General features: G+C 42.9%; 2 protein-coding genes and 3 long non-coding RNA genes across 7 annotated transcripts; 1 reads left to right on the forward strand and 4 right to left on the reverse strand.

The window, feature by feature from the left end:
• Nucleotides 1-15,543: 15,543 nt before the first annotated feature.
• On the reverse strand, nt 15,544-18,216 carry LOC137482967 (uncharacterized). Its single transcript, XR_011004294.1, has 3 exons — nt 17,522-18,216; nt 16,112-16,292; nt 15,544-15,801 (listed from the first exon to the last, which is right to left on the reverse strand). It is a non-coding gene; the product is annotated as an uncharacterized lncRNA (long non-coding RNA).
• Nucleotides 18,217-18,737: 521 nt separating this feature from the next.
• On the reverse strand, nt 18,738-24,532 carry LOC137482968 (uncharacterized). Its single transcript, XR_011004295.1, has 2 exons — nt 23,820-24,532; nt 18,738-19,914 (listed from the first exon to the last, which is right to left on the reverse strand). It is a non-coding gene; the product is annotated as an uncharacterized lncRNA (long non-coding RNA).
• A 5,174-nt stretch (nt 24,533-29,706) lies between these two features.
• Nucleotides 29,707-33,417, reverse strand: LOC137482970 (uncharacterized). Its single transcript, XR_011004296.1, has 2 exons — nt 32,317-33,417; nt 29,707-30,170 (listed from the first exon to the last, which is right to left on the reverse strand). It is a non-coding gene; the product is annotated as an uncharacterized lncRNA (long non-coding RNA).
• Nucleotides 33,418-39,307: 5,890 nt separating this feature from the next.
• On the reverse strand, nt 39,308-42,874 carry PTTG1 (PTTG1 regulator of sister chromatid separation, securin). 2 transcript variants are annotated; one of them, XM_068205666.1, is made up of 5 exons: nt 42,733-42,874; nt 42,221-42,396; nt 41,336-41,414; nt 40,438-40,587; nt 39,308-39,461 (listed from the first exon to the last, which is right to left on the reverse strand). In XM_068205666.1, exons 1-5 carry the CDS (start codon nt 42,812-42,814, stop codon nt 39,382-39,384), a joined length of 567 nt encoding a protein of 188 aa, XP_068061767.1. In that variant the 5' UTR covers nt 42,815-42,874; the 3' UTR covers nt 39,308-39,381. The 2 variants fall into 2 exon arrangements, with proteins under 2 accessions (XP_068061767.1, XP_068061766.1); XM_068205665.1 differs by having other exon boundaries at nt 41,336-41,417.
• Nucleotides 42,875-44,184: 1,310 nt separating this feature from the next.
• On the forward strand, nt 44,185-54,807 carry SLU7 (SLU7 homolog, splicing factor). Of its 2 annotated transcripts, XM_068205685.1 has the most exons (15): nt 44,185-44,399; nt 45,005-45,158; nt 45,380-45,460; nt 46,047-46,211; nt 46,357-46,422; nt 47,788-47,835; nt 48,334-48,465; nt 48,729-48,826; nt 50,215-50,282; nt 50,480-50,619; nt 51,390-51,551; nt 51,980-52,084; nt 52,269-52,343; nt 52,575-52,679; nt 53,663-54,807. In XM_068205685.1, exons 1-15 carry the CDS (start codon nt 44,236-44,238, stop codon nt 53,840-53,842), a joined length of 1,743 nt encoding a protein of 580 aa, XP_068061786.1. In that variant the 5' UTR covers nt 44,185-44,235; the 3' UTR covers nt 53,843-54,807. The 2 variants fall into 2 exon arrangements, with proteins under 2 accessions (XP_068061786.1, XP_068061787.1); XM_068205686.1 differs by lacking the exon at nt 47,788-47,835.
• The last annotated feature ends 6,141 nt before the right edge of the window (nt 54,808-60,948 follow it).

Below are 60,948 nucleotides of genomic sequence, written 5' to 3' on the forward strand. Positions count from 1 at the left end.
TACCAGCCCAGGTTACTGATGGTTGCAACCACTGCAAGTTTCCTGTGATAGCTGTCATTTTATGGCTCCATTTTATCCAGAGAGCAGCATGGGCAGCAGTGTCTCGAGTCACACACAGAGGCAGGAGGGGAAGCTGGGGGTCCTCATGGGCAGGCTGGGGTTTGCTGCCCAAACAAGGATATGTGATGCTAGCTAAGAACAAGGCATGTGCAAAACATGTGAATCACTGGGAGCATACAGCTGGACATATGGACACCTGTGTGCATGTACACCTGTGTGCATGTACACCTGTGTGCATGAACACCTGGGAGGGCCCCTTGCTGTGCACTGAAGGGCCTGAACAGGTCTCTCCCACGGTAAAGTGCTGCAAATATGTAACTGTTGAAGTAACTAATCAGGACCTGACTCAGCAAATAGATAAGTAATTGCTGGAAGGCCCCAAGGTTCAGCTCCTGAGCTAATGCTCTAACTGTGTGTGTTAATCTCAATTAGGCAGAAATGTCCATACTTACTGTCACTGCAATCTTGGTATTTGATATGTGTAACAGAAAGGGACAGGTCAAGTAAATGTGTGGGTGACACCGCTGAGAGAGAGCACGGAGCACACGGACACAAAAGTCCTTTCTGTCCTTTTTGGTTTTTAATAAAAAGAGAGTGTGACATCAAAGCTCCTGCATCTGTCAAGAATCTGCCTTCCCCGGGTGCTGTGGTGCTGTTCCAGAAGGAATCGAGTCAGCAGAAGGGGCCATGAAGGTCTCAGCAACCTGGAAACCTCGGGGCATCATTCCAGCATGAGGCTGGAGGAGACATGGTGTCTATCTGTGAAACCAGGGGAGTAGCAATAAACTAAGGGCAAGGGAGAGGGACTGGGGCACGAGGCAGGTGGCAAAACAAACCTGAATTGCTGAGGAAGGAAGGAAAAGTAGAAGGGGAGAAGCCAGTTTTTTCTCAGCCCAAGATGCATGATACCAGGAAACTTTCCCAGCACATAGAAATGAAACATTATAGGAGAGAAATACTTTCTATGTCTCTGGGTGCTTACATGTGCTTTGGGGCATAAATGCAGCTAGAAATGGCCCTAACATCACACTAATCAGTAGTGATTTTCAGTATGACTTTTTATCCTGTTTCTTCTTCACATCTACTGGCCTGAAAATGTCAGTTCACCTGTTCAGATTTCATCATTAGCTTTGGAAGTTATCAGGTTTGTGCTTATTTAAAGGTTATGAACAAATTCAGTTATTCTGTTTAAACAAAAAGTAAAATAAATCCTTACATTTCCTTTTCTTTTTTTTTAAATGACAACAAAACTGTGAACACAGGTAGGAAAATAATTGATGCATTCTAAGGAACTGTCAGTTGTGAAAAACATTGAAGGCAGCAGATTTATGTGGCAGCCCCTGCACAGTATAAGATACATATGACAGAAATTAAGACAAGAAAATCGTTTGTGATCCATATGACAGAAAAAATCCTTTGTAATCCATATGACCAAAATTAAGACAAGAAAATTGGGGTGCAAATCCCATTTTTTTTCCTTCTAGAATTAATTAGGGCTGATACCCAGCATCTGGCAGAGGGGATATGGGGCAGGTCCAGGTCCACCTATGCAGAGAGCTTCATCAGCAGTAAGTACCCCCCAGGCAGTCCCACAGGGGTTCTGGCAAAGTGGCAAAAAAAGGGCAGAGTTGTCTCATCCCAAAGACAAGTGAGTGCTCCTTTGTGAATCTGAAAATGAACACCCCCACAAAAAGTCAGTTTCTACTTGTTCCCCAGTATCTGTAACCAGGCTTAATGAGCTGGGGGTACTTTTCAAAGATGATCTATCTGTGCTGACTGTGGTGCTCCCAGAGGAGCTGGTTTCAGTGAGGACCTCTCTCCCTGCCCCTCAAGGCTGCATCCTTTAACTCAAAGTGCTTGGCATCCTGCCCTAGTCAGGTTTAGGGAAAAGGCACTTTGTCCATCCAGCTCTTGATAAGCCCAGTGAACACTATCTGCCATGTCAGTCTATAGATAAAGGACTGTGACAGGAAAACATACTTTTCTGTAGTAGCCTGAGGTTTTTTCTTTTAATCAAAAGCAAAACAAAACCCCTGAAATCCATCAATTTCTCATTAGAACTGGAAATGTACTGACATCCTACGAGATTGCCTTTACATTTTAGTGTTCCGCTGACATTTCAGGAATTAAAAATGAAAAATTAGCTTTCAAAAAGCAGGATCTTCTTGATTAGAAAAACTTGTTGAAATTGTAATGGAAAGATCAGAACAATTTCATTAGTCTTCATTAAAGAAAATTAATATTATTTCTATTCCCTCAACATACAATCTTCTATTACAATTATTAATATTGCAGATGTTTCTTTTGTCACAGCATTTAATGCATAAAGCTGCAAACCTTCTTGCATGAAAAACAACTTATGATCACTAGAATGACATGCAGTTCATCTTTCTTAAGTTCATTAATTTTCTGTAAATAGGGCAGAGTGGCTTTGCATTGTTTGCACTAATGGAGAGCTCAGAGCAGTTTACCCTCTTTCTACTTATCATTCATTTGGGTGATAACTTTTAAAAGCTTTTAAATTAAAATGGTAAAGATGGTTAGGGGAAAGATACAGCCTTTCAGAATGTTTCAAGCATGATAGATTATCTCAGCAAAAAAGATGTTTCTCGTTTAAGAAATGTGCCAGAGCTGGCTGCACCTCCAACAATTGCATTTCAAGGTATTTTTCAAGCCCCCACCTTGTTTTAAGCAGCTTGCCCATATCCACGTTGGAGCATAATTGAATCAGCCTCCTGCCTGTCCCCCCCAGGGGCTCAGCCTCACCCAGCTTGTCGCAGGACAGCTGGCAGCACTGGGGTGGTGGCTGCACCCTGGTGCCTGGGCTGGGACCAGTGACCCATCACAGCTTGGGGAGCCAGGCCAATGCCACCAGCACAGTGATGCTGACACCTCTGGCTGAACTGATCACCCTCGGCCTCTCTCAGGGCAGGATTCAGGGCAGAAGGAATTGGCACAAGGTACAAATTCCAGCACACCTGGTACCACATTTGCAACCTCTTTTATGCAGGCCCTCCTCATGAAAAATGCCTGTGTTTGTGATGAGAACATTGCAACCAAGGTATTGAGGGAAGAAGGCACCCCTGTTTCCTTGGTTGTCGCCCTTCTGCAGTGAGACACCTCCCAACCCTCTGTTTAACAAGGGAACTCTTCACCACATGTCCCAAAGCCCACGGGAGCTCCTCAATCCCACACAGTTCTGGTGGCAGCGAGCAGCTGGGACAGTGCCTGTGGGAATGCTTCTCTGGGGAGCTGCTCCTCAGCTCAAGCTTTTTTTTTTAAGACTTCTCTGTTTCTGGCAACAATCATTCATTATATTGCAATCCAGGTATCCAACATACCAGTCAGGCACCTTCTGAAAATGAAACTTTGCTTAAAATAAAAGAAGTAAAGATGAAATGAGTTCCCAGCACACATCCAGGCAGGTTCTGCCATGGCAGGAGCAAAGCCATGGATCCAATAGGCTGATCTACACTAGAAGTGGTACAGTTTGTTTGTTTGTTTCTTGTTTGGAGCTCTGTGATAGATGGTATCAGTGTGATGTGTTAACTCTTCAACAAGCATCTCCCTCTGCTCCTGCATTTTGGTTGCTTGCCAGAGGGATTTGGCATGGGTAGGAAAACAACCAGCTCTGGGAAATTTCCTCTCAAAAATCTGCTTAGAGGCTCTGAGTCAAGAAGGATGAGGAAAGGCAAAACCAACCCAAACCAGCTGCCCATAGTGGCAACTCATCTGACTATGGAGGGAGCCCAAAATCCTGGCTAACTTAGACATAGGCTTGGTGGGCCTAAAAAAATAAAACACAAAGCAGTCAATACTCCCTAAGTTCACTCAACCATCTTAAGAGACATTTAAGTCTCCTTCTAGAATCATTGTCACTTCATCAGTTTCTATTTCTAAGGCAGAGATCCTAAACCAATTCCAATCTAGCCTGGGCTGGTGATCCTGCTCTAAAGCTCACACACCAGCCTGAGGCCACGTTTCAGCCCACCCCCAGGCAATTTCAGTCCAAGCATAGGGGAGTACTGTCACAGAAAGCAGAATCAAACTGTCAGTGGCCTCATTAAGCAGAGGGCACCTCGGTCCCCTGACCAGGAGAGCAGCACATGGGCCTTTAACAGAACCAGGGCTGCCCAGGACACGGCAGTGCTCAGGAGGGGTGAGCCCAACTGCACTGGCAAAGGAGCCAGCAAAGAGCAAGGAGGTTAATTAGTTCATACCTTGGATGGTACAGATATAGTCCTGAAGTCTTGCTTATCTGACAGGGTAAATTTATTTTTTGTCAAATGGGCAGCATGTTTTCCCAGCCAGCTGTGCCCAGGTGTGAACAGACAGAGCTCCCGTGAGCTGTGTCAAACTGGGAGCTCCAAGGCTCACCCTCTCCTATTCAGACTGTCTATTAATCCAGTCTGGCAGGCATTTCTACGTGGGACTGGAGTGTGCTCTGTGTGTGCTTGCTTGCCCATGTGTGCACACAGCTGTGGTTTCTTGTTATTGGTGGACACAGCCATGTTTGTGTCTCCCACCTTCATCCATTCTGCTCCTTTTGCAACAGAGTGAAGGAGTTGTTCACCACTTGCAGTGAAACCTGACCTCGGGCAGATGTGCTGATTGTGAGTTCCATCCCTTCCCACACTGCCAGGACCAATGCTGCACCTGCCAGTCAGAGCACAGCTCCACTGTCTCTGCTCTGATTACCATCCTCCCAAAACACAGGCACTCACTTTGTTTAAAGCATCACAGGCATCTCACTGATTGTAAAGAGATGCACATGGGTTTGAAATTAATCCTTTGGACAAATGTCAGCAAGAGCAGGCTTTTGCCCCATAGTCAGCACAGTCTGAAGAGGCAGACTGACACCATCTATGATGTCACATTCACCAACACAGCTGTACTCCCAAAGAGAAGAGTTTAGCCCCAGAAATTAGCAGCTCACTGCGCTGAAACATTTGTCAGACTTCTCAGTGACTGGGGAATTGTGGTTCCTTTTAAGTGAGTCAATGGTGCCCTGGATCGCTATTTTAGTAAAAGGCAGGGGTCCCCTTCCCTTCACAGAGAGATTTGCAATCCAATGTCACGTGCAGAATTGAAGAGGTGAAAGAATCAGACCTGAATGCTTCTAACAAAAGTTAATAGCAAACCTAGGCAACACACACATGGCTCCGTGGCATCCATGCTGAGGAGCTTGTTTGAGCCAGAAAGCTGGACTCCAATGCTGTTGAACCAGCTGGGAATATTGATGTGATTAACAATGATTTGATTTGGAAATCAATATGAAGGAGGTTGTTTGCTTGCTTTGTCCAATTTAGTCCCTGAAATACTGGCTTCAATACAGGGAGAAATGCATAGAAGCAGGAAGGGGATTCTGAGGAGGGGTGGAGTGGGGTGTGTTGGTTATTTTATCAGACATCTGTCTGGATTCTAGCTGGGGAAAACTTGAGCATTCAGTCAAATATTTTATGTGTGTCTATAATAATCCGAACAAAGGAACAGCTGACAGCCCATGGTCATTTAAAGATAGAGCAATTTCTGTTTAGCAATCTTATGACTGCATTTTCTCTATCTAGGTGCAAGACTTCCTAATAGTTATGTGGGGTTTGTTGCAGTTTAGCTGCTAATGAAATACTGTGAATTTAGAGGAAAGCCAGCACAAACACTAAGCCTTTAAGAGAAATATTAAGAAGCCATTCTCCTGGGTCACAGAGCAAACAGGCTGCATTTGCACAGCCATTAAATATTGCCAGGTGTAAAACATTGGGCTTATATTCTAACCCTAGGAGGAGTGATAATTCAACACATATAGTTTGAATTAGAAAGGAGATAAGCATTTTTTAAACTTTAGTCACATTAAATTGTCTTCACTTTAGCTCCCAGGAGCTGCTTCTGCCAATAACTCCTGGGAGCAGTGCAAGAACCCCTGGATAAAAGTTTTGTGGTGTGGTCTTGGAAGCAAACTAGTAGCAATAGATAAATGATCTCTCCTGACATTGTTATGTTTTTTTAAATGCATGAAAAGCTCAGTGATGATATCCCAGACCCCATATAAAGTTCTCATACTGACATATTACTTCTGCTAAGTAGCCACTTGCTCCATAGAAACCACTATAAAATACCACACAGGTAAGAGCAGTAAGTGTCATACCAGAGGGAAAAACTTGTCATCTTATTATTGCCCTTGTGAAACAGAACCCCCTTAAAATCAGCAGGGGTTATGTCTGTTATGATGTAATTATTTCATGATTCACTGTGGGAAAATGAGGTTTCTCCAACCCCCCACCATCCAACAGGTTACTCAGACTCCCATGAAATGCTTGGTCTCTCCATTTAATTATTTTGGAGCTGAAAGACTCTCCCTGGCTTGAACAAGGATAGATGGCTGATGCTCAGACTTCTGTAAGGGAGGGAGATGCATGGAACGCAGGACAACCCTGCCTTTGTGCAGATCGGCACCGGCTGCAGGGCTGCAGGGCAGGGACCAGGGCTCTGTCCCCAGCAGACAGATCTGGCTGCTGATTCCCATCCTCACAGCTTCTAAGGCTGTACATCTTTGGGTACAAGTGGAGGTGCTGGAGGCTGGGTGAGTTCTGCTGGGCAGAAAGCTGAGAACAGGCTTAACAGTGAGCAGCACTGCCCATGTCTGATTGGAGACACTGACAATCCTGGATACCCTCTGGTGAGACTGCTCACAAATATCCCTTTGCCACCTGAGGACCATCTTCTCCATAGAAATTCTTCTCCTTAAAGACTAAAATTTCCACCTTCTCAGAAAGGTGTCACCTTTCTGATCCAGTTCCTGACCTGATAGAAGAAAGAACATCCTTTTGAGAAAGGAAATCACATCTGCAAGATTTTCACCACAGTTTCAGCATGTCTGTGTAGGCCTGGACCCTTTGACAGAAGAGTGTCATCAGCTGAAGGAACCTCAGCTCCTTCAAGCAGTGGAACCTCTGCAGCTCTACTTTCTGTGCTAAGACATGTTTCCCCTTCTAAGAGTTCAGGAAAATTGAAGCAGCTATGGACCATGTGTCAAAATATCAGCTTATGGAGGATGCTCTGCTGCTTAGAGCAGATTCTGTATACTGAAAAAAAAAAAAAAAGCACTGAATGGAAACATTCTCTGTATTTGGACACTAGGCAATACCAATATAACCCAAAGAAAAGCAGGAGAAGAGTCCTGCAGTGAAAAACACCAACAGCAGTGAGGCTCAGCCCAAACTGCAGCAGTTACCAACTTAAAATGATCAGAGCACTTTGGGCTGTGATCTCCTTACACTCTGGAGGCTTTTCACTAACCTTTTTTCTGCAGCTGAATTTCTCACGCATTAGACAATTCAATTCACTGCAATCTCCTCCTGAGTCATTACTGGAGCAACTCCTAAGCAAAGGTAAAGCATTTTAAACAAGTAGCTCTACCTTCCCCGAGATGGGTTGCAAACTCCAGTTGGTCACAACTAGACATTCAGACAAAAGGGATTTCTATTCTCACAGGTGAGATCCATTTATATCCACTGATGCATTTTTATTTCAGCAATTCAGTGTTCAGTTTCAGCCTCTTAGTGGAAGTATTCAGTGAGACTAACTTTTTATCAAGTATTTGAAATATTTACTCATTTACTCAGATAAAAAGGACCTTTATGATTTGAACAGCAGCCATAGCTTTCCAGATGAAAAAAATAGCTTTAGTACTAAAGTTATTAACTAATTTGAGCAGTTCTTCAGTAATGGCAGAAGAGGAGACTACTGTCTTTCTCATTTGTGAAGAAGCAGTTTTGGTGCTCCTGTGCCTTGTGGGAAGGCAGCTCTACCCACAGGAGGGCAGTGCTAGATCAACTGTTTCTATTTCTGTAATATTCTCTCCCAGCACAGCACCTGAAGAGCTGCCTCTTTCTCTTTTATATTGTCATTGTGTAGAGAGAATGACAGACACAGTACCAGCCCTCACAGCACTCCATGGTGACAGGGTCTGTCACTCTGTGTCCAGCCTGAGCCAGATAACAGCCTTCCTTAGCTGCAGTGCTGCCCCAAAGATCTGCACTCGTAGGAATGCTCAGCACTGAGGGTTCAGCCCTGCAGACAATTGGCTCAGTATTAAGCCCAGCAGCCACCTAGACTTCTACCCTTAATTCCAACACCACTATAGACTAATACCACCAGTGCCTGTACAGCAGTAGCTGAGCCAAATCCAAACTTTGTGTGTGTGAGAGACAGACACTACACACACTTGGCTTGCCTAATATTAATGTTTTTGCCCTGTTGTTTGTGCTGACATCAACAGTGTTGACAAAAAGCAAGCAATGCATTTTGATAAGTCTGAAGATTGTGTTTGGCTTCCCAAGCAGCTCTGCAGCTTCACAAAAGGGACTGACACGCTCCTGCCCACCAGGAAGGGGGAACCAGATGAAGCAAATGTTTCTCAGGTTCAGCTCAGCAGTCATCTGTGCAAACAGGCAATTCCTGAAGCAAAGGCAACCACAGAGCTATTTTGACTAAATAAGCCTGGAATCACTGAATCTTTCTTCCTGCCAAGTTCTAGAAAGGAGTGGGAAAAGTTCCCAGTGCCAGTAGGTGAAAGTAACGGTTTTGAAAACACCCTCTTTTTGACTTTGTTCCACTACACCTGTAAATTCTTTGCTAAATTTAGTATTTTTAAAGTAAAATCATGAAAACATAGAATGGTTTGTGTTGGGAGGGACCTTGAAGATCATCCAGTTCTAACCCCCTGCCATGGGCAGGAACCCCTTCCACTGTCCCAGGCTGCTTGAGGCCCCATCCAACCTGGCCTTGAACACTTGCAGGATAGGGCACCCACAGCTTCTCTGGGCAGCCAGTCCAAAGGCCTCACCACCCTCAAAGGGGAAAATTTCTTCCTAACATCAAATCTAAACCTACTCTCTTTCAGCTAAAAGCCATTCCCCTTTTTCTATCACTCCATGCCCTTACCCAAAGTCCCTCTCTTGAAGTCCTTTTAGGTACTGAAAAGTGATCTAAGGTCTCCCTGGAGCCTTCTCTTCTCCAGGTTGAACACCCTGAGCTTTCCCAAGCTGTCTCCATAGCAGAGGTTCTCCAGGCCTTGGAGCATCTTTGTGGCCTCTCTGAACCCACTGAGTCCATGTCCTTATGAAGAGGACCCCAGAGCTGGATACAGCCCTCCAGGTGGGCTGTCACAAAAGTGGAGAAAGGGGCAGAATTCCCCCTCATTTGCTTATGATGCAGGCCAGGACACATTTGGCTGTCTGGGTTCTAAGTGGACATCGCTGGGTCACATTAAGCTCATCAAACTACACCGCCAAATCTTTCATCTCAGCTCTCAATCCATCTCTCACCCAGCCCGTGCTTACGCTTGGGATTGGTCTGACCTACAAGCAGGACCTTCCCCTTGGCCCTGCTGAAGTCCGTGAGGCTCTCTCCATGGCCAGGTCCCTCTGGATGGCATTCCTCCCCTGCAGCTCCTGCACAGCCCCGCGCAGTCCCTCTGCTAACAGAGCTGGGAAACAGCCCCAGCGTCCCTACAGCCTCCTGAGGATGCCCCACCTCCTTCACAGCTTCTTACAGCTTCTGGCAAAGGTTCCTTCTCTGTTTCCCTCTCCCCCGAAAGCTCAGCAGCCCCAGCCTGTCCCACGCGATGCCCACTCTCCCCCGGGACCGCTTTCCTTTCTCCCGCTGAAAGCAGGACGCGGATTCTTCATTAAACCGAGGGATCGCGGTCCCCGCAGCGCTCTGCCGCGACGCCCCTGCCCTCTCCTGGGCAAAGGGAGCCTCGCAGCGTGCCTGCCGTTCCGGGGAATCGGGAAAATCCCGGCACAGCCCCAGCCCGGCTGGCGCTGCCCGCGCCCCGCACGCCGGGACGCGGCGGAGCCTGTGCGGATGGCGGCGCACAGCAACAACCGAACAGCCAGATGGCAACACACAGATCTGCCGCGGCCCCCGAAAATATTGGGTTTGCTCAAGTAAATATGCACGTTTTCAGACTCTCAGCCAAATTTGAAGAGTGTGCATCAGAGAGCTTGGCTTTATCACAAGATTTCTTAGACCTCAAGCCGAGTTTATATGAGCTGGTTTTATTTAGCAGAAGTTCAGAGAACTCGGGGGATTTTATTCCCTTTTCCCTGCAGATGTGAGCTTCAAGATTAAGGGAAAAATCACTCAAGGAAAGTAAAACCAAACAGTGGAAAGAGCAGAGGTTGTCCTGTGTCTAACTAGGAAGGAGTAGTGAAACATTAAAGACTCACTAAGAAATGTACAGAGATTTTAAAGTTACCAGCACACCAGATTTACCTCTCCTGGAGAGACCCCATGAAGTGATAGAGTGTAGGAGGACTTCAAACTCTTGATCTATTAAATTAGGTATGTTGGAAACATCACACTATATCTGAATAAAGGCAGCCAGATGGGTAACAGACAGATTTTTAAATGGTCCTAGAAATATTTGCACATTTTTCCAGTGTAGGATATCCAGTGTACTCCCGCAAGAGCTGGTCCTGGCAGCTCCACCATGCCATCAGTGCAAAAGGTAGAGTAATGTCAGCAGCCACAAGCTTCTAGGGGAGCAACAACAAGGCTGAGGGAGTGCTGAGGACTTCTGACAACTTGATGGTTCCTTCAAACTTCGTTTTGGAAAACAGCTTTCATAAATTGTATCATGTTAATCACTTCCAGTTGTGAGGTGCTGTTAGAATATGTTTCCATGTTTTGAGTAATGGGGGAATTTTTTTTTTTTTTTTCAGTGGGGAACTATAGAACAAACCAAACTTTGTTGGTTCTTTTCCAAACTGCACTTTTCCTTCCATTATAATGTTGTAGCTAAATGCACTGACTTGCTGAAAAGAGTTAGATCTACCTACCTCTTCTTGTCTTAAAAAGTGACTGGGAAAATTCCAAGGAAAATGAAAGCCAAGCCAAAGTCTATTGCCACCTTCAAGTTAATTTATATAGGGCACAAATCATCCTGAAGCATCTGAAGCAGATTAACACAAAATCATTCCCCATCTTTGTCCTGCTAATTGCATTCAATTTGTCCTACTACGGAAAGAAGCCAATTTGATTTTAAAACCAACAAGCAAAACAGAAAAGCATAGGTGTGCTAGAGCTTCTAACACAGCTTCTTGGCTGCCTCTATGCAAACTGTAGATAATATTTCTTTTGAAGTCGTAAGCTTTGGCTCATGGTCCAACTGCCTCTGCACAATGTCCCTAAGTAGATGGTGCTAATGCTATTTTAGTCCACACTTTGGCACTGATCCTGCCATACTCACAGCACATGGGTAACAACACAGTGAAGCCCTGTGAGTCTGCACACTGCACGTGGCACTTCCCCAAAAAGGCAGAATAGCTTTAATCTCGACACTGACCAAGCAGTTCTATGCATAAAATCAGTGGAAGAGAGGCAGATAGGACTGGATGATGTCTCTGCAGCCCTGTACCTCCAGCCTCTTTCATGCTGTGCTGGCTTATAAAGGACCTCCCTGGCACTATGTGACCTCAGCTCTCAGCATTCCTAAACTTTCACCTCCGTGTCAAAAGAACACAGGGCTGCCCCTGCCACATATCCTTTGATGTGCAGTTGCACCATGACAAGGAAATTTTACATCATAGAGCTGCTCAAGCTTAGATCCAGCCCTGAAACCAAGTCCTGCATCTCCTTGATCCTCTCAATGCCTTTTATCACATTGCATGGGCTAGACTAAAGGATTCCTTAAGATCCCACAAAGTCTTGTTTTCTTTGGTCCTTCTAATTTCTTATTGTATCAGGAACTTCCCACTCCAATACAGAATTCCAGCCCTTTTGGCAGCTTTGTCCACATTCCATTAGAGCTTCACAGCCCTAAATAAAGTGTAGTTGGTTTGGTGCAGTCAGTGGACTGCAAAGTTCCATAATTTAATTTACTCTTCTTTGCAGCAGTTCAGTTGCCCTTCTAGAGCCCTGTCTAACAGACAGATATTCTTCTCCATCCCAGTACTGCTCATCTGATCACAGCAAGAGACGAGGCAGATGGCTCCAGCACTGGAAGTCCATTGTACCAGAGGAGAGTGGAGACAATGTCAGTCCTCCAAAACAGAATGGGAGAGCGAGAGGGTGTTGAATGTTTGTGCTTTGCCGGTTTCCTCTCAGATGTATTGAGAGATATGTGATCAATTCAAGGGTTTTTTTAAGATTACAATAAAGAAACACAAAAAAATCCTTTTTGAATACCTTGAAAACATCTCCTCATTATAACCTACTGTGAGGTAGTTTCAAAAGTGAACATTTCACCACGTGGGTCAGGAGTAATCAGACAAAAGGTGCCAATGCTCAGTTATACAAACCTTTGGCACCTGAGGAAACTGTCTACCCACAGACATCTTCCACCACAAACCAGTAACTTCAAACCTGTCCAGGAAAAAGGAAAAAGAAATTAAAAAAAAAAAAAAAAAAAACCTAACTCAAGAGTGATGGGGCAGTCAGTCACCTGCTGCAGACAAAAATCCTGTCACTAGGAGCAAACTTCCCTGCTGCAGCACTGGGAGCTGCCTAGCAAAAATCCCTGGCTGTTAGGGCAGTAATTACATAAATCCCTTCGATGCATTTGTGTCAAAGCCATTGATCAAGAAACAGTATTAATTAGACCTTTTCCACACTTCGGAGGCACCAGAAGGTATCAGCATGGCCCCAGGGGTTTAGGGCAGCAGACTGTATGTTTCAGCAAGGCTTCCTTAATTTCATCCTCACGAGTGTGAAGGCATAAAGGCAGAGAGGAAAGGAAGAAGGAAGAAAACAAAAGAAAAACAGCAGATTTGCAAATTTAACCTTTCCAAGGGGAGTTGTGTGGGAAGTTAAATACTACTGGGGCTGTGCCTAGGCAAACTGAATACCCTCTGATAGTTTGTGCCTTTGAGAGCAAACATTGAAACATCACGAAGGTACCAAACAATCCCACTACCAGCACATCCATTTGTTTCTCTCAGAGCAGACAAACAACAGGCAATTAATGGGCAAAGGGCTAAATGAACCCCCTGAGTTATTTGCTGCAGGAAGGCTAAGTCTGACACCCCCAGCACTGCTCCAGCCTTGCACCAGCACTACTGGTTGCCCTGTCCCTCCAGTAAAAACCAGGGTCTGCAAGGTAGAGTGGGAGGCAGGCACAGACTTGGAAAGTGCTCCAGGTCTTATGCTCTAAAGAATTAAAGCAACCAGAGGAATCATAAACAAAAACAAAACAAAGCAAAACAAAACAAAACACCAAAAAGCAAAACAAAACAAAACAAAAAAAAAAGCTAAGCAGCAGGCCTTACAACAAAAATGCATTTTCTAAAATTAATGTGATTTGGATAACTCTCCCTTTAAAAATGAAATAGTTCCATTTTAAAATGTACAAAGACTAAAATCTTCATAAATATCCTACTAAGAAACTTCTGGTGCTGTTTTAGATTTTCCATTGAAATACAGTGCATGGAGGTTGCCATAGCTACAAGCAAATTTTTAAATAACTGTTTTTCGTCAGAGCAGCTGCAGTATCCCACAGAAATGAAGATGAAGTGGGGAAGCTGGAAGGAGTCTGACCAAATTCAAGCTCCTAATCAAATGACTCCAAGATTTGCATAAATACAGCTTAGAAACTTTTAATATGGGTTCTGGTTTTTAGAGAAAATACTACTCTGTTAGTTGACAGGACCCCAGGAAATGTTGTCAGCAGTGCCAGAGATCTCAGTCAAGAGAAGAGCTTTGTTTTCATGCTGGAAAACATAAAAATTTCCACTGCTAAGCCCCAGCCTGGTACAAGTCCCCAGGTACCAAGGGATGTGCTGCAGCCTCGGCTTGCTCTGAAGGGCTTTCTGAATGAACTGCTTGACTGGCAGCAGTGGGCCTAAAAATGCCCCAAGAGCCACAGATTGCTGTACCCAGGAAAAGCTCTTCCTTGCCAGAGCTTGTACAGGAAACCACAGAAAGGAAGAAATGTGAAAACCAAGTGAAGCTGTAAAACACTGGCAGGAGGCTTTTGAGGAGAGACTGTGATTTAGGTGGTCCTCCCTCCAATGGTGTTGGGTGCTTGCTGGGCATCAGGAGGCTGTTTCTTCTTCTGTAGCATCTCTCCCTGGCTTGAATAGGCAGAGCAACGTTCTGTGCAATAGTATGAGCAGGAAATAAACATTTCTGCACTGTGGGCATCTGTTTGGGGGAGGCCTAATCTAAGGATAAGATCAAGAGCCTCCTTTCAACCTGTATTGTTAACTATGGCAAAATTCCTACAAAAAACTTCAAATAAAATAATTTTGAGCCCTCAGGCAAGTATGTCCCTGTGTCCAAGTCCATAAAACAAAAATAATTAAAGAATAAAATTTCTCAGTGGAATATCAAGAGATTTAATTCCACCAAAACAGTAATTGAATTGCTATGTATTGAAGGTGGAAATGCTTGGCTGGGTTTGGGTGTTTTTCTAAACAACAAATTAATGATTATTATTAATAACACTATTATGAATCTGAAGAAACCATCTCAGTGATTACTGGTTTTATGCACATTGCTTCATTTATCTATGACCTGTTTCTGAGTGGTTCCTCCATAGCACAGTGGAAGTGCTTCCTCCTGCCAGGGTGGTGATGCATGAAGGCTCGTGTTGCTCTGCTCTGCCATCACCTGCACAGCAGAGGAGTTTACAGGCAAGCAACAGATATTAATCCATATAGACAAATCTTCTGGACAAGGTAATTTTATTTCAAATGTGATTTAAAATTCCCTTCACATCTTGAAATGAAATAGCTTCCTTTCCCAATGGCTGTATGCTTATTTGCTCCAAAATTATTCTGGGGTAAAAGACAAAGAAAAACAAAGGGGAACAAAGTCAGTAAAAAACTTTAAAAGTTAGAAAAAGGAAAGTTTAAAAGCTATCATGGCAGATTTTCCTAACAAATTACATTTTTTTACTAATTCCAAGTACTCAAGGAAGTGTTCAAGGCCAGGTTGGATGGGACTTGGAGTATTCTGGTCTAGTGGAAGGTGGCCCTGCCCACGGCAGGTGGTTGGAAATGGATGATTTTTCAGATTCCTTCCAAACCAAACCATTCTATGATTCTATGATTCATGGGTACTGAGGCAGTTTAAGTACTATCTTTAGCACAGAATAGATTTTTTTTTAAAGATGGAAAAGTCCCTCATTTTAGAAATTAGATATTTCATGGCAGGCAGAAACATCTCAGTCATTCAGTGAGATCCTGGCACAAGACTGTTCAGCTGGCTTTGCCCAACATCCCTCTCCACATTGGCAGTAAGTGATCAGAAAGTGGAAAAAAACAACAGCTACCAGAAAGACAACTTAGTAAATATCTTTTATAATGTAAGTTATAAAAATTTCTCTTTGCCAGGGTGAAAAAAGGCTAGCACAGCAGAGTGAGGGAGGGATGCCAATGAACAGAGAATTCTGTGCTGGTGTGCATGTATCCTGTCAAAGGGTCAGACCTCCCTGTATATCTTTAGGCGCTAACTTTTCTGATGTAGAGCTTTTTTTCAAGGAAAGAAACAGAAGATTTAAAAAAGCACAACCTGCTGTATGGTTGGGCTGCCAGAAAAACAGATTGTGAGTCATTGCAAGCTACTGACCTTAGTCACATATTGTGACTCCACAGCTTTCCAGCCCTGCTGTTTCCTCCCCAGGGCAGGTGAGAGGCTTGTCAAAGCTGTAGAGGCACACTCACACTCACAGTGAAGTGCCATTTCTCTCAACTGTGCGGACATCAGGATTGCTGAACCCGACATAAACTCAGCATTTTCCTGGAGGGAAAAAGAGATGTTAGCCAAAAAGTTGAGCCACAGTCTGCAAGAGCTTCCTTGTCCTGGAGATCCAAAGAGCAGGTGCAGAGCCATCTCCAGAGCAGTGTGCAATGCACAGCCACTGTTTGGAGAGTCTGAGATGATCTCCTGAGAGCTCTCCCTGCAGCCTGCACTGAGCCTCTCCTCAGCATCCACCGGGCAAGACACACACAGGGCAAGGAAGAAATGCAGAGGCTGAAGGAGAGGATGATGGCTGGGAGGCAGCAAAAGGGAGCAGTGGTCAGTGCCACAAAGCACCTTCTCCCCTTACCTGCAAAGTGAAACACAACAGCACCTACAGACCAGGGACTGCTGCAGCTCCTCTCTCTGTGCTGCTTTGCTGTTTGCTCCCATTTTGCTTTTGAAGCAGCCCTCCAGCACAGGAGGTTTGGTTTTTTCACCACATTCAAGCATTATCTTGAAGCAAGGAGAAGAGAATCTTGGGGGATGAGCTAAAAAAAATGAAGTAAAATTTTTAAAAAAGAGGGAGAGAGATAATACACATACAGGGGGGAAAAGTAAAAAAAAAAAAAATACTCCAGGAGATATGCTCTGAGAGAGGCAGGGATGGATCAAGGACCAAGAAGTGGGGACAGAATATCAGTCAAGGGAGAGGAAGGCAGCAAACCACACAAGCAGTGTGGTGACACTGAGGCACACTCCTACAAGAAGAAGTATGTAGGTGTTTGTCCTCATTTGTTTGTTATGAATAGTAAACATAAAACCACAAGTCAAAAGCAAAAGGCATGCAAGAGAATTCAGGGCTTCTCCATCTAAAGTGTTCAGCCTCTCAGTTTGCTCATCTGCAAAATGTAGGTGCTCTACTGGTCTGCCAGAGCTGTGCCAGGGGGATTGAGCCCATTGATTTATTCAGAACAAACTAAAGAGAGTGAGATCTGTGAGTAAGCACCAGAAGGTGCCATAGGTCAGTTTAAAAGAGACATAGAGAGAGTATATCCTTTTAGGAAAAGCTTTACTTGTGCCAAAAAGTAGGTTTTAATCTATATCAGCACTAAAAAATTCAGGTGAAGTCACCTGAATGCTTCTGTACTGAAAAACAAAGTGAAAAATCTGCATTTCACTTTGGAATTAAACACTTGGAGCAACAGAGAAATCCTGCAGAAGAGATGCAGTCATCAGAGTTGTGATGCTTCAGCTTCTGGTGGCTGTGCATGGAGCTGGTAGATTCAGTGAAGGTTTAGATCCATTAATATACCCTGACATGTTGTACATCTGACAGAACCCTAGGACGGGAGCCACTGAGTCATTTTACCTTCAGCACTGTGACCCTGCATTCCTCCATCTGCAGGCTGGGGGTGTGAGATGCAGGCTGGGCCACCCTGAGGCTGCCCCACCCAGAGTGAGGCAGAATAAACAGGTTTATTGTGAGGCAGCAGAATGAGACACACAGAACTTACACTGCTTTGGAACTGCACACTAAAAATACTTTTTGTTCTGCTGGAAAGGCACAGCAGTGTCAGTAGGACAGCCTGGGACTTGAAAACCTATCTGGTTTAAATATATCAAGAATATCCCAAAAGAAGATGCTTTGTCATGAAGGGCAAGCAAGCCTCAAAGGCAACCACAGCAGCCTGGGCCTGAGCAAGAGCACACTGAATGGCTGGTCACTGCAGGGCTGAAAGAAAGGCAGCTTGCATCTGCTTTCAAAATAGCTCTGTACCTATTCATTTCATTCTGTTCTCTCACTGAGCAGCAACTGTAGAGCACAGAAACATCCAGGCAGCTGTGAGAGGAAAAAGGCTTGAGAATTATGAACTCTGGGACCAGCTTTTTCCTTCACCATTTTCCACATGAATGCTATGATCAGAACATATACTCGCTCAGGACACAAATACCATCTAATTTTTTCATTACACACGGGCAATGAGGCAGTTTTCCTACATGAAAGGCCATCATCCATGGAGAGCTGGAGCCCAAAGTTAGACAGAAGTTTCCTGACTCTCCCCTGGACACAGCCAGCTCCATGCACATGGGAAGGTTCAGCACCACGCAGACGTGGCCACCAGATTTTTGGCAGTGACATCCCATTTGCAGTTTGCCAAAGGCATGGTGACCTGTGAGTTTGTAGGGGGTGAAGAACCTCACTCTGGGGGTACACACACCCCTCTGGCCCACCCAGGGTCCCCTCTGGCCCCTCCAGTGAGTAGGACCACAAGCACCAGCCATCACCAGAGTAACAACAGCCCTGTATGTGCTCCCTGCCTACATGACAGTGACTCCTTCACCCCCCTGCCTTTTAACTACTTAAGCTTAGTTTGAGACATCAACAGTGCTATTATTTGTTCATGACTTACTGTAGGCTTTTGAGAAAAAAAGAGCATTACTTACACCACATTTTTGTTTTGTCATATAGATGGGACCCAAAGACTCCTTGATTTCATCCATGGCCTTGTTACCACCATGCACACATCACCTTCTGTGCTGCATCACTGCCCAGAGGCTGGGCTGCACAGTGAAGGGAGAGGATGAAGCTTTGCAGCATCTAGTATCCACCACACTGCCTGCATCAGACATCCTGTAAATTGTTCCACTGATCTCTCTTCTTTTGAAGATTTTGCCAACTCTGGCCTCAAATTTCATTTCCTCTTTCTGACAGGGATGATAGAGGAAAATAAAAAGTAAAAATTTCAGTATCATCCTTTGCTCAGTTTCTCCATCCTGTTTAATGGATATTCCCACAGCAGGAGCTGGTGGAACCAGTGAGCTCTTTCAAGAACTGTAATTTCTAAACTGGTGAGCACAATACATCTCAGACAGCCGTAACTGAAACTCTTCAACCCCTAGGAGAAAAATTTATATGAAAAATATATCAGTATGAAGGTACATCTGTATCCACAGGCAACAGTGATCAGTATCTGATTGTTTTGGTGTGTAAATACATATTCAGAATGAAAGGCACACAGCAGTTTTAAGCTACTTAAGCTACTTTAGCTGAACACGCTCTTCCTGCACCTGTGGGATTTCAGCATTTCTATGCTTTTAAGAGCGCTGTAACAGAGGGACAAGATCAGTTATGATCCACTTTACTGAGCTGGAAAAATGTAATTTAGGTGTTATTATTGCAGGAAAGAGGTGGAAAGCTCGTTGCTAATTGTAACTCTTTACATGCTTAAAGACAGCAATTACTTTTCCTGATCCCTGAATGAAAAATTTTAACCTAAGTCCTCCAAGAAAAAACATCAGCCTGTGACTTGAATAAATTCCCCTATAGAGGGATGTTTGTGCTACCAAGCCTTCAAACAGCACTTACACTGCTATCAGTAATTACACTGGAAACTCCCTAAACCAAGCACTTTGGGAGCACATCACTAACCTCAGGAAAGCACATCTGTGTTTATGTAAGTGGGCTGCTTGGCTGGTGCAAATGAATAATCTTTATGGTCACAGCTTCTGTCAAAACTGGGCATTTGGCACAAGACAAAGCAAATGAGGCAGTAAGTGCACAGCAGTGGTACCAGGAGAGCAGGGTACAGTGGATTATCAGTCGGCAAATACAGTGCTCAACCCAAGGGAGGTCCAGGTTTCCACGGTCTAAAGGAGCTCACCACAGCTGTCCACAGGAGAACTGCACCACTCAGCAGGGTTTGGGGACCATCATCCAATCAACAACATCTCAAGGATTCAGATGTAACCTTGATAACAATGAGAGGAAAGAATCAAGCTAATCAAACAGTGAGTAGCAACACAGAGCCTATGAGATCCGAAGAGATTCGATCACTGCACAGCTATTTATCCTGAGAGAGCCAGGCCTTTGCAGTGACCCCTCCCTGCTGAAATGATTCACATCAGTTATGCTTCCTCTCCTGCTTGCTGCTGTCACCAGAAGAGGTAGAGAATGATCAAGTGCTTCTTTGATCTCGGGTGTATGTGAAGACAGAAATATCCAAGCTGAAGAACTGAGCCCCATGGGTCTGACAGCAGATTCAATTACAACCCATGGAATTCAGTTCTCAAAGCTGAGAATAAATGACATTCATTTTCAGGCTGTCCCGACACACAGCAGTATCTCATACTCCTGCTGGCTCTCTCCAGTGCCTGGCCTTCTTCCAGGAGCTGTAAAACAACAGTGAAAACTTCACTGCAGCCACATCAGCTGTACCCAGACTGCAGGTCAGAAGCAGAATAATAGCTCCAGGACATATATTTTGACAAATTAGCTATTTTATATATTCCTTTGACACCAGAAGTGGCCACACACACAGGCACAATGTGCCCTAACATGTTGCAGAATTCCTAGTAACAAAAAAAAAAAAAAAAAAAAAAAAAAAAAAAAAAAAAAAAAAAACCACACTAAAACATTTTGCACTTTTCTGGAAGCCTTTGAGAATTTCAAGGAGGTGAGTTATAAATTTCCTTCTTTTTTTATTTTGTTTTTTTAAAATACAACAACACAGACACAGAGGTAAAATCTTCCAGAGTCACTCAGCAATCTTGTTAACAAAATAATCCAACCAGAAGCTGAAAAGAAGAAAATCTGGTACTGGTGCAGCCCTGCAGAGTCATCAGAGTCTGTGTGGCAAAAAGGCAAGAAGAGGCCTTCAGCACAACAGCTGCAGGGTTGTGTACTGACACAACTTTGTCAGACTGTCAGCCTCATCCCAGGGTGACAATCCCACCCAAAGGCGCTCTGGACCACAGAAAAACACTGCTCAAACATGCTGGAGGCCAAAGCTGACATCTCCCACAAGGTAACACCTCATCACCTCTGACAAGAGAAGTCACGAGTTCCATTAAACGGCATACCCTAAACAGGGAATTTTTGAATAAAAATATATGTTAGATGCATATAGGACTATATATAAACAGTGTTGGGTTAAGTTATAAAAAAATCAGATTTATTTGGAATATTTTAAAGATATTTCTTTTTGTTCCAGTGAGATGCAGTCTCAGAAAAAAATCTCTTTGTTTTCAATGAAAAGAATATTTGTTCTGAAATAAAATATTTGGATGTCAAGGGGATTTCAGATTGAATCTTTTAGCTTTAAAAACTAAATTTAATGAAATTTATTTAACAGAATGGCTCAAATAGAATTATTTTGGTTTAGCATTGATTGTATTAAATTATAAGTAAGTGTTTTTTTCAGTGAACAATCCTTGCCACTTTCCCAGTACATCAGGCTCACATGCAGCCCAGCAGTGTTGGCAGGAAAGGCAGCAGTGTGCCCATGGCTTTACAGCTCTAATTGTCTTCTCAGCCTGCTGAACCAGTCAACCAAACAACAGAAATTAAAAATATACTTCTTTAACTGTTTCTCTTGCTGGGAGAGAAACCTCTGAACAAGCATATTTGCTAATCAACTGCTGTGTGGTACCCACAGCCCAGCTCAGTCCTGCCCATCTGTCACTTGACTCTGTGAGACAGGAAAGAAAAATCAAATTAACCAAAGTAACATCTTGCTAAGGCACTCAAATAGGACAAAACTTCATCTGCAACTTTAAAATAAGGTACTGTAGCAATAAATTTTGCTTGTTTGATATTTCTAATTTTCCACTGGAATATTGCTTGCTAAGATCACTGCTGAGTTAATTAAGCAAGACCTTCATTAGCAGTGTGGCCCTTCTGTGGCAATCCCTCTTCCAATCCCAAGCAGGGTAAACATCTCATGATCATCAATAAAACATCCTATCTTAAAGCAGAGAAAAGGTCAGGAAGAAGAAAGGGTGGAAGTGTCTATCCCTTAGGACAGTCTCCCCATCCTATGGAAAGTGCATGGCATTTCTATAGAGGCACTAGTGTGCTCAGCACCCCAGCTGGGTACAGACAGCTTTGGCACTCATCATGGCACAGTCAGGCACACAGGGAAAGGGAAAACATGAATGCCCCTCCATGAAACCCAGGAAAAGAGCGGCAGTAGCTCTAAGCTAGCCAGGCCAGAGGAGCAGCTGAGCACTGGGGTGCTCCCCAAGCCTGCTGTCCCCTGCCTGGGGGAGGTCTTGCACACCTGCCCCTCCCCAGGGAGATGGGCCTGGAGAGAGACAGCCCCAAGGCAGGGAGGCAGCTGAACGTGCTCTAAGATTGCTCCCCTCCCTCTCAGAACCCTGGGATGGATCTGTCCCACAGGTCTCCCTAGGGAGGACAGAACAGCCCAGCTCTCCAGCAGCACACCTGATGGTTTCGTGAAATCCCTAAGGAAAGGCATGGAAGGGCACATCCTCATAATTCCACAGCCATTTTCCAGGTAAGTTAGCTTTACAGGGTTTTTTAACTAAGTAGGACAAAAGGTCACATTCTCTTTCAATTTGCCTGCAGAGTTTAATATCATTGCAGTGCATTAGTTATCTCTCATCTTTACAAACATGATGCCAGTTTCAGCCACGTTCTCCTTTGACCCTTTATGAACTTCATATGTGACATTCTCTAGCCTTTCACTGTCCTTCCAGGAATAACTCCCTCTTCTCTGAGAACCCATTTACTCAAGGATTAAATTCATGCATTTGCAAACAAGAACACAGCCCATAAAACTATATTGTTCAGCCTTTGCAAGAGCAGTGAGGAGGCGAGTCTTTCCAATGGGCCATAAATCTGCTTCTTGGAAAAACACTATTTTGTTCTATTCCAGCAAGGTCCCTTAGTACCTCACAGCTTGGAGATCTTATTACACCAGATTTAACAATTCCTCCAGGACAGATACTTAATAGACAATCATCCTATAAAGTTTTACTGCTACACCAAAAGGCAAACCGTTTTAGAGTGACTGAATCATGTTAACTGCCTGAAAACTATTCTTCCATAAGCTTTCTTTTTAATTAAATATGTTTTAACAGGAAAAGAACATAAAGATCCTAAAGCCATCAAGTTACTGCAATGTGTAAATTCTCTGCATTTTCCTTACCATTCCTTACTTTTATTCTCTATGCTGCATTACAACCTTTCTTTTTAGTAAAACATCTACGTTTGTCCAAACATATAACCAAAGAGTGAGATTTTAATGCTTTTTAACCAGTCAGTTATCTACTGCAGCTTCACATGAAATCCAGATACTACCCAAATGAGCTCATCATGGGTCGTGATTAATTAACACAGATAGGGAACTTGAAATAAAATATGAATATGGTCCCATTTCATTAGGAGCATAATGCATCTTTTTCACCCTTATTTTGTTAAATACATTTTCCCCACAGCTAGCAGAGAAAAATACATACCTCACAGCTACACTGACAGCTGGGTAGTTGAAACAAGAGGGTGAAATGGAAGATGAAGTTATTCTAGAAATTTTGAAATTTTTTTAAAAGAGAGGAAAACTCACAGCCAGAAAGGAGAACGGTGGCACCAGAGGCAGGCAAACACTCGAGCCCAGCAGAATCTCTCAGGTTCAGCCGTGTTGGCTGTGAAATTTCAGCGCAGACCATGGCCGTGTGCTCAGCAAAGCCAGTGTCCTGCTGGGGAGTTCTGCTCGCTGGGCAGACCTCAAGCATCCCCTGCATCAGCTCCAGATGAGCCTCACGCTGTGAAAACCTCTGCCTGGTGTCATGAACTCAGAGTTCAACCTTTAAAACCCAAACACTTGGCCCTCTCCATTTAAAAATTACCCATTTCTTTGATTTCACCTTTTCCCACTCAGCCCAGGACAGGCAGCATCATTTGCTCTCCACAGCAATTCCAGTTCCTGTAGGAGCTGCTGGGCTGTGGGGAGCTCTCACCTAGGGTTACCTCACACCGAAAACAATCCCACCCTTTCTACACTGAGCATATCTCCTTCCATCATTCCCATTCTCAGCAGAGCAGCTCTGCCACAGATTAGGGATCCACAAGAAAGTCTTTACTCTGGTGCTAATAACAAGGCAAACACTGCCCATATCCTAACTTTAAATACTGTTAATCCCTCTCAGTACAGCTCATGTGCAAGCACAGGCAGAATGCTCACACAATGAAGATCTTTCTGTGCTCGATAAAGATCATGTTCACCCACAAAAACCCAAGGGCAAAGTTTCAGCTCAGGCTGAAAGAAAAGGCCCACCTAAGCTTTGCTCTTGAGCTCTGCCAGTATCGAGCAGCTCCCATCAGACACAGATCCACTGCTGTCAAGCACTCCCGGCTCCCAGGCTCTCTCCCTATCAGTGAAGACCACAGGCAATGCCAGATGAGGAACTGTAGGTATTCTTTCCCCTAAACTCTTCAGGGTGAAAAATGGAACAGGTCCATAACACCTTTGGCCCAGCAAGTGCACAGACACTTCCATTATTCCCACACTGCAGAGAAAAAAAAAAATTAATAATCTGGACTGGTTAATTCTTACATGAAATAAAATTTCCCATCTCATGATGAATCAGATTAGCCCAAACACATATTTTGGTTGTCCAGAAACAAATGCATTTGTTCCCAAAATGCTTTCTGGAACTTCCAGTTATTTTCTGGCTGCATTTTTAATTTTAAGAGATAGTTACATTTCTATTGCCAATGTTTATTCCACAAATAACAAACATTCAATTTCTTCTGCTGTAGAATTATCTCACTCTGCTTATCCTAAGGTTCAATTCTCTTGTTTCCACTTTAATCATATTTTCCAACACAGATCTTTGTGCAATGAACCATTTTCCTTCATGGAGGATAAAAATTATTGCATATTCCTTTTCATTTTTTAAATGAAATGAATGTTATTTTTTGACCTAGAACTTACTGATTTTTTCTGCATTTTTTTCACTAAATTGGAGAAAGAATACATGGAAAAATAAACACTAGGCATAATTCACTAAGAAAAACAACATTTACACTATCAGCCATCTAGATACATTACAGCTAGTAATACACTAGTATCAAAAGTGCATAATGGAAAGCTATTTCCTATTTTTAAAAAGTTCTGGCTAAAAGCAATAATAAAGACTTCTAATACTAAGTATTATTTTTAGTAATCACTATACCATTTACTTACAGTGTTGTTACAGTATAGTATAGTTTCATTTATACTCAGCCACAGTAAGTCACGGCCCTAGAGACAATTTCAGCAAGCTTTATGTATTGAAAAATAGAAACTTTTGTGGGCTCCATGTTCTGGCTTTTTTATATATGCTTTCAGATGACAGGATGAAACTTAGTGTAGAAGACTGGAGCAGTCTAAAGCACGTACTCTGCACATTGACACAACTGCAGTAACAGCTGTACTAACAGTGCCCAGATGTCAGAAATTGGAAAGCATATTTTCAGTGTGCTAACAAGGGCAATGAGAACTGAGATGTTAAAAGCCCTTGCAACTGCTCCATCTCCATCTATTTTTTCTAATTTCAGCAAAAAAATTTTACTGTAAACAAACAAGAAGTTTCACACCAGCTGACAGAGGACGAAAAGTCCTAACTCTTCGAATACAGAGCTGTTCCAAAGCCAGTGACACTTCTTTCCTTGGTCAGGATATCTGATAACCATGCCCAGGACAGATGCTGCAGGTGACAGATGTGCTGTCTCCAGTAGGGTGGTAACTGCTCAGCTGAACTAATTCCTGATAAATGGAGTGGAACAGAGTGAGCTCAATATGACTGGACAATCAGTATGTTTCAGAAATAATCTAAATGTTTCAGAAATAATCTAAATGTTTCAGAAATAATCTAAATAACCCAAAATAGGAAGGTATAAAAAACAAGAAATAATACCTAAATTATTAGGTAGAGGAGAGTGGGTGATCATTCCTTATTCCTTCCCAATTTACACATTTTTAATAATTCAAGAATACTGGCAATGTTTCTTTTGTTGAAAGTACTTACAGGTACTTACAGTATTTGTCACTACATAACTACTAGACTGTATTATTAATAGAGATATGGTTACACTCTGTATAAGCAGTTAAAAAACAAACAGGTAAACATCAATTAATCACGTTTTTGTAACCCTCCCATTATTTAAAAAAAGGAATGTCATCATCACCTAGCAAGGAATTTACTTGGAGAAGCACAGTGTAATAAACAACTGTAAAGTTGGTAATCCAATAGAAGCCAGAGATTTCTTCAAACAGGTTTTTTATATAAACACTTAAAATGCAATAAATCGCTGTATTTATATTGTAACTATACTGTAGTTATTGAAAATAAAGTATTTCACAAAGAGCAAACAAACTTCCAATACATGTGTGGTTTGTTTCAATTCTAATGCACTGAAACAAACTAGTGCAATATCAGAATAACGGAGCAGCTCGAGCAGTGTGGACCTGGCCCCTGTTAGCTCAGAGGCACCTGCCAGTCTGAGAGCAATGAGCTGTGCCCTCGGCAAGGCACCTTAGCCCTGCTCTACTGCCATGGCATGGCTCAGCCCACGGGCTCTGAGCTCTGCTGCCAGACCCCGAAACCAGGCCATGGCCCGTCGTGTTTAGAAGATGAAAAAACCAGGCCATGGTCCGTCGTGTTTAGAAGATGAAAAAACCAGGCCATGGTCCGTCATGTTTAGAAGATGAAAAAACCAGGCCATGGCCCGTCATGTTTAGAAGATGAAAAAAACAGGCCATGGCCCGTCATGTTTAGAAGATGAAAAAACCAGGCCATGGTCCGTCGTGTTTAGAAGATGAAAAAACCAGGCCATGGTCCGTCATGTTTAGAAGATGAAAAAACCAGGCCATGGCCCGTCATGTTTAGAAGATGAAAAAAACAGGCCATGGCCCGTCATGTTTAGAAGATGAAAAAACCAGGCCATGGTCCGTCGTGTTTAGAAGATGAAAAAACCAGGCCATGGCCCGTTGTGTTTAGAAGATGAAAAAACCAGGCCATGGCCCGTCGTGTTTAGAAGATGAAAAAACCAGGCCATGGCCCGTCGTGTTTACAAGATGGGAGTCGGTTTCTGGAAGCTTCCAGGGACTGCCTGCAGGTGCAGATGGCTCCTTTTGGGGCATATGAAATGGCCGAAGGTTTTTGTTTCGTCTGCATCCATTAGCAAAGGCTGAGGAATGCACCCCTACAGTCAGCCTGTGGGCACCTGGTGTCTTCCTCTGGGATACACTCACCTCCTGTTCAAAATTTTACATCTCCTTGAACTCAGCAGATCTCATTTTAAAGAAAATAATTTAGGTATTATTTAGATTCAACATGATCATATCCAGAATATTTAGGCAAGGGTGTTGTCTACAACTAATGATTCCATGAATAACTTAAGATCACTAGAGTTGCCAATAAGGACTTGGATACCCAGTGTATATTCAAGGTGTAAATCAATTTTTTCATGCTTCTCCTTGATGAATCCCCCAAGACCATCCCAGGTAGTCACTGATATATTTGAAACCTCTGTCTTGCAAAAGAGTCCCCCCTGGAACCCTGGACCCTTGCCCTGCTAAGCTGGCAATTCTCAAACTCCCTCTCCCCAGGAATTCCAGGCTCTGCTTACCCAACAACTGTTTTAAAAATTGTGAGACTCTGTCCTCAAAGCACATTTAGATGGAGTCCAGGTATTTGAGAAGCTGTAGAAGAGAGAGAGCAACTATATTTGCTCATAAAATTAGGGAACAGGTTCAACAATGAAAAACAAAATCTATTTCAAGCATGAAAACTGATGTTCATCCTCTCTTTTGCGAAAAGAAGGATAATGTGTTCATTTTGACTGATAAAAAGACATTTTAAAAAGACCATAAAAATTATCATCAAAATAATTCACATTTTCATCACAATTTCCCACAGAAAAATATTCATTTCAACATTCTCCCAGGTGAAGATGAAATGCAAACAAAGCTACGGCAATTAGCATTTTTTAATCCACTAGCCAAAAGAAAGAAAAAGAAATCATAAAAAAAGTCATTTGGCTAGATCTGGATTAATTTTTAAAATTATTTTCTGAAAATAAAATACATACATTTCAAATACATTACACAATATATTTTGGCCTAAAACAAAAAAAAATGCTACTTTTTGTCATTATTATTTTTGCATTTTTGCAAAATTATTTATTTTTGTCATTTTTATTTGAGCAATTAAAAACTCCAAACAGGTGTTTTTTAAAGGAAAAAATGAAAGTTTAATTGTCAAAATGTTAAAATAAATTTACTTTTTTATTATTTACCCAAGACTATTTGCTGCACTCAGGTGAGCTTTGTAAATAATTTCAGTTCAGTCAAAACTGCATTTTTCAGTAAGCAAGGTAATGAGAAAAATGAAAGAGTAATGCCTGTCTCTAATCATGCTAGTGAAGGGAGGGGAGCTGCCTTATCCTGCAAACTCCAGAAATCCTTCCCTGCACCAACCCAACAGGAATTTGTTGGAAATTCCACCACAGAAGAGCGGAGATTTCTCCATCCCTTTTTTCCATGCTGCAAAGCAAATTTGGATACTTAGATAAGCTACAAGCACATACAAGAAATAAAAATAAACCATTTCAAAAAAGTAAAGAATTGATCATGGAAGAGAAAATAAGAGACAGCCAGTCAAACTCTTCTGTTACAATCAAACATTGTCATTTCTAAATCAGTAGCATTCGATGAAAAGAAAAAATACATATATCAATTAACTCACATCCTCTCCCTGTTTAAATAGTTGTTATTTAAGTGGGTTAAGACATAGATCTAAAAGAAAAAAATATATAAAAGTCATATTTCAAGGAAAATATTAATGCACACAATCATACCACCACCCCTTATTTCTGAATTCCACTGGATTTGGAATAAAGTCACAACAGCATAAGAAGGACAAGAGAAAAAATTCCTGCATGGTGAAGAGAAGCACTAGAAAATGTGCAGATTCCCTGACACAACAGTATTTAAAAGTCATTTGAAATTTCTCAGCACTTTAGCATAAATATAACACAAAATTACTTCAAAGACTTGATATTCATTATGTTGCATTTACAGAATGTAAACCCATCAAAGCTGACGGACCTATCCTGGTTCAAAACTGGAGGAATTGAGGAAGAAGTTGACATTTTGATTCAATCTTTAATGTGCAAATTACCTTTCACGTATACAAAGCGTACTGGCACAGGCAGAAGACAAACATGTAATAAATCAGCTTACATTTTTTTTCGGCTCTTACTCACAGTGGAATCCCCAAAATTCATTTTATTTTATCTTTTTCCCACTCTTCATCTTTTTCTCTTCCATTTTCCTTCCTCCTCTTCAATCAGCACAGGTTTGCATTTCTCGTTTTCCATTCTGTATCACTGCACTTTGTTGACTACAATGGAAAGGCAGACAGACGGACAGGCAGCAGGGACAGAGACACTGCCAGCCCAAGGTAACCTCCTCGGACTCCCACACTCTGCAGCATCTGATTCTCTCTCAAAAACATTTTAACTTTATAAAGGGAAGGGAATCAAAACTCATTTGCATATGGGTTCATTCCATCTCTTCAGCTCACATGTTTATAGCTCTGGAAAGTCCCTTTCTGATTCCCTGGCTGATAAGGAGTCAGGAAGGTAACACAGCACAGGAGAGGTGAGAGCTGTTTTGCTGACCTTGCAAGAGGGGTACACTGAAGGGCTCCATTCACCTTGCTCAGAGGGCTCATCTGGGAGGTTTGGGTGCTGTTTATCCTTTAGATCTCAAGGCTCAGACCATGCATGCAGAGTTGAAGACTCAAGTCAGAGAAACCCCCACTCTTGCACAGGAGGAAGCTCTGGTCAGGCGCTCGATACTTCAGCTTCCTGTCTGTACACTAAGTGGTCTCATCTGGGGAAATCCTGAAAACATTATCAGATGCCTGATAAGCTCTTTAGCTTTCAAGTACGTAGTGATTCAGTTTCGGTCAAAACCTCATTTGAATACAGTTTTAAAGTCTAAATAAAAAGTGAGACCCTGAAGGAGAAGACATTACACTTGCAGCCTAACATCTGTACATCCAAAACAACGTGGCCGATATCTGATATCAGCATAAACAAATCTACTTCATATCTGCACCAAGATGGTCAGAGCATGTGTTCAGCTTATTAAAAAGGAGGGGAATTAGACGTCTGGTTAATTAACACTTTTATTTATCCACAAACACAGCAGAAGCAGCAGCACAGATTGCTTACTCCATTCCAACGTTGTTCACCATTGACATGAGGCAGATTGTTTCTGAGAGAAAAAGGCTGCTTAAAACTCCAATGCCCGCTCCTCCCATGGGCTTTTCTGGCAAAGCTGGCAAGTGACAAGACTTGTTTTGTTCCATGTAGACTCCTATTTACCAGACATTAGACAGATTTTTCCAAACCCCGTTCACAGACTCAGAACAGGTTGACAGCATTTAACCCTGTGGATTTAGTTCTGGAAGAGTAAACCTCCACCACCTCCAACATCTTCCAGTTCAGATGGGTATTTTCTGAGGATTCACCCACAAGAAATCACTCCCTCTCCACTGGTTGTCTTCATCCCAGTCAGGCATGGGGACTTATCCAGGATACATTCCAGGAGGTTCTCCTTCACACAGAACTTCTGAAGACAAAGAAATGCACTCCACCTATGAGTCTGGAAGCAACTAGGAGCATTTTCCCATGTGTTGCATGTCTGCAAGCAGAGAGAGCACACTCCCAGCACAGAAAACCTGTATCACTCACTCTCCATGATGTTTTCTGCTGCACTCACCCCAAGGGTTACCACAAAAGCATGCACATGTATGTATCAGCTACCTTGGAGAAAAACAAAATTTGAAAGATATTTATTGTCAATAACCACATTCCTCTGAGTGAGTGCAGAATTTCAGGCTGTCCCTACTCAGGGCAGAAATATGTACCATCTTTTGTTTCATCCCAAGATCTGGTTTACAGATCTTCAACTAGGCTAATACACAGGTTACAATTCACTAATGCAGAGGTTTCAAACACAAAACTACTCACCATTTCAATACCCACATCAAAATATATAACAACAAAGACAGATCCCAAAAGCATGTGAAACTGGGATTTTGCTTTTCAGAAGCATGAGAGATCTGATGGGCTAAAAAATACCTGAGCTCTCAGATGCTGCCCTGGGTCACATCTGTGCACAGAGAAGCCAAGGCTCTAGTAAGACTTATCAATAAGGATGCTTAAATGGATTTGAATGAGTCATTGCACAGGAAGAGAGGAACAGTGAAATCTCAGGCTGGGATTTGGCTGTGTTTGCAGTGCTCACTCGTACAACTTTCAAAATGCCTCCTCACTCCAGTCTCTGATTTAAAAACTTCTTTGTAAAAGACGCTGAACTAAATTAATATATTCCCTGCTGAGCAGTATGTCCTTGCTGGTTCTTTAAGAAAAGATAATTCAGAAGGTAGGTTTTATTGTGTCCATGTGTCACAGATGGATAACCTCAAGCAGAGAGCAGCTGATCAGAACCCAAATCCCTTGGTGAGAGCAGCACTTTCCTCAGCCCTTGGCACATCTTCCAAGCAAAAGCAGGAAAGTGAACAGTAAAGCCAAAACATTTACAGAGGCCTTTAGAGGGCAAGGGTGACACGACAGGTTCTCCATTTTGCTTGTGAAACAAATGCAGGGACCAACAGGGGGGCAAAGAACAGAAAGTTAGTACAGAGTGGAAGAGACTGGCAGTATGTTGTGTGCTGCTCCTGACAGCTGACATCAGTCAGGACATTTATTATCATCTTAGCATCTCATCTGGAAAGTTTTGGAATTAATTTCTTTTTTGACAGGAAGTCTAGATCTCAGCCTAATTGAGTGGCTGGAATCTCTTGAGGCAATATTGTGTTAAGTCAAACAAGATAGCACTACAGCCCTGAGTGCAGTACTCTCAGAAGCACACGCGTGGCAATGCAGTGCATTTTAAGGGCATTAAATCACAGCCCAGGTGCCAGAGCACATGATAGTTCCAGCTTCTCTGCTCTCTTTACTGTTGATCACTGTACTCCTTATCAACAGAAGAAGCAGCCTTCCTTCTTTCACCGAAGGAGAAGGTCCTCCCAGAAGGGAGGATTGCTCCTAAGGTAGTTAAAATCTTTACAGAAGAATAAAACATGCAGGCATCGGAGATAAATCATGTCCTGTATATAAAATATCTTCCACAAAAATACAGCCTTCAGAAAGCAGAGTAGACATACAGTCATGTCATGCATGATTTCATAAATCTTTCATCCCTGCTTAAAGTATTTCTTTGTGACAGGCAGTGTATGAGTTATGAATTCCAACAGGAGCTGGAGCTTGGTCCCATTGAAAACTACAGCAAAATCCTCATTACTTTTAAAGGAACTGGAATTACTTCTTCAATACTCTTAAAAGCAAACTTTCACTTTGTTTCCCATGAGAGGTTAGTTCTGTGGGTCTTTTGCTATACAGAGCCTTATACACATACATATATTATTCTTTACTTTTGTGCATCTACTTGTCTGGTTTCTTTAAGCTGAATTGACTTACAAATTTTATGAGCTCTCCCTCTGATTTCTGTCTCATTACTTTAATACCCAATACATTGAAAAGAGCTTGAGCTGACAGAGAAACTGAGGAAATGCTTTATAAATCATGCACCTTTCACAGAGCACTCGGCACATTTACAAAGGCTATGGTCATATCACAAGCCAGGTAGGATTTGATTAGCCATTTCACCACCCACTGTGACAGGCATATAAATTAGGACACTGTGCTCCTACCTCTTATGCAAGCATTGAAGAGCTGTCAGGCATGCCTGGGTAGCAGAGAGGAGAGGGGATGGTAGAAATAGCTCTTCTGTGTGCTTCTGATGACCTGTGCAGCCTCCAGAAGCCAGAGCTCTGCTCATGGACAGGGCTCACAAAAGAGGGAGGAACATGCCAAGACAGGAGAACTGCAGCACCCTCCATGACATGTTTTTCTAAACTGGGAAACGTTCCCAGTAGGAAATGCCTGCAGAGATTCATACAGAGGCATTAACCTTCCCCCTAGAGCCTGTTTGTGTACATGAGTGCATGTACATGCACATATTTCTTACCCTAAAAGAAGGTTTTTGCTCCACAGTTGCACAGAGGGCTGGGGTGTTGCCAGAACAGCCCACAGCCCCTGCAGCATTGCTCTGTGTCCCTCATGACAGCCAGATTGCTTGTCCCAGTCCCTTAAAACCTGCCAGAGCTGTTCTACTCAGGTTTGTCATTCTCTTTATTATTTTCATGTCACTGGCTTTAACATCTGTGAAAACAAGAGTCTGAGAGCCAGTGCAACACAGTCAGACCCCACACAAACCACAATGCACCCAGAGATCTGCTCCCACACCTGCATCCTGGCCCCCATCTCTCTCATGCCTCCCTCCCTGGGACGAGTCCTCAGGCTGCCTGCACCCTGCCCTTGAGACAAACAGCACTCCCTGAGATTAATGCAGCATTTCAACAAGTAAAAATATTCCCCTGTGAGCCAGCTCAAGCAAAAAGAAAGTGATGCAAAGTAGCACCAGGCAGCCCAGTACAATTTCTCTCACAAGCTTCATAAACGGCTTCACTTTGCAGTCAGAAGATAGAAAACAGGAAGGTTTCAAATGAGTTACCAAGGCAGGAAGTGAGTCAGCCCTGAGCAAGAGGGACAGCAGACAGCAACCCCTTCCACCACCGACAGCCAGGCACAGACAGGGAGCCAGGCACCCAGAACCAGAGGGAGCTGAGAGCAGAACGCATCAGCAGGGCAGGAACAGGGAGGAAAGAGACTCCTCTTCTCCAACCACAGCCCAAAGGAGGGAAGATTTTATCCATCCAGAGGACTGTCTGCTCACCAGTCTTCCTTCTCCTTGCAGCCCTAACCACCAAGCTGCCAGCCCATCCCCTCCCACCCCTGCCCAGGCACACCAAGGCCTCCTGTGCAGCTCTGCTCAGGAGCTGCTGAAAGGAGTCCTCCAGAACAGCTCAGCTGAGAGTGGGATTGCAAGTCCCCTCAAGCATCAGAAATCTGAATCCTGGCCTCTCACACACTCATTTAGGTACTTTCTGTTGGAAATAGAAACACCAACACTTCCTCCTCAGCTGCCATCCCACTCTGCCCACATTTCACATGAGACAAAATTGCTCTGGAAGCAGTCCCATCAGCCTCCACAGGATAAGGAGGCCAAGGAGCATCTTAGCTTAGGTGCAGAGAGGACTCTAGCTACTTGCCTAGAAACAGATGTTCATCAGAGAATTCATCTGCAGCAAACAGAAGAGCCATAAGCCACCGGTGCCACCCCAGCTCAGCAGCATATAATGGCAGGAGATCTGAGGATCTGCATTTTGGGGATAGGTACAAAAGAGGCCCCAGTCCTTTTTTACGTGTACTTCCAGGCACAAAAATTGCATCTAAAAATAGACCCTAGGTAGAGAAGTCACACAGGCAGAGTTAAAAATGACACTCTATAGACTGGACAGCATTCCACATCGCATAAAAATGTTGCACTCCTGGATGCAGTGCCAGGAACAACATTTGGGCCTTAAGCCTGGACAGTCACACAAGCACCGAAACCCTACACGGAAAACAAATCCCACCAACTTTTGCAGATGCCTAAAATGGGTAGAATACTTAAAGAATTAGCTGTTCCACAGGTGACACATCAGGTTCCTATGTGTTGCCCTCTGTTACAAACCTGTTGTTGAAGATATTAGGAGGACAAATGATGTTTTGCTCTGTGTATTAATCAGAAAACTAGGGTGTTAATTTTAACTGAAAAAGAAAAATCTTGAGAAGGACAGACAGAATTGGCTGGGTTCCAGCACTAGAGAAGGCCCTTGCCTACAGAAGATAATTATCTTCTGTAAAGCATCAAATCACTGTAGCAAATGACTTAAGAATCACAGCATGGTCACACACACCATGTGGGGCAACCAAGACACAACTGAAGAATAGCACGAGCTTCCTCAAAGCAACTAGATCTCAATGCAAAGCATTTCCAGATCCTTCCTAGTTTCAAAAGAAACTCAGACTAAGGCATGGGAAGCTATGCAGAGAAAAAAAGCACTTCAGAAGGTTTTTCATCCTTGAAAGAAGCTGTTGAGAACTTGTTATCTGAACAAAAAAAGAAGGCTGGAACAAGACTGGGTAGAAGGTAAAAAGCAAAATCCAGAACCTAGTTGTAACTTGCAAGTTTTGAATATCTTCCAGTGCAATAAACATTCTTAGAAAAGTGCTGTGCTGTTGGAATAAATTTTTCCACAGGAATGTTCCCATTCTCATTTTCATTTTGGCTTTTTTCTCTCACATGTGCTTTGAGAGGTCAGCACACTCCTGGAACCAGGAGGCATTGCATTTACAAAATGAAGTTTTGTAAACTACTTTACATAGCAAGGGTTTTTTAAGTCAGCTTTGGAATTAGAAGTCTTGGTTTCATAGTAAGGAGAGTCTTTAACTGACAAATTTAAATACCTTTAAAAATGTATAAGCTCCTTCACAAATTCCAGAAGAAATATAATAGGCTCTACTCCCAGCAAAGGAGCATACAGCTGCTAAAAACAGCTCTCAAAGGCTGTGTATTATTTGAGAAGGAATATTATGGACAAGGACTATACAACACCTAAACAGCCTCAGGAAGAAAACCGTACAGACAAAACTTTCAAGCTGAGAAGTTCAGAGAAAAGAGCTGTTTGCTACTGGATACGTTTAGGTGAACGGATCTTGATACATTCCCTGAAAATAAGCAGAATCCATCAGAGAGAATCACAACTTATTTCTGCTGCCTGGACTTTCCATAAGGTACAGAAACCCAATTGTGGCTAATTGTATTTTTAAAAGGAGGTTGCTGTCATGCTGAATGAAGTGCAAAATCCTCTGAACTAATAAATCCAGCAGCACCTTATATTTGATTAAGAACAAGATGATAGGTTAGTTAAACATGATGTTAATTTATTGACTCTTGAAGCTGGAATGATTTTGGTCACGTGGCTTACAGAAAACTGAAGCCAAATAATAGCTGATTCACGCTTGGTTTTCTCTGGTTTTTGTTCTCATTCCAAACTGAGTCACAGAGACATTGAAGAACCTGCACTGGAACAAGAGCCAAACAAAACAGCCCTATTTCAGAATCAGATGTTCCCAGATGGGGACATTCCAGCGCAGAGGGTGCCTGTGCCTGCTGCGAGCTGCCCCGTGCACAGCCTGTCCCTGTCCAACAGGATGGCTGAGCAGCACACGGAGCCAGCTCTTGTCCTTGCCCAGCACAGGGGCTCAGCGCTGCTGCTCGGCCCCCGCAGGCACCTCCGACATGGACCGCTCACACCTCCCAGGCCCTTTCGGAAGGGAGACTGGCCAGGACATCACTCACCCCACAGGTGGGAGAACTGCGTGTTTGCGCTGCCGAGCTGAGGGCTCCCAGGGCCCTGCAGCTGGGATTTCCCTGTAACAGTCCCGGGAACATCCCTCGCTGCAGGGCCAGGCACACATTTGGGCCGTGTCTCTGCGGACAGCCCAGAGTGTACCAGAGAGGAAAGAAGAGGAAGGTTTGCACTGCACGCCCCCGGCTCAGCCCGGGGACCGAGGAATCCGCTGCACCGAGGGACAGCGCATCTCCTCTCCACCTTCCCAAGTGCACATGCACGCTGCAGCTGGGGAAAACACTCCGGGCAAAGTGAGCATTTCCAGAGATTTCTCCTAAAACCCACTCACATCCAGCAGATGGCTATTTACAGAAGACAAATACAGCATCTTGCTTAGATGCCAGACGAAATCTGAGCAGCGGTGAAAAGTAACAAACGCGACAATACCCCCTCCGTGGCTGGGCAGCCATGGCCCTGGCCCCGCTCACAGGGAGAGGTTGCGTTTGGAAGAGAGGCTCAGGCTCTGCCTTGCGGGAAGACAAGGCCGTGCATTCCGCATCAGGGAGCGCTCTGTGTCTCGCTGGGATCCGTGTCACGCACGGATTGCTGTGGCCCCAGAAAGAGGCGGCCTGATGCTGCAGCGCCCGCGGCTCCCAACCCCGTCCGGCGGCGCTGCTGGCCCCGGCGGGCACCGCGGGGCTCCCCTATGTCCCCGGCGGGCACCGCGGGGCTCCCCTATGTCCCCGGCGGGCACCGCGGGGCTCCCCTATGTCCCCGGCGGGCACCGCGGAGCTCCCCTATGTCCCCGGCCCCGGCGGGCACCGCGGGGCTGCCCCGAGTCCCCGGCGGGGCTCTCCCCGCAGCCGGGGCTCCCTCTCGCGGCTCCGCTCGCAGTCACGGCCTCTGCGGCCACACAACCCCGCCTGCCAGGGCCTCGCCATCCCCCCCGCATCCCTCCCGGCACCTGCGGGTCCCAGGGCTCGGTACAGGGCGCTGCCGCCTAAGAGGGGCAAAAGGGTCCAGGACAGGGGCAGCAGCACTGCTTAGCTACACTCACCCTGCAGAGACTTTGTGCAGCAATAAACCAGAAATAGTGTGTTACTGGGGCACAGTATCCGTTTTAAGAGCTGTGAAGTTTTGTGGGGAAGAAGCCATAGCTTTTGTGTGGAAGTTACCAGATTCATGGCTTTGCTAACCCTAAAGAGACCAATTGCCTCCAGGCTTCTCATTTCTGTTCTTTTTAAACAACGGAAGATAAAAAGTGCTTGGCTGGCAGACTGCTCCCTATAGTCATGGGGTAAAGGCACTCTGAATTCCTTAGTGCCCACTCGTATCCTCCATTTCCCATTAATGAGGCAATGAAGCCATCACAGCCACCTACACCGTGTGCAAGGTACCAAAGGCATGCAGCACCACAGCAGCGATTCCAGGCTGCAAGAGGAGATGCTCTAACAAGGCTGTTACCATGGTGCCACCCACTGCCAGAAATCTGCACACAGGATGGATTATCTGCACTGAAATAACTTTACTCAGCCTGCTAAGAGATTGTTTTCAAGTGCATCTCCAAATTCTCCTTACAGAAGTTCAGGTAAGGGCTAAAGTGACTCTCACAGACAGAAGAGCTCCTTTGCAGAGTGATAACGCACTGAAAAGGGGGTTATCCCTACTCTGTGCATTTCATTACAATCCTGAGCTCCCAATCATGTACCCATGAGGTCTGTTAAAGGCTGCCACCACACAAGCTTTCATTTTCACTACAGCCATGCATTTACAATCCCCAATATCTCAGATCTTTGCAGGAAGCATAAACTGATTAAGGAAGTAAACCCAAACAGCGGAAGCAGTTTTTAATAAGACTGCTGTTGTGGAGCAAAGTGCTCAAACAGCATTTTGAACTCAAGTTGCTCAAGTCAGTATTCCTGACAATATCCCAAGAGAAAATAGAACTTAGTAAGTATAAAGAGCTGTGTATGCTATACCAACACTAAAGCAGTTGATTTTTTAGCCACCAGTAGAAGTCCGTGCTAACACCTACCTGAAGCAATACAGAATTCCCAGTCCTGTGCCAGCACTTCATGGGCTGACACCCAGCAGGCTTGCAGCTCTGAGGCCCTGAGTTTACATTTTCCAAAGACAGTACCTTCTGACTGGCAACTCTTGGAGTCACCAAGAGCAGGAAACTCCACCCACAGATGGAGTCTCACCACAGCTTTGTCCCAGAAAGTCTCAGGAATGTGCATTTCCCCTTAATCTCATTCATAGTGGAAAAGTAAACGATGAAAATAAAAGCCAGCTGAAATAAGTGGAACTTTCTAATGAATGTTTATAAAATTAAGCTTTGTAAAAGCAAAAGCTTTGACCTGCATTAGCCAGAAATCCTAATGAGAGCAAAAAGCCTGAGATGAGGCTCACTGTAGCAAACAATTTAATGCTACCACTACCATCTTATTGTCTACACCACAGCAACACTCATCCCTATGCAGACAGACCACCAGTATTCCCAAGCCTAACTCACCCCATCTTTCTGCACACCCATTCCACCAGCCCCACAAATAACAAGTATTTAAGCTCTAAGTCTATCAGTACCAAGAGGCCTGTGAATCTGAAATTTAATTAACACCTTTGTAAACATTATGCTTGTTCAGTTTATTACAAAATGCTACAATCATATTTTAATATGCATGTACACATACATGTGGACATGGCACAAAAGGCTCACTTGATTGTATAAAGAGATCTAGGTTCTTGATCATAGTGAACATTTCAAAGTAACAAAAAAAATCCTCATTTCACCCTGATAAACTTTCGTAACACAGATGAAGTACTAGTGTCTCTCTCCCAGGGAGGTGTCTGTTTGTATGTACAAAAAAAACTACCTAAATTTATGTTAGTGTTACATCCATACTGTGTCTCACACCACTGCTCTCTGGGGCCTCTCATGTGTTTTTACCTGTGTGGCTGCCTACCAAGAGGCCATGTGATGGCACTGTGTAACCACATTCAGTGCCTCAGTTACAAGGCACTTTTCTGTAATAAGTAGTCTACAGCTGCCTAGGAACCCAACATACACCACCTTAGCCACAGTGAAGAGCAAACAAGTTCAAAGGGAAAATGCCAGAAGAATACCAGCTCTAGTGCCTACTTTACATGAGATACACAAATTGGTTCAAACCCTTGCACGTTTAATGGATGAAGATAGGCACTGAGGTCAGAAGGATTTCAACCTGTTGCACACACTCCAACCAGCAGGTACCAGCTCCTAGATATGGGTGACAACAGTGCACCATAGCCTTGCTGAGGAGCTTACCCAGGCTCTACTTTAGCTGTTTGTCAGATAACCTCCTCCTCAAAGCTCTATTTTCCTACCTACATCTTGGGCTCACTAAAGAATTACAATGGCACATAGGTTAAACTAGCCTTTATTGAAATACAGAACTATATAAAATTGGACCTCAAAAAAAAGCTTCAGCACACACATTAAACATCATAATTTGGAGGTGGCATGTCAATGATCTCATCCAGGGTAGCAAGGAAGTCAGCAGTTGATTGTAGCAAGTCTGAAAGTTAGAAGTAAATCAAATCAGTTTCTTAAACCCACAATGCACACAGACATAAGCTAGCTCGCAGCAGCTCAGCATAAACCTCTTGAATAAGCAAGGGAAATACTGCTTCACTGTATAAGGCAATGCCACCTAACTGATCAGCTTGCAAAGCACCACAAGAGACTGCCCAATGTATTGCTTTTCACTAGGTAGGAGTTAATTTTCTTCACAGTGGCTGGTATGGGCTGTGTTTTGCATTTGTGCTAGAAGCAGTGTTGATAACTCGGGGATGGTTTAGTTGTGTGAGTGCTGCTCAGCAATAGAGTCAAGGCCTTTTCTGCTCCTCACCCCATCAGTGAGGAGGAGGCTGGGAGTGCTCAAGCATCTGGAAGGGAGCACAGCCACAACCAACAACAACAACAGCCAACGGGCCCAGGGGATATCCCAGACCATACGGTGTCATGCTCATCAGACAAAGCTGGGGGGAGAAGAAAAGAGACATCTGGAGTTATGGCACTTGTCTTCCCAAGCTTCATCACCATTGCATGTGATGAAGCCCTGCTGTTGTGAGGATGCTGAACACCTGCTTGCTGATGGGAACTGAATTAATTCCTTGTCTTGCTCTTCTTAAATGCATGGGTTTTCCTTTAGTTATCAAAATTACTTTTATTTCAAAGCATGAGTTTGTTTTTTTTTCACATTTTCTCTTCTGATTTCTTCCCCATCCCACAGCAGGGGAGCAAGCTGTGTGGTGCTTGGTTGCAGCTGGGTTAAGCCATAAGTCAGCAACACCACTCTGAGACCACTGCCTCAACTGGCAGAGTTGGCCAGGTACATGGAGCTTGGCTACACAGCAGAAGCTGTTTGCTATTGGTGCACTGCTCTGGTAGTTCAGACAGCAACAGCAATTCACTGCTGGGGCCAACTGGCTTTTTGCCCTAACACTGATGAGCTTCATGTGCACAGAAAATCATGCAAAGCTTCCACTTACTAGATTCCCATGAAATCTCTTCAATCTTCACTGGTGAAGCAGCCATGTTCACACATCTGTCATAACTCCTTTCAAATACCATGAGGGGAACACCACACAGGTTGATATTGCTTAGTTTGTGTTCTTCAGGAAGATCAAAACTCTCAAAGTCTGTTTAAGAAAGACTGTTAAGTGCACAGTAGCCTGGGAACTGCAAACTCTTCTAGACTAAATTAAATAGGAGCCAATCTAAAACAGCAAAACAGTCTCCTCCTATGGGGTACTTACTTGCAGTTACACTTTTCAGTTGTCCATGAAATCCCATACACCAACCCTAATGAAAACACTAGTCTGCCTAACAGAACTGCTAACATAAAGCAGTTAGTAACTTCAGCAAGCAAAGCATGTATGTTTTATCTTTGGCACAGTTTTCACACACACCCACATGAAGTGGAAAGCTTTAAGGACACACTTTGAAGGTCTGAGAAAACTGAAATGGGCTGACCTAAGAACAGCTTTAGAAGTTTCATCTTCAACTATTATGTCCTAGAGCAGTAGGAATCTCTTCCGTTACAAATCCTGGCACACTTTTCTGTATTCCTTTGAATAGCCTATTAGTTACTATCTACTAGTTGCTATTTAATGACCTAAGCTAATACATTGTTATTTGGAACTTGTTTCCTGTCACCACAATACAAGACTCAGTAACACATCTGAGGCACAGCCATTACTCTTGGAAATACCAGCTCATTCCTGTTAAATTGCTTCAGAAGCAGCAAGCACCCTTATGTTTCAGAAAGGACTCAGGAGAAATGCAGTGCTGGCTTGTGTGCCACAGTAGCTTAAAAATACTTACAACACTGCCACCACACATTAAAGCCTTATTGTTAATTTTAATAATTACATCAATAGTTCTTACCTTGAGGATCCAAAGGAAACATATTTTCTATTTCTGGCCAATCTTCTTCAACCACTGTATGGCAGGTTTCTAATCCAGTCTTTTTGTTAGTCATAAAAGAGGAAGTAACATTATTTGAGCTACTACAGAATATTTGTAGTGGCTTTCTTATGCTGTTCAGGTCTACAGACAAGTATACCTGTCATACTTTTCTCAGTCAGGGCTAAATTCTAATGCCTTCAACACAAATAAGATGGGCAAATGTTTCAGTTGAGTTTATGTAGTGCAGCACTATATGTGGTGGTAAGAGATGACTGCCCTAGAACAGGTAACTCTTAAGATGTTAAGACATTAACTCAAACTATTTTCTCTAGAACCATCTATATGGGTGTCCTGCTTTTAAGCTGGAGAGAGTTATTTTTCTTCCTAGCAATTCTTATGAACCCATGTCTTGGATTCATGATGAAAACTGCTCTTTCAGCTATTGCCAAGCAGTGTTTGCACAGTCCAGGCCTTCTCTGCTTTTCACAGCCCCCCAGTGAGGAGGCTGGGGGTGCACAGCCAGGACAGCTGACCCCAGCTGCCCAGAGGGATAGCCCATACTGCATGGCATCTCAGCAAGGAAAATTGGTGGGAAAGCAGGGCTACCACTGCTCTGGGACTGGCAAGGCATTAGTCAGCTGGTGGCAAGGAATGGGTTTGTTTCTCTTTGAGATTCTTAATTATTAAATTGACTTAATTTCAGCCTATTGTTTTTCTCACATTCACCCTTCCAATTCTCACCCCCTATGCCAAAGAGAGACCAAGGGAACATCTACATGGTGCTTAATTATGTTGGAGTTAAGCCTCAACAGCAAGTAAATTATGGATTTCCCCTCCTCCCCAGCATAAGTGCATTGTACTCACTTTGTTCACAGTGCAAGGCTGATTTTTCTGTTTCATCTTATCCATCTTACTTGTGACTTCAGTTTTATTCACATTTCCAAGAGCCTTTCTGACAGAGCGAGATGTGACTGGAGAAGTACTGATTGCTTTTTTAGGAAGAGGAGTGTTAACTTGTGTTCTTTCAGCTAAGACTTTTGCTGGAATGGGGAGGAAGAAAAAAAAGCAAACATCAGGAGCTCTAAAGCTTGGCAAAGTAAGTGCACATGCTGCCAAAGTAGCTGACATGAAAATCACTGTTCACCATCTATAACTCATAAGCCACATTTATGACAAAAGCACAGAGTTATCTTCAATTTTATACTTCAATTATCTTATCAGAGTTATCTTCAATTTTGTATTTTTGATGAGCTTGGAAGAATTGGTTGGGTAAGTGGATTTATGAATAGAAAACTGCCATTAAAGGCAGTGAATACCAAACTGTGATTTAGGCCCTTCACTTGATCCCTTAGTGTCTCAGGGCAGCAAATACGCACAAGATCCTGAAGGGAGCTTCAGCTGACTCTTGGGAGCACGAAGGTCACTATTCTCCTGATCAACAAAGATCAGAGTTGCCATCTTCAGATTGATGTGACTACCCTGCAGAGGAAAAAAGGAAAGCACTTTTTGTCATTTGTCTCATCACAACACATTTTTTAAGCAAGCCTCATCAAAAATAACAGAGCTATCACAGACTGGTCTCTAGACAAGGGGAACAAACCCCTACTTCCCACCGTTATACAGCAGATGAGCTAAAGACACTCAGGTCTACACTATTAGTGCTCATCACTGCCATTACACAGGTGAACAAGCAACTCCTCATTAAAGAGGTCTGCAGGAAAACTCAGAGTCACAGTGAGGCTGAAGAGATCTCTAAAGAATCAAGTCCAACCTGAACACCCCCATGCAGCCTTTCCTTAATGGCCACCAAGGGACAGTGACTCCACCACCTCCCCGGGCAGCCCTTTCTAATGTCTAACCACCCTTTCTTTCAGGAATTCTTCCTAATGGCCAGCTTAAATCCCCCCCAGCACAGCTTGATGCCATTTCTTTTTGTCCTGTTGCTGGTTGCCCGAGAGAAAACACCGATCTTCACCTGGCTACAAACTGCTTTCAGGCGATTGTAGCGAGCGATAAAGCCTCTCCTAAGCCTCCTCTTCTCCAGGCTGAGCACGACCCCAGTAACTCCTCATCACACCTGCGCTCCAAACCCTCCCCCAGCTTTACTGCCTTTCTCTGGGCGGAACGCCTTCCCTTTGTACAGCCTGAAGCACAAAGCTAGACCCACAGTTCCAGACCGGCCCTGCCCCCGAAGGCTCGGCTCACCTCAGAAAGCGGCAGCACAGGAGCGGCTGAGGCACCCGAGACGCTCCCGCTCACCTCAGAGCGCCCTCCGGCCCAACGGCGCCGCCTTTTAAACCGGCCCCGAGCCGCCCATTGGCCGCTTCGACCCACGCGCGGCAGCCGATTGGCTGAGCGCGCCGCACGCGCGCGGCCGCACGCGAGCTCCGGGGCGGGGACAGGGGAGGCTCCGCCCCGGAAGTGAGGGGAGCCGCGGGGCATTGTGGGGCGGCGCTGCGGCCGGGCAGGTAAACAGGGCTGGGGGAGCGGGCCGGGAGCGGCACCGGCACCGGCACCGGGACCGGGACCGGGACCGCGACCGGGGACCCGGAGTCTGAGAGAGCGGCTCGGAGGCTCCGAGCAGGTGCTGGCGTTCCGCGCCCGGGCCTGGCGCTGCTTCCCCGCGGTCGTTGTCGCGTCCCTTCCGGGCTACGCGCAGGCCCAGCTCCTGGGTTAACAGTAAGGTAACTTTGTGTTTTCGGCTGTAGGGCTTATTTTTCAGGACAGGGGGATGTCAGACATGCATAATACGGGGTTAGCTCATTTCACTGAGTGACACAGAATCACGCTGAAGTGCTGTGATGTCAGAGGGTGTTGATGAGTAAGGCTTTTCTTTTGTCTTCTTTTTTTTTTTTTTTTTGCTACGGAAAAAAGCCAAAATGGCCTCAGGTGCGGTGGCAAACGCCCCTCCTGCAGGAGGGGCAGCTGATGTGAGCCTGGAGGAACCAAAGAAGATGACGAGGGAAGATTGGCGGAAAAAGAAAGAATTAGAAGAACAGAGAAAACTGGGGAATGCACCTGCTGAAGTGGATGAAGAAGGAAAGTATGTTTTACTAAAGCTGTGGTTATTCTAAAGCTGCTGAGGAAAAATGTCTTTTCCTGTTGTGGTTACAGAACAATTGTGAGGGTAACACAGGAGTTCAGTGAGTTACTGTAGAAGTAGATAGTTGAACTTTGTATTTTAATATTCTAGTCATCAGATATTTTCTAGAAAGATGTAGGTTCAATGTTTATTTTCTGTCAGCTGCTGACAGTTCTACTAAAAAGTCCCATCCGTGAAGCTAATAACACGTGGTATTTTAAAAGTGGGCAAAACATAGCACAGGGGTCCTTTACACTGTGTCTCATCTGTTGCCTCTCCCTTGTTTTTGCAGGGCTTGTTGCTTCTGAGCAATGTTGCTATTTTTTTTTGCCCAGTAACGTTACACAGAGTAAGCCATTTGATGTGGAGTCAGAAGTTGAGGTGAATTCGGTGGCAACAAAGCCTCAAAGTCTGTGTTTATCAAACTGAGAATTTATTTTGTAGTGCTTTCTACCAACTTCATGATTTGTTATCACTTGAACTTTCATGTGGAGGATGTTTGTTAGACTGAGTGGTTTTGGGATTTTTCCCCATGCCATGTGTTCATTGCACAACGTCTTTTACAGAGATATCAACCCTCATATTCCTCAGTACATCTCCTCAGTGCCATGGTACATAGATCCCTCTAAGAGACCCACACTAAAGCATCAGAGACCTCAGCCAGAGAAGCAGAAACAGTATAACTCCTCTGGAGACTGGTACAAACGAGGAGTTCAGGAGGTATGCAAAGTGCTTTTCTCAGGAAACAAGGCTTTGGGTCGATTACACGAGGAGATTTCTGGTTGTGTGCTTTCGAGGGGGGCAGGAATTTCTGTTCAGCAGGCAGAACACCTGTTTGGGCCCTGGGGAGGGCACACTCTCCTGAGTGCTGTTGGAAGTAGGAAGATGTTTCTGGGAACCCCTGTGAGCCGTCCCGGGGCTGACGCTGTGTTTGCCCCCAGCACGCCGTGGCCACGCGGTACCGCAAAGGAGCCTGCGAGAACTGCGGGGCCCTGACGCACAAGAAGAAGGACTGCATGGAGGTAAAGCCCCTCTGGGCCCCGTCTCAATGGCTTTGAATGCCACGGGAATTTCATCTTTGTGAAATTAATATTTCATTAATTTAATCTTTGTGAAAACCAGCTGGCTGTAGATGAAATACTGGGTTTGGAAAAGCTGTTTTGATAAATGTTACAAGTGGTGAGAGATGGCCTAGAAATTTCTGAAGGAATTATTAATGGAGGAAAAAGTGATAGAATTCAGTGTTTCATCCATCAATTCTGTTTGTAATAGGATCTAAAATAATAGGTGAAAATGTTATTATCTTGTTAATTGCATTAACTCAAGTGCTGTTGTCTGTCTTCCTGCTTCATCTCAGGTAGAAGCCTCCCCCAGAAACTGTTTTAATTGCTTCCTTAATTGTAGAAAATATAAACAAGAATTTATGGAGTTTGAAGTCAGTTGTGCTACATAAAAGTGCAGAACTACTTGCATTAACTTAGAATCCACAGCCTTACTGTGCTGAATGTAGCTTGCTTTAGAGGAGCTTGATTGATAGGATTTTTAAAAGGATATGTGAGTGAGTAACCTAATGGACTGATCTTACCATCCTTTTTTTTTTTCTTTCAGAGACCCAGGAAAGTTGGAGCAAAATACACAGGCATGAATATTGCCCCAGATGAACACGTGCAGCCTCAGCTGATGTTTGATTACGATGGGAAGCGAGACCGGTGGAATGGTTACAACCCAGAGGAGCACATGAAAATTGTAGAGGAGTACTCCAAGGTTGATTTGGTATGTAGGGGCTATGATTTACTGGGGAGAGAGTTAGTGTTTGGTGTGGCTGGGCTGGGAGGAGGGGCACTTGGAATGTGCTCTGCTGTTATTAGAGTGGTGCTAGGAAGGAATATTTAAATAAATGCATTTTTGTGCTGCACAGGCCAAACGTACACTGAAAGCCCAGAAGCTTCAGGAGGAGTTGGCATCAGGGAAGCTGGAGCAAGTGGTAAGTCAACTTAGGTAATATATTTTTCCTTAGGCTGAATAAATATAAAACAGATTATTTCTGCTTTCTGACTCTTTTACTCTCTATACATGGTCTGCTGTTGGGTTTTATGCCCTTCAGTAATTTAAAGGTTTTCCTAGCACACCAGCATGTTCTGTGTCACACTCAAGAACTTGAAGCATCTCCTTCAAATGAGAATTGCTTTGTGTTCCACCTACAGACTGAAATCTTCTATGATTATTATTGTTGCTGAAAGTACTGACATGGAATTTTGGGTCAGAAGAGCTTGTTTTCTATGTAGTAATGTTTTTTCATATACCAAAATGCTGTTCTCCTATTTAAAGATCGGTACGGTCTGACTAGTGCTGAAGTGATGACTGTGCATTGATTTAGTAATGTTTAATGTAAATTGGAATATGAAGGTGTTTCCTTAAGAAGAAGCAAATTGGTTTAAGATAAAATCACTGCTCAGTGATTTATAAAATGGGGGAAAATCCAGAGGCTGCCACTGGTCAGAATTAAGTTTTTTAAAGCCTCCTTGCAGAGGCTGTGCTGTCCCCTCGTGGATTGTCACTAGATGGCACAGTGAGCTCGATCTGCCACCCAGCCCAGACTACAGTGCTTTTTACAGACCCCCCCAACAGAAGAGACTCTTCCTCTTTTCATGCCCGTTCTATGAAGCAAACACTGTTGGTTTCTGTATACTTACTGCTTATAAAATGGAACTGTAAAAAGAAAAGTGTGTTTGAAATTTAGGTGTCTCTGAGGGGGAGGACTGAGACTGATTTGCATAGTCAGTGCTGGCCAGTCGCTGGTCTGTGTTCCAGGGCTCACAGCTCTTCCTATCTTTACTGCTGCAAGTATTTTTTAGTTAAAGACTAAGCAGGTTAAAAAATAAAATCTGGCTGTGTTTGTTGAACTTGAATTCTGCTTTTCATGCTTAGTGTTCCTGTAAATCCTGATTAAATTCTTGAATACATATCTCCTTAATTCTTTTTTAAGCTTTCAGAGTTGCAGCTTGGTTATATTTACATGATATGAAATGTTGCAGTCTAAATCCTCAGTGTTCAAAGGCATAACAAGTTCTAAATAACAGCAACAGTTTTAGAATTTGCTGTTCTTGCAAAGAATTGGAAATTTTGTTGGGGATACAGTGAACAGTTCTCCAACATGTGTCTGTCACAGAGACAGCTAAGAGCATTCTCCTAGAATGTCACATAGTAGTGTTTCTGCATTTGGGGCCAATGGTAAATTGTATTTTGTATCCAGCATGAAGCTCTGCTTTGATTGCCCTTTGTATCCCTGCCATCTTGCTTTGTTCCACTATCTTGTCTTCTCTGCTGATGTGCTCTTTGTTTGCTGCAGAACTCCCCAAGACACCAGTGGGGAGAAGAGGAATCAAATTCACAGACAGTAAGATGATTACCCACTGCATCACACCATGGGCAAAGAAAGAACCTGTAGTTAGAGGAACAGTAAAACAGGGGTGGCACGAGGGTTTGAATGTTGTGTCCATGCCACTGCCTACCTCTTGTTTTGGGCAGAGGTTGCTGGATTTCATAAAGAGGCTTTTTGTTTTAATTCCTTTCTGTTGTCAAACCTTAGAGATGCAAGCACATAACTAGATTTTAACACGTGGTATATGTTGACCAAAATAACTGTTTTCTTAATATCACCATAGTTATGTTTTGATAACTATTTCCATAGAAGGAAGTGCAAATTCTTTATCAAGAGTGCTTCTGAAGTGTTGAATGTTAGATTAGCTGAGAGCACACTTAAGCCCAGGTAAATTCTGCCACCTTGTAACTACAGGGATTGCAGAATTTTAAGGAAACCACTGAAATCAGATTGTTTTGCATGTCTCCAGAGTGAAGGAATTCTTTTAGTTAGAAATTTTCCATTTCTCCTCAGGAAAGAGATCATAACAGTGAAGATGAAGATGAAGACAAGTACGCAGATGACATTGATATGCCTGGGCAGAACTTTGACTCGAAAAGACGCATCACAGTCCGAAATTTACGTATTCGGGAAGACATTGCCAAAGTGAGTAAAGAATTCTGTACAGATCTTCTTCTGTATTCCTGAGAGTTAATGTCAACAAATTACACCTTCACTTATTAATGACTTTGTTTATGGGTCTAGGGGTTTGGAAGTTAAGGTCTGTTCTCAGCTCTGTTCCTGCTCAAGGTCATCCTTTTGCACAGATAGAACTTGTTAAAACATCTAAACTGGAGGATGCAAGAGTAACCTCAGTTCTTTCAAAATCCTAAATATTAAGTATCTTTTATGTTGTTTTTTTTCTCTAGTACTTGAGGAATCTAGATCCAAACTCTGCCTATTATGATCCCAAAACAAGAGCAATGAGGGAGAACCCTTATGCCAACACAGGCAAGAATCCAGATGAGTAAGTTAAAATGAGGTCATGCTTGTATATTCAACAAAACTTGAAAATTTTATTAATAGTTTTATATTTTCTTTTACCTGTATGTCCTTTAGCTAATGAATTTCTAGTCAGTTATATATACACATACTAGTAAACCTAGAAAGAAACTCTGTTTTATTTAGAAACACATTTTGGTTTGGTATATAAAAGTGGTATTTTTGTAATAGTAACTGATCCTTCATCTTCAGAGACATGTGGACCATGGTTTAGTGTAATTATCTGTAGAAGGGCTAGGACATTGCTGCATGTAGAGGTGATGCCTGTAAACCATAATTATATTTATGCAAAATATTTCAGAAACCAAATCTTCAACTTTATCCCTTGTTTCTTGGTTCTGGAGACTAGCATGGTGTGTTTGTGGTACCTAACAAAATATTTTAATTAGGAATAAGATCTCCTCCTGTATTAATGGATTCTGCATAGAAAATGTGTGAAAGTTTTGCATTTTCTAGATAGCTTAATTAAAACTGCCATAAGCTGGCTTTTGGCTGCACACTTGGCTGTCTCCCTTAAACCCCAAGTCAGACACTTAACCTGTGTTGTGCTGGGAGCATACAGAGCAAACAGGCTGTGAGTAAAACGTGTTCAGAGAGCAGTAATTGGAGTAGCTTGCTGCCTAAAATAGAATGGCAGTTCCTAAATGATAGCAAATATTGCTCTTTCCACTCTCCTTGCCCCCAGCTAGAGTAATGCCAGTCAATTGGTCTTTTACATGCGGATGCTTTTGATTCTCTATCAAGTCATAATTTGACCTTTGTTGAATCTAAATTTCTGCCATAGCTTTGCAGACTGTAAATTTTTCAGAGTGACTTTGGGAAGATGAAAGAGTGGGGAATTGGATTGCTAGCATTTTTTGATCCTCAGTGTGTGTTTCATGTGCTGATTGTGCATCTCTTCAAGGGCTGTGCACAAGTGTCTCACTTTACTGAGAGCAGTAAAGGAATCCCAGGGTTTCTTTAACTCAGCCAAATACGCTGGGTCTGGACTGAAGAGTCAGAAATCCAGAAGCGAGAATCACTGTGCTAGAATATCACAGACAGTTTATGCATATTTATTGTGTAACTAGGTCCAGGTTTAACTTTTAGTGCTTGGCATCTCAGGCAGAACTTCAGGGCTGTGTCATGTGTCCCTTGAACACAGACATCCCGGTTTTTGAGTGGCTGCCTAATGCTTTCATGGCTCTACAGGGAGCATAGGTTTTTGTTCCATATATGGAGTTGAATGCAGCTTCTACTTCTGTTCTCAACTCCTAGTGCACAAGAGAATTTTTACTTGCCTGTTGCACTTCTATGTTTGTATTTGAGAGGAAATCACATTACAAATGCTAAGAATTGTGTTCTTTTCTGCAGAGTTGGTTATGCAGGTGACAACTTCGTTCGCTACACAGGCGATACCATTTCAATGGCACAGACTCAGTGTAAGTGGGCTTTGGGTTTGGGGTTTTTTGAAGGAAATTGACTTAAAATCCTTAAAGCTGCTTTCTTGTAAAAGAGAAATTAATAAATCTTTATAGATGGAGGCCTTCTTTCAAATTGTTTCAGAATTAAAGAATGAAATTTGAATGTGTATGCCAGTTCTAGAGTAAGTATTGAATGGAACCTCTTGTGTACGCAGTGTTTGCCTGGGAGGCCTATGACAAAGGCTCTGAAGTTCATCTTCAAGCGGACCCTACAAAATTAGAACTCCTTTATAAATCTTTCAAAGTGAAAAAGGAAGATTTCAAGGCACAGCAGAAAGAAAGCATCCTAGAGAAGGTAACAGGCATTTGGGTTTATTTAATAGCAATACTGTTGAGTTTGAAGTTTGGGTTTTGGGGAACAAGTAAGATTACTAATTCTATATGAGAGGGCATCAGCTGTTTTGAGCAGCTTAGACTTAAAATTCATCAATTGATGAGATAGTGTGTATAAATATAAGATTATTTTATTTAGTATAGGGACTTTTGAAGGTCTGCTGGTATTTATATTATTGGGAGCTCTTCCCTAAACTGTCAGAATTTCTCCACTGAAGAAATCTGAATTTCTTATTGACTCAAATTTTGGGTACAGTCTCTTAGATAAATACTTACTTTATATTTTGCAACTTGATTCTTGGACAACTGAAAAAGAACTAAATAATCCATTTTGATTCTAACTATGTCAGCATTTAAGTGTGGAGGGGGACAAGAAGTATTGCTCTGGTTCTACTCAAGCTGGTCTTTGGCTTGATCTCTAAAGATGTTCTGCATTGAATGAGGAGTATCACTGTTGTCATTCTCCATGTATAAAACAAAACAAAAGCAAAGAAACAAAAAACACAACAAAAAACCTACAAAAACCCTACAAAACTACACCAAAAGACACCACAGTGGCCATAGGAGATTATGTATTTCTGTCATAACTGTTCACTAAAGATTAAACTGTCTCTGTACACTTTTGTTCCTTCTTGACAAGGTACCAAATGTGCTGTTTTTGAAATGTTTGCTTAATTATATTAAAGGGTTATTTTTCCAAAACTACTATATGTCATTTCTATTTGCATTTAGTATGGAGGACAAGAACATTTAGATGCCCCCCCAGCTGAACTGCTGTTAGCTCAAACAGAAGATTATGTGGAGTATTCTAGGCATGGAACAGTCATCAAAGGACAGGAGAAAGCTATTGCTTGTTCTAAGTATGAAGAGGATGTGAAGATCAACAATCATACAGTAAGTCCTAGGTTGTGTTAAATTTTTTTAAAATATATTACTGTCCCATTGGAGGTATATTAGGATGCAGTACAATATAATGAATACACCAAATACATTTCTCCTGTCTCAGTGTGACACTCTCCCTTTTCTGTTAAGGAGAAACTTCAAATTGTCGTAATTCTTTTGTGAATTTGAGGAGCTGCCATGGCAATCTTAAACTAAAGGAGAAGTTACTCTAATTGCCTTCCACTTTGAATATAAGTTGACCATATCCTGTTGTGATTCTCTTTTTTGACAGCATACCTGTAAGGTTCATGTAAAATAGCAGAATTATTTCTTTTAGCTTCCTTTTGGACTGTCTGAGTAATTTACTTACCAGGATATCAGCTCAGGAGGAAATTTTAGCCTGCCTCTTAGGAGTAACTCTATGCTTTGTTCTCTTGCAGTGCATTTGGGGTTCGTACTGGAAAGAAGGAAAGTGGGGTTACAAGTGCTGTCACTCCTTTGTCAAGTACTCCTACTGTACAGGAGAAGCTGGGAAAGAAATTGCTGTAAGTATTCTTTATTCATGTGGAAAGAGCTAAAAAGCATTCATATTCTTACTTAAGGTTTAGACTCTTCAGTTTTTTGAGGGAGGTTGATTTTTTAGTGATTTATGGGATTTTATTTTTGTCCTTCCCCTTTCAGATGTGGTCAGTAACAGGGTACCTGTGCTTGTTCTTTTCTGTTGTATAGAATACAGAGGCAAGTTTAATGGAGGAGCAGCCTGAGGAGGAAGAACACATGACAAAACCCAAAACACTGATGGAGGTAGGATGCTTCCCTTTCTCAGGAAGACAGATACTTCTCAACATTTTATCTACAAAATTCTGTAGAGTCATAATAAACCTGAAAATTACTAGACTGCATTATTAGAGCATTAACATCTCCATTGTAAACTAGGCTCTCAAATAGTATTAATAGAAGTTTGGATTTAGTGGTTTGGGCATTATTAATGTTGGCAAGTTGAATCTTAACAGTACCGTGTTTCCCACCTTACAGATCCATCAAGAGAAACAGAAAGAGAAGAAAAAGAAGAAGCACAAGAAGAGCTCAAATTCCGACAGTGAGGGTGAAGAGAAAAAGAAGCAAGAAAAACTAAAAAAGGTGCAGTATAATCTTCAGAGGCTTTGTGACAAAAGGAGCATGACATATTTTACAGCATCAGTTCTATGAAGCCTATCATGTAGTTCTTGGTGATATGCCATGGGGTGGTTTGATGCTAATTTTGAGCTAAATTAAATATAAAATGCTGATAGATGTTCTAAAGTCCATCCCCTATTCCTCAAGGAAATAAATATTGAAGGGAAACCTTCAATAAATATTTAATTTTGAAGACTTAATTTAGATGACGTAGAACATTTCATGTCTAGACACCTATTACACCTGTAGGTCTCTAAAAGACATTGCAGAACACAATGATTTGTGTATTGAAGAAAGATGGAGAGATCAAAGCAGTGTTAAATCTTAACTTAGCACTTTGTATCCCAGGCTTGGCCCAGTCTCTCAGCTGATGTAATGAATCCATGCCCCAAGCCATCCACTGCTGAGCAGCAGTGTGCTCCGTGGCCACAGCAGCCTGCCTCGGGCTGCTCTGAGAGGAAACCTGTTGAAACTGTGCTTAATTAAAGCAGGCTACAAATGCAACTTCTTTTTCAGTAGCAACAGTAGTAGTTTGAGGAATGAGACAGCACATAGCATTTAAAAATTGAAACCCCAAACATATAACAAAGCATTTAAAAATTGAAACCCCAAACATATAACAAACAATTCATTTGTACTTGCTAGATCACAGTCATATTTTAGGTACATCCTGTGAGTTTCTTACTTGATTTTGGCATTAGGAAGGAGATTATGGTGTCTTGTTTACTAAATAGCATTTTACCATCATTTTATGTTAAAACACTAAAAGGTGAGCATTAAGTGAAATGTGCTGTGGGTGGGTGGGCCAGACAGATGTGCATTGCTTATCCCACCCTTGTGCTTGCTCCTTGTCTGTCATACAAGAATCTAAGACAAACCTTCATTGTTGGGGGTTTTTTGTCTAAGTTTCACTGTAGAATTTTTGATTGCCTTTGCTCTCATTTCAGGCTCTAAATGCTGAAGAGGCTCGGCTTCTCCACATCAAAGAAATCATGCAGTTAGATGAGAGGAAGAGACCATACAACAGCCAGTATGAAGCCAGGGAGCCAACAGAAGAGGAGATGGAGGCCTACAGAATGAAAAGACAGAGGCCTGATGACCCCATGGCCTCTTTTCTTGGGCAGTAGTCACAGGAGGCATCATTCCAGGACACAAGGCTTTTTCCACACTTGTTTACAACTCTCTAGACACTTGATTCCCTTGCACATGTCTAAAATGGCAGAAACCTTTCTGTGCTCTGAAGAAATGTGTGAAAGCTTCTTTCAGCAGACATGAGCAGTCTAGTACTTACTGGAGTTTTGTAAATGTGTGTGTATGTATACAAATGCAGGCACATATATATACACACATATATGTAACATATGCATAGATAAAATGCATACATCTACTCTGTAAGTCTTGAAGGAGATGTGACTGAAATCCTAGTTTTATTTGGCCAACTAGTATGTATATATATATATATATTTTGCCAACTCATGCATAAAGTTGTGATGCAGTAAAACTGACTAGTCAGAAGAAATGGTCAGCAGGTGTCAATATAGAACAAAAACCGTTGACAAAAAATTGGCACAACTACTACTAGAGCTTCTTATTTGTAAAGCCTGTGTCATGCCTGTAAAAAATACGTATTTTCTTGATCACTTTGCAGTAAGTACTTTGGAAATGTGTAAGTTAATTGATAAAGATCTTAAGTGCTGTCTAGCCTTTTAATTGAAAGGGTTAGGAGAAGCTGACTGTAGAGTTTTTAAATTCCAATTGTTTCTTCAGATGTATTTCCACAGAAATTTCAATTGCAAAGATCTGAGTTCTTTGGTTTCCTTTTGATAACAGTATCCTGTTACATGGTGTGACACCAAGTGTCAGGCTCTTATCCTGTGTGAGAATGTGAAGCAGCATCTGCTTTAGTTTGGCAATTTTAGTCCTTAAGCTGGGAGTTTTCTCCTTTTAACTAATTAAAAGTTGAACTGGGTGAAAAACTGCACAGCATGACTTTAGAGTTGGAAGGCTTGGGCATTACTTCTATTGAGACTTAAAACTGTCTTTCCAAGGAAAAACTGTTCTTTTTCACAAATAATTACATACAGCAAACATACCTGTGAGTGTCCTGTGTGTGATTTCACAGACACTGAGGACTGAATGTTTTGATTTGGCACACATAGCTAATGATGGCGATTCTGCACCAGTTTGCAATGTAGTTCTGTGTTAATATGATATGTGATATTCTCATTGGTGTTCAAAATTTTAAAGTAGTAAATTTTAAGTATTTAAAAGTGAACTGAATTAGCTGATTTGAGCTGAGGTACTCTTCTCAGGGCTGTAGCACCTGAGGTTGTGCCAGCATGCCCAGCAACTGCTGTTGGCTTGGTCAGTGCCAAGTTGAGTTTGAGGGAAGAGGAGCTGTCAGGAGGGTTCCTTGAGCTGTTTACGTTCCTTTCTCAAAGCTGCAGTTCAGTCTTAAAAAAAGTCAAATCTGAAAGACTTAATTCTTTATAAAGGAGGTAATTCAGAAATAACACAGGAAATTACACAAAAGAAATTTCAAGACTAACTTTGTAAGCTGTGGATTGACTGCATGGAAACTTAAACACCTCGAGTCTCTACTGAATTTATGTTAAGTGATTGTTCAGGGATTACATTTCAGTCCTGAATTTAGGATACTTAGATTTCACCAGTGAGTCAATCCCAAGCACTTGGGGCAATAGTTGATCCTTGCCACATCTTTAGTCTGGACTCTAAAGGAAGAGAGCTCCTTTAAAGGGTTGTCAGGTTATTTATTAGAACCTTGAGAGGAGAGTGTGTTATCCTGAGACTTGTTCTTAAACAGCTGCAACACTTAGCTGATGATCAAAAAAACCCTCATGCATACATTTCCAGTCAGATGGATAAACATTTGTCAGAATAAATAGCAGGAAATGTGAAGCAATGCTGATACACTCAGAATCTTCCAGGAATAAACAGACCTGTCTGGTGTTCATCACAAATATGAAATGGCATTTCTCCTCTTTGGGAGTTTATTCTGGGTGCAGCATTTCATGCATAGAACTGTGTAAGATTATTTCTTGGATCATGAACTTTTTTGCACTTGCCCCAGTTACTATAGAGGCTTCTCCAAGAACAGGAAAGGAGTATGGTCAGAACTTAAAAATATCATTTTGCTCTTCACCTGCCCAGAAGTAATTATGCATTGGGCTGTCCACTGAACCTAATGAAGTATCAGTCCTGCCTCAAAGCAAATGTTTCATGCTAATAATTTTTATGATAATCAATATAAAGCAGTAAGGGGTTTTTATATGGAAAAAAGTTACTAATTTAAAATGAGAAATACTTACTTTTAGATTGTCAACAACCTTTCCGCGGGTTGTGAAATAAATGGTTTAGATAGTAAAATACTTTTTTGAGATGAGTTTTGTGACAACCTGAGAGCCTGTAAAACGTAAAGGCTTGACCCAAGGTCTGTGACTAATCCCCATGAAGTTAGTTGCTGGGATCTGCTTTTCTGCCTTTGTAATGGTCACACCAAGCTCCATATTAATTACAGTTGTATTTTCTGGCATCAAAAAATATAACAAAGCCATTTTTACAGGCCCATTTGTAGAAGACTCAAGAATTACTTACTTTTCACCATACATTGCAGAAACACAAGCATTTGCAATTTTAAGTTACTGACAGTGTCAAAACTCCTGAGGAATGACCAGTGTCTGTTCTCCAAGCTGCCCTGTTGAGCTCTGCAGCCCAGAACAGCCCAGAATCTCATGATTTCTGAAATGATTCCTTGGCTTGTGCCAGGAATGCTTGTTCACCCATGCTGGGCTTACTCCCCACGATGGCACATGGCCCCCATTGCTCAGGGATTCATACATTCAAGGGTCCTTCCAGACACACAATTCATATTTCTGTCTAGTCCAGGCGTAGTGTGGCTTTTCTTGTGGCAGGTGTGCAGTTCTCTGCCTCCCTCTTCCTGTTCCTTCACCTGTCCCTGCTGCTGGAGACCATTTGCAGATGGTCCAAGACAATTTAATTGCAAGATCAGAGGTGTAAGAGTTCTGTGCTCATGGTGGTTGCTGCTTTAGCTGCCTCCAGTGCTGCTGGGAGGACTCAGCAGGAGTTAACCACCTAAAAAAAGTGTCCCACTTGCAGGAGGGTTTGGCAGCCCTTGCCAAGTTACTGGCTGTTGGTTACACTGCCTCCCATGTACACTTTGGTCATTCTTTGATGGTTTTGAATACCTTGGGGGGGGAGGTGGGGAAGGGGTTAATTTGGGGGGGAATTGGCACAAAAACAAAATCCTATATTTTCAAGGGGTTTTTTTTAATAAGCTGAAAAAGTGATTTCTGATATGATTTGAAGCAATTCTTGCTTAACTGATTCATTTGTCAAGCTGAAGATGTGTGTGATGAGACAATGCCAAACAGCAGTTCCAGGCAGATCTTGGCTGACAAGTTCACATCTCTCATGCTTCTACTTCTGCAAAATTTTGAGTTTCCAGTTCCAGTCTTATGAGAATTCCCTACAAACCCTTGACTGAAATAAGTTGATTAACTGGAGACTGACTTTCTCTGTAAGCAGCATCTGTTCCTCAGGAAGCTCAGTTAATATTTCTGCCATGTGGCATTTCCCAGCAAGGGCTGAACAGCCCCACAGATCCAACAGATGCAGAAACAGAGTTAAGCTCAGAAGTGCATGGATGTGAGTGACTCTGGGATGTCTCAGTCCCTCCCTGCCCTTCCTTTGGCACCAGCTGCTCTCCTTTCCCCCAGGCAGATCCCCAGCACAGAGGAGACACCTCCATCCCTGCCTGGCCCTGGTAAGCAGCATGGTCTGTGGAACTGCTTTGATGTATTTCAGAGGTGCCTCAGGGGGGCTGGGGGCTCAGTAGAACCTCTTCTACCACACCGGTGGGATTTGAGCCTATTCCTTCTCTGCTCGGGTCTCTTGGGCTTAAGAATCTACGACCATAACCTGAAGTGACCCTGCCAATGCCCACAAAGCTGGCCTGGGGCACAGTTACCTAACACGGGAAATCTGCTCTGGTCAATAGAGCAGGGAACTGGAAATAAACAACTTGCTCCCTTTTGCCCTTAACTTACTGCATGAAAGTGGGTAAACAGCTGTGTAGCCCCAAATATGTCCATTGAGGAGCTTTCCTCAGCTCTATGTCTAAGAAGCATTGAGTTCAAACCACCTTTATATATATATAAATATATCTATTGCCAGTAATTTTGCCCAAATTATATAAATCAGTGGTAAAACAAAAGGAATTTGCACATATTAAATAAAAAGGAAACCTTTTCCAGGTTTGTAAGTCAATTGTCATCATTAGATTAAACGAATAGAATTTCACATGGTATATCTAGGAAAATTTCTTCTTTTAATGTATCTAAAATCAAAATTGAAAAGCAGAGATCAGTTGTAGCATCATGTATATCCTCTCACAAGACTTTCAGAACTGACACTTTGTGTGCTTCCCATTTTCTGTTCATAACTTCTTGCAATTTTACCACATGAAAAGCATCTTGAAATTTGTTCCTGAGTTTTTTTCTATAGTGAAAACCCTTGCAAAAGTTGTTTGGAAATTTCCATTGTGCATGGCTTGCAGGATAAGGTTCTTATTAGCAGGAATGTTTCATAGAAAAGAAATTATGTGCTTCCTAAAATATTAAGTGTAAAATGGCTTTCATATAATTTTGTTATCCCAATGCCTTCTGAAGTTCAGGAAAACTCCAGAATTTAAATTATTAACTGGCATTTCCAGACTCCTGGCCAAACTAACTCTTATCACATCTAAATGTTCTGTTATTAATGAGCCAGGTTTGCTTGGAGCCCTCGGAGACCCTTTTTACTGTTTGATTACTAGAATAATATTGCTTTTCCTTGTGAAAATATGTGCTCAAGTTGCATTGGGAGACAGCCTGATTTATTTTTTTCAAAAGCTACATTGATAGAATCACAGGATGGTTTGGGTTGGAAGGGACCTTAAAGATCCCTAGCTTCAGCCAGCCCGCCCTGAGCAGGGACACCTCCCACTAGACCAGGTTGCTCCAGGCTTTGTCCAACCTTGGCCTGGAACACTTCCAGGAAGGAGGAGTCCATACCCAGAGTCCACATTGCAGAGACATTGATCAGATCCTGCTGGGTCTGCACATTTAAAAGCTCCACTGCAGAAAACAAAAGCACACGAGAAAGAAATACATGTTGTCAGCCATTATTCCAAATTAGTGTGTCCTCAAAAGCCAGACCTTCATGTTCTGTATCTCTGTTTTCCCCTGGCAATTTTTGCTTTAAGCCCTCCCCTACTGCTGGGTTGCAGCTTCATTGCTGTACCTTAGTTTATCTGGGACCATGGCAGAGCTGCCCTGCTCTGGATCTGGAACTTCATCATGTAATGCTCCTTTTTCTTTCACATCTAATGACCACAGGATTTATTTAGCCTCCTGTAACAAAGCCCCATTGTGCTGGAGTGTTGTGAGGGAAAGCAAAGAATCAGCTGCTGCCTTGCTCTGTAACTGCAGGGACAGCCTCCCAGGAGCGCTCCTTGGAATTTATTTCTCCTAGTGCAGAGGACGTAGGTGATGACAAAAGCAGGCAGCAGCTGGCATTGCTGCTCTTCAGCTGGACCCTTGCCCCAGGGGAACCATCATGTCCCTCTCTTCCTTCTCTGCCATTTACACTGTTTAAAGAAACAAACAGATCACCTTTCCTATGGGAGCTGTTTATTTGCATGTTGTGCTGCTCTTTTAACACCTGTCTGCAAGTGAAGTTCCTGAAAACATTTTTTTTAATGTAGTGACAAGTGGTGTTTAAATTCTGGTTTTATAAATACCTGGAAAACTAGAGCATCCAGCTTCTGATGAATGACACATTCCCTGAGCAACGCCCTGATTATTTCTTGAAGGCTCTCTCTTTTAAAGAGAAGAGTATTGCCATTAATTTGTGTGGAATCATCAGACTGAGTGCATATTTCTGGTAAATCTCTGTTTGACGGTAGAGTTCTGGATACACATCCGTGTTCCAGGTACACACCTCTGCAATGAGCTCAGGGATCCCAGGTTGGAGGGACAGGCCCTGATGCTTATGCTTCATGCTCACACTCCTTTTCATATTGAAGGAAGCTCAGCAGCATTCTCCTCTCTCTTCTCTCCCCTTTCTCTTGACATTGACTCAAAATTCACCCAATTCTTCTGATAACTCTTTCAGCTCAATAAACCATCAGGAAACTAAATAAAAACCCTGATCAGCTTCTGCCATATCAGCAAACTGAACCTGCTCAGCAGAGTTCGAGTTCTAGAGCTGCAGCAGGGCTGGTGTGGAGGAAGGGGAGAGAAGGGGTAAAAGCAATCTCTCTCCTTCCAGCAGCAGCTTGGACTCATTTCTGTTTAAATGGCTTGAGCAGATTCTGCTCTGAGGCCCAGAGATCACTGGTGATCTATGAGCCATATGTAATGAAGTTAGCTGCTTTGAGAAAAAAATATAAATCTGTGACATTAACTAAAACCACTTATCCAGGCTGGTACAGCCCCCTGAATCAGAAAGGGAAAATGTCCCAGTGCTGTGTGATAGGATATTCTCTGAAGATTTTCCAATGGGTTCAAAGAGCCCAGACACTGCTGGTGTAGTACTTAAATCTGTTCACAGCATGGTTGCACACGGAAAAACAAAATTGCCTTGGCTAAATATTTGTTTTCTTTTCTAATGAAGCTTCCAGATATGATTTGATGGTTCCCACCTAAAAATCTAACCATACATATTTTACCAGGGACAAATCATGTAACCTTACTCAGTCAAAACTCTTGGTGAAGATTTACATGACTAAAAGCCATATCAATTTAAGGTAGTTTTTTGCAAGTGTGCTTTCCCCAGGACATAACTGCTTCCTTCTGCTCCATGCTGCAGCCAAAAACCCTGTTCCTTGCAACTGCTTATAGTGCTGAGAATTGGGAAAGCAGCCTTGGAAGAAGCATGAGGAGAGGAAACTGCCCTAAACTGCTTTGGCTGCAGAACATTTTGTATTAAACCAGGGACTGAAGGAACACGGGGACCTGTCTTTGATCCATGGAACATCAGGATACCTTAGAACAATAGTACTGACTTTGTTAACCTTTCTTCTATAAACTATTACAAATTAACTAGATAATGGGCAGTGTAAAAAAAAAAAAAAAAAAAAAAAAAAAAAAAAAAAAAAAAAAAAGTTGGTTATGTACTGTTATAAGGTCATGCAAAAGGATTAACTCCTGTA

The sequence above is a fragment of the Anomalospiza imberbis genome, chromosome 15 (genome assembly GCF_031753505.1).
Source record: "Anomalospiza imberbis isolate Cuckoo-Finch-1a 21T00152 chromosome 15, ASM3175350v1, whole genome shotgun sequence".
Taxonomy (NCBI): Eukaryota; Metazoa; Chordata; class Aves; order Passeriformes; family Viduidae; genus Anomalospiza; species Anomalospiza imberbis.

Bases quoted from the DNA above. Each gene is read 5' to 3' on its own strand.
- PTTG1 (XM_068205665.1), bottom strand. From the start codon at position 42,814: ATGGCAACTCTGATCTTTGTTGATCAGGAGAATAGTGACCTTCGTGCT. The intron at 40,588-41,335 runs GTAAGAACTATT...TTTCTTAAACAG, and splicing joins GTTTCCTTTGGATCCTCAAG to ACTTTGAGAGTTTTGATCTT. The intron at 39,462-40,437 runs GTAAGTGGAAGC...TCTAACTTTCAG, and splicing joins AGAGATTTCATGGGAATCTA to ACTTGCTACAATCAACTGCT.
- SLU7 (XM_068205685.1), top strand. From the start codon at position 44,236: ATGGCCTCAGGTGCGGTGGCAAACGCCCCTCCTGCAGGAGGGGCAGCT. The intron at 48,827-50,214 runs GTAAGTTAAAAT...TCTTTTCTGCAG, and splicing joins ACAGGCAAGAATCCAGATGA to AGTTGGTTATGCAGGTGACA. The intron at 52,344-52,574 runs GTAGGATGCTTC...CCCACCTTACAG, and splicing joins AACCCAAAACACTGATGGAG to ATCCATCAAGAGAAACAGAA.